Below are 72,089 nucleotides of genomic sequence, written 5' to 3'. Positions count from 1 at the left end.
CTAAATATGTGAACAGTTGAAATCGTGTGCTTTATTTTGATACTAAAAATAACTGCTTTTGACAAATATAAAGTGTTGTTACAGCCTGTCAAACAAAATCATATTTTTTATCAACAAATGCGAGGGCCGATAGTTTTTAGGTGTACATTCGATTCTTATAAAAAGGCCGAAAGACACGGCAAGATTCATTAGATAGAGGAAAGTATACCCTTCATTTTCATGTGAAATACGTGCAGGAGACTTCTAATGTTTGGTCCAACTCGCCAGTTGAAAAATGAAGACTTTTTGCGAGATTTCAAGATTTGCAATCACATGCACGCGTGTAAACGAACGTACTTTACGCCGACGTACGTTGGACTGAAAACTATGGTGTTCCATATGTGCCAACGGCGTCGCATTTGTTTGGTTTTTTTGGCGTCACCTTTTTTTTTGCGTCGCATTTTTGTTTTTTGGCGTCGCATTTTGTTTTTTGGCGTCGCATTTTTTTTTTTTTTGCGTCGCATTTTTTTTGTTTTTGGCGTCGCATTTTTTTTGGGGGGGGGGTCGCATTTTTTTTTTTTTGGCGTCGCATTTTTTTTTTGGCGTCGCAATTTTTTTTTTGGCGGCGCATTTTTTTTTTTGGTGGCGCATTTCTTTTTGGGCGGCGCATTTTTTTCGGGGGGGGGGCGTCTATGAGGCGCCCTTTATGACTTTATTACGAAACAAATATACATAGAACGAAACCAATATATATAGAACGAAACCAATATATGGAACGAAACAAATATATATAGAACGAGAAACAAATATATATGGAACGAAACCAATATATATAGAACGAAAAACAAATATATATAGAACGAAAATCAAATATATATAGAACGTAAATCCAATATATATAGAACGTAACTCCAATATATATAGAACGAAACTCAAATATGTATATTTGACGTTTCAATAGGGTGACCGGTTTTAGCCGAATTTCGGCTAAATTTGACAGATTTTTTTGGGGGAAAAAGTTTGACAAAAAATCTAGCTGATTGAATTGATTCTAGCAGAATTTTGCAAAATTGTTGATTTTGACGGGAAAACAGCAGTTTTTGAAGAAAAACAGTTTCATAGAAAATCTAGCAAATGAATTTTTTTTAAAGCAGATATCTAGCAGAATTCTGCAAAATTGGTGATTTGGACGAAAAAATATAGCAGAGCTGATTTGCTTGCAAAAAAAAACTTTATTTTTTTGGCCAGTCTAAGCGTTGAGGTACGAGAACACAGTAAAGTACTGTAGACATTGGAAACCAGGCTAGACACGAGCCATTTAAAAAAGAATAATAACTTTTTTTATAAAGGAAATTTTATGATTATTTTTTTGGGGGGGGGGGGGTTAAGGACATTTTATAACATCTGCATATGAGTATAAGTGTTTATAATGTATTTCGTGTAAATCATAGGTGATTTGGCAGATTTTTGTTTAATCAATCAGATTTTGGAAGTACATCTAGCAGAATTTGGCATTGACCTTACAGTCACCCTGAATTGAGTCCATTTGCAACTTGCTTCGTTTTATATTCTCGTTCGATATATTTTTCTTGTTCTATATATATTGGAGTTTCGTTCTATATATGTTGGAGTTACGTTCTATATATATTGGAGTTACGTTCTATAAATTTTGTTTCTCGTTTTATTTATATATTGGTTTCGTTCCATATATATTTGTTTCGTTCAATATAATGGTTTCGTTCTATATATATTGGTTTCGTTCTATTTATATTTGTTTCGTAACAAAGTCATAAAGGGCGCCTCATAGACGCCCCCCCCCCCAAAAAAAAATGCACCGCCCCAAAAGAAATGCGCCGCCAAAAAAAAAAATCGACGCAAAAAAAAAAATGCGACGCCAAAAAAAAATGCGACGCCAAAACAAAAAAAAATGCGACGCCGTTGGCATATATGGAACACCATAGAAAACATTCTGAATAGCACGTGCGAACGTGCAGTGAATGACTTATGACATTAAGCAGGCCATACTCGAGCTCGACCAATCAGTTGGCGTATGGGGTCACAAGGTCACACCGTGTTTGGGTTCCTCGCTCTATGCTTTACAATGGCTACGATCTTTTCGCGTTGTAAAAAACTAGGGTAGAGTTGACTGTTTCGTAATAATTACTGTATACAATGAAATCTCGATAATTTAAACTCTAATAACTCCAAACAACTGTTAAGTCAAATAAAGAATCATACCCTCTGCTGCACGCGAGGCGCGAGCCTATTTGGACTCGCCATCAGTCTCGCCTAATTTGTATTTGCGTTCAACGTGCGCGTACATAACGTTTCCTGCGGAGATTGTGCGAGGGTCCAAGGACATATTGTCAATATAGGGGAAGGGGCTAGCTAGGGTGAAGGGTGCTAGTTGGAACGTCGTTAAAACCCGTCGACCATGTCACCAATATTTCCGGGGATGGGGAGAAACATTTCCAGGGATGGGGAGAAATGGTTTTTGTTATAGAGGGGAGATGGTGATATTGAAATCGCTGATATTGTGGAGGTTTATGTCTGTGCTGGGATTCATACCGTTTAAATGTTTTAAATTGCGCGCCGATTAGGAAGGTCTTGCTGTCAACAGTTGAATGAAATTAAGTATTCATTGCCGACCGATTGTCTCATGCGGTGTCTCGTTATATAAAGCTCATAAATAATGTTGTGCAGGAATATTGTCCAGTCAATTTGAACATTGAATTTTCAAGGTGCCAAACCATTAAGGACGTATACACCAACTGTACCAATTAGGTAATTTAGATGAAACGCGGTTTGATCTTGGCCTATACAACGTCGTATCCATCGTTCTCACTACAGAGGAGAGGAGGGGGCAGCCAGTGGGGGTGGGGGTTGGGTATTGTGTGGGCGTCGCCAGAATTTTTTCTAGAGGGGGGCAAAACATATTTTTGCCCACAAAATGCCTGTTTTTCTCAACACATTCTCGATTTATCAGTTTTAGAGGGGGGCAGAGACATTTTGCTCCCCCCCAACCCATTAAATTTACACCACTATGACTTTTTTTTGGCTTTTCCGGGGGGGGAGTGCCTCCCCCCCCCCCGCGACGCCCATGCCTATTTATGTTACACCTGTGAATGGTCACTTATATTTCCGGGGAAGTGGGCAACAATTTATATTTGTTATGGTGAAGGGGGTGTTTCTTATGTATTAAGTAGAAGTTAATGTCATTATAGCAGTTGGTGTTTTTATTATGGTGATGGGGTTGTACAGCAAAGTATCGTAACACGTTTATTTGCAGAAGAGAGTAAAACTAAAAGAAAGGACATATTGGAGCACTTCATAATTATGTCAAGCACCACATGTAAAATGTATTTATTACAAAACTGTGAAAATTAAATCAGGTATACACACATTTTTTTTTGTAATAATGTATTTGCATTCATTACTGTACAGGGTAGTACTTCGACAAAACTCAGGGGATATAATTGTAGTCAGTTTTAGGAGCAATTTTCGCAAGGGACGTTGGTCCACGCTTGTTTACCATAGGCACAAACATTCCATGAAAGACTTTCAAGCAAGACGGTCAAAGGTTATTGTGCAATTGCAGTTTTTTGTGTTAAAAGCTGTAATCATAAATAATGACAGTGGCATTGTAAGTTACAGGACAACATTTTTTTAATGAGTGTTGGTGAAAACTCATGAGAAACGGAGGGGTATGCGATCATGAATATTTTGTTGTGAAATTTTAAGAGTGATTATGTAATTTGGTAATCAAAGACATTGTTTTGTTATCAAATAAGTTTGCCAGGATCGACACAGTCTGCTTGGCCAGTAATTATCGGGTAATCATTCCATCATTATTCTTGGGTACAACTAAGCCAAGGATATAATTTAAAAAAAGGATGGACATCAAACAGCAGAAAAGAGTGATTTTTTTTGCACTATTTCATGACTTCTAAAAATAAAATTATGGCTAGAAGGAAAATGTGTTTTGAATGGGTAAAGAGAAAAGGCAGGAATCTTGCAGTTGAACTTGATAGAATAGGTGTCTTCGTCTTGAGTTGAGATTATTGCTTTAGGAACTGGTTGAAGCATGCACTGGAGCATGCTTGGAGCATGGTTGGAGCTGGTCATGTGATGTGGGTGTCATCGGGAGTCCTGTGTAAAGGAGTTAGAAAGAAAAGAATAACGACTAAGGTGAAGAAAACTTGCAATACCCCATTTATGCGGAATGCACTACTGAAGTACTAACCAAACATGCCAAACAACGAAACATGTCTTATATGTTGTATTTTTGTGAACCCCCCCCCCCCCCCCCCCCCCCGCATATGATTTTATCTCAGCAGAACAGCAGAGACACTGAACAGTCATCAATGTATTAGTTTCCTCTTTATCCTGCTTGGGTTCATGTCTGTTGTCGAGTCATGTGATTTTCTGCCAGAGTGTATTCTCTTAGATCCACTATTCTAACTGTGTTGGTTTCAGGTTTTAGTCTCTGCCTGTATTTTTTTGGGTTTCTTTATTAAGTTGGTTATTGGTCTTTGATTTGCAGTAAATTAATTTTGTTTTGCCTATGAGTATGAAAGCCATTTCTTTAAAGGAAGTTTTTAGTATGATTTGCCGTGTTCTAAGATTACCACAAAGATTTAGTTTGCATCATTTGTATGGAATGAATGTACATTTCATGGCCTATATACAAATGCAGCAGTTTTGTTGTAGCTAGTACTGAGTAGTAGTAGTAGGCCTAGGCTTAGGACTAAAACAAACTAAAGCAAAATCCAAAAATAAACTACCAACAAAGCCCAATTGTGAAATCAAAAGTTGACAAAGTTCTACAAACATGTTCGGGTACATGTTCCAAGTGAGGCCTGTAGTTGCGGAGGTCATGTAGCATGCAGTAAATTGGCCACATTAAGCCTAGCTATAAGTAAACACACGGCCAAACTCGGGCCGAGTCCTCCCCCCGTACAACCCTCCCCGTACTACCACCAGACTACGCCATCATTGGACACTCACAGACTCACACTTTTCACAAACAACAATGCTTCTCAATGCCAGTGGCGTTCGAAAGAATACCACTTTTCACAAACAAAAATACATATCATAAATGAGACTTACCGTTCAAAGAGAAAACTGGAGCAAGGAGGAACAGATACATCAACCATGTCAACAACGCTGTGCTGTTGCATGCGCTGCATGCTCATAACGAACGTATACGTGGCACGTCAATTATCCGGCCCGTACGCTGCATGCTCATAAACGAACGTATACGACGTGGCACGTCAATTATCCGGCCCGTACGCAAGATGGCCGGCGCGGCCCAATGGGGAAGGGAATTATGGGAAATAGGGTGGGAAATAGCCGGGCCCCGCTCCCCATCCCCCGCAGCCAACGGGCGCGATGGGGACGGGAGACCGGTCGGGAAAATGGCAGCGCCCCCGAATCATTTTCGTGATTGTAGTATAGATGGAAGTTGTGTTGAAAACATTGGTACGGAAGCTTAAAGTGACCATCCATCCAACTTTCCGTAGTACGGAAGCTTAAAAGTGACCATCCGACTTTCCGCGTTAGACATCGAATTCTTAAAATATTAACAACAAGCTGATTTACCCGATCATAGATCGGGTAGGGCGTAGTGTTGGGGATGAAAATGTGGGGAATTAAATGTAAATGGGGGATATAGTTGGGGAGACATGCAGTTATAGAAAAGCTAGAAAAGCAATTTCTGTGGTGTGATCTGAGGCAATTTCTGACCACTAAACCAAAGATCATCTTTTAAAGTTTTGAGTTTGGAGTAATTGAATCAGCTACATGTATTCTGAGCAATAGAATCATTATTGTAGGCTACAACATTTTTATTCGGGGAAGAAAAAGTGGGGGGGGGGGGACACCAAAAAATGCCCCCGCCTCAAAATGTGTGTGTGTGTGGGGGGGGGGGGGGGGGGGGTGGGGGGGGGTTCCCCCTGTTCCCCGTCGATTTACGCACATGATAATTATGTACCGTGGCAACTGTCTGTAAATGTTGCCGTTGGTCTGTTAAATTGGCTTTTTGTGAGGCAGTCGAATTTGGAAAACGTAGTGAAAAGGTTATTGTAGTACACAGGCGAAGGCTGGTTTAAATCATAATGCAATAAAACGTGAAGGTGTCATTTGAAATGAAAATGTTGAGTGTTACCATAAAATTACAAACGGTCTGAATCATGGAGGAAGGTCATAATTAAGTTTCAGTATTGGACTCTTCAACAAACGTAAACTTGAACTTCTAACAATTTGCGAGACCGTCTGCGAGGAAAAAGTCGGTAACTTTTATTGAAGTTGGTACAACCATCTATATAAGAGCAAGTTTTACTCGGCCTCGGAGAAATGTTTGCTCCTGAAAGGATCCGAGACCGCGGCTTCACGTCCGTGGAAAAATGTGGGTGTCTTCCGCCGGGTCGGACACTTTTTCGTCGATTTTTTTGTGACTGCGTTTAAGATCGCGAGTTTGAAGCAATGCATCAATCCTTCGTTGACCCAAAACAGGCCCCCGAAATTATAACACGACACTGAATTATACGTGGCGGGCAGCGAACTCACAACGCTCAGCCTTGGTGGTGGAAGCATGGAGCTGTAAACACATTTATGGAAGCAACAGCACTCTATCACGCGACGTCACATGCTAGCGCTTCAAATAGCGAGCACCGTATACCCAACCTCGTTTGCAGGGTGTGGAGCAGGCTGCAGTACGCGTTGCCATCGACAGTTTTGCATAGCCCGGAAATACTACGCAGTGTAGACTTTCGATTGGTCAGACCGCGCAAGGCATACTTAATGTGTAGTACTTCTGAGTATTCGTTGCACTCGGCACAGGGGCGGCAAGCGAAGCATATGAAAGAATAGGGGCACTTGGTGGCCACGCACCATGGAGAAAAAATATTTTACCAAGGTCACCCCATACCACAATTTGGTGAACGCTTTTGCAGAACGGCCGAGTAGAACACGTAAATGGAACCCCTACGTCGAAGCCGCTGACCTCGCACAGTCTAGACACGCAGAAAAGCCAGGACAGGGGGCGGCCAGGCAGTCAACGTGAAAGCACACACGACGGCATATTCCTGCGCAAAATGCAGTCACGAAAAATAGACGAAAAGGATCGCCGGTCCGTACGGGAAAATCAGGACGACCCGAAGTGTCCGACCCGCCGGAAGACACCCTCCGCATTTTTCCACGGACGTGGAGCGATTTTGGCGCCGCGGGAGCCCGCGGTCTACAATGTCACGTTACGGAAGCTTGAATTGCCTTCCGCGATACCGCGTTACCGTGATATTTTATCACAGAAATCCAGGGCGGTTGTAAATTCCTCTTTCCTCGAAATTGTACGAAAGCTTAAAGTGACCATCCGCGTTTCCAAGTTTCGGAGATAATTTATCTCGGAAGACGGAATACTGAGATAAAAACATGTCTTTTCGTGATATATCGCATCTCGGAAAAACGTCTTTCCCAGATATCGTTTCTCGGAAAGACATCTTTTCCAGATATTGTTTCTCAGAAAGACGTCTTTCCTTTATATCTTATCTCAGAAAGACGTCTTTCCCTGATATCATATCTCGGAAAGACACCTTTTCTTGATATCGCATCTCGGAAAAATATCTTTCCCTCATATCGCATCTCGGAAAGACGTCTTTCCCTCCACCGACATGTCGCAACTTAGACCCCTCCCGTGCAATTTTGCGATGCTATCTTTTTAACGTGCATGCACTGTGCGCAGGCTACTGGGATGAGGCTACATTTTGGGGCTTTTTACACGCTTTTTGAAGGAAGGAAAATGAAACAGACCAAACAGCCCCCTTGTCGAGCACTTGGCCCATCAACGGCAAAAGCCATACAATGTATTTTGTATTTTTTTTTTATGGTAGTGGGCCCCATTAGTTGATACTATGCCCCCCCCCGATGCTCAGGGCTGGCGACAGGCCTGCATGGCCCCCTTTGCCCCCCTCAATCCGCCCTTGGAAACAAACGACCTCACCAGCCCTATAGGAGCAATCGGTTTAACTAACATCAAGTGACACTGAAACAAGCATTATTTAAGAGTAGGCCTATAAGCACGAACTACAATACTACATATTTAATTCCAAAATCCTTATTCAATTCAATTGTTCAATTCAATAAACATTTCCACTCTGTGGAGGCATCATCCCCAAAAGCCGAAGCATGTGGTGGATGTGCCCGACAATACAAGACAAAACAAGACAAACAACACTAATTATAGAATTTACAAGTAATAACAATAGTATCAACTAACTTTTTTTTTTTTTTGGTATAGTTAAAACTTCTTTTCATATTTATTGCTTGTTGTTTTCACGTATATACCAGTCAGTTTGGAGAACCCCTACAGAAACAATGTTTCTTTGGGCAATCCTTCGGGAGCTGAATGGTATTTTATGTGTTTGTTTATGTATCTAAAGCTTTTGTTTTTTTTGTGTTGTAACTTTAGTCATTTGTTTACATGTATTTGTTGATTTATTCCCGAGAAATAAAATAGTAAAGTATAGTATAGTATAGTATAGTAAGGGGGCCCACTACCATAATAAAAAAAATACAAAAAAAATAGCCGGCCTTTTGCCGTTGGGGGGCCAAGTGCTCGCCAAGGGGAGGGGGGCGGCACCAGCCCCCTCCCCTTGGCGACGGCCAAGAAGGAGCCCCTCCCTAACCTTGGTGTAAAAGAGTAACAGAAAGGCGCTGTTTGGTCTGTTTCATTTCCCTTCCTTCAAAAAGCGTGAAGAGAGCCCCAAAATGTAGCCTTATCCTATAGCCTGCGCATACAATGCATGCCCCTTAAAATACATCATCGCAAAATTGTCCGGGGAGGGGTAAAGTTGCAACATGTCCGTGGAGGGAAAATACTCTTTCCGAGATACGTTATCAGGGAAAGACGTCTAAAACATCTCAGTATTCCATCTTTCCAAGATAAGTTATCCCGGAAACGAGTAAACTTGGATGGTCACTTTAAGCTTCCGTAAAAATGAGATCGAGCACTGGCACAATGATTCCAAAGTATATGAATACTCGATCCTATTATAAAGTTCATCACATCAAATTTAGGCTGTTTCATATTTTGAGTTTCAAATGGTGCATTTTACTTTAAGTCTTCAATATTATCCAAAATTGACTAGAATTTGAGCTTAACTACTTATCGAAAAATGTGACCTTGGACAACAAAATCTGCGAATTCCAGATTTCTAAATTTTCACGGTAACGCGGTATCGAGAAAGGGATTATCTTTGAATTCCGGATTTCTGTGATAAATTATCACGGTAACGCGGTACCGAGGAAGGCAATTCAAGTTTCCGCATCACGTTCACAAGATTTTTTTTGTAGACGAAGGTTCATTCTTTCCTTTGATTACCTCAACATTTGGGAGACTTTCGTCGTTGTCGAAAAAAACACGAAAATTTCATGACCTATTTTTAGTCGATTTGTCCATGAAATAATATGGTGAAAATGCATCGAAATCTTTTTTTTTTTTTTGAGAAAAAAAAATACCTTAATGGATGTATGAAGTAGGTCTTTAACTACCTAAAACTACTTTTTTGGATCGGTTGTGGTTTGCCATGAAAATTGCGAATTGCCCTTTTTACGGCCATCTTTCGCTGGCCTCGCGTTGCTGTCAGTTGTGAGGACGAGAAAATAGAGCAGCTACGCGTGACACGGCAACTGGGTAGACCCGTGACCGGCCATGGAAGACGCCGGAGTGATGGGACGACACTCCCGGTACAAACCGTTATTTCGTCTTACCGTTTTGAATTTCCTCAAAACAAAAACAGTAAACAAACCATTGACCGTTTTGTCGTTTTACAGTTTTGTCAAACGGTCAAACGGTATTAAGATAAATACGAATCCCGATACATACCGTTATTTCGTTTTACCGTTTTGATTTCCTCAAAAACAACAACAGTAAACAAACCATTTACCGTTTTGTCGTTTTACAGTTTGAAAACGGTCAAACGGTATTAAGATAAATACGGCTATTCCGTTTTAGCAGTTTAATAAAATGCATTACAGCACAACGAGCAATGATTTTTGTTTTACAGTTGTACACAAATAACTTTGAAAAACAGCAAAACGGTCAGTATTGAATACAGACTGTTTTTTTTATATATATATATTTCAGTGCAGTCGTAGTTAAAACTAGTCCGTGGTGCATTTTGTGGCGGTGGGCAAGGGAATCCCGGGACATACCGTTATTTCGTTTTACCGTTTTGGATTTCCTCAAAAACAAAAACAGTAAACGCACCGTTGACCGTTTTTTCGTTTTACAGTTTTGTCAAACGGTCAAACGGTATTAGGTCACAAAAAACAATGACCTTTTTGTTGTTTTTCTTAACCGTATTTATCTTAATACCGTTTGACCGTTTTACAAAACTGTAAAACGACAAAACGGTCAATGGTTTGTTTACTGTTTTTGTTTTGAGGAAATGCAAAACGCTAAAACGAAATAACGGTATGTCCCGGGATTCAAGGGGCCGGGGGTGGAGGGGGACCATGCCGTGCACGAAGAAGCGTTACCGTGGTTGCGTGGTGTGATTGTTGGAGTGACCCTGACCCCCATCTACTGAGATTAATTGGTGGGGCTTAAAGAGTTGCAAGCAAAAATGGCACTGGAAAATTTCAAGGAGGAAATTTCAGAATGGATACAGGGTGGTAAGACAATCCCGGGACATACCGTTATTTCGTTTTACCGTTTTGCATTTCCTCGAAACAAAAACAGTAAACAAACAATTGACCGTTTTGTCGTTTTACAGTTTTGTAAAACGGTCAAACGGTATTAGGATAAATACGGTTTCTCTGTTTTATAAGTTTAATAAAATTCATTACAGCATAACGATCAATGATTTTTGTTTTCAAATTTTACACAAATAACTTTGAAAAACAGCAAAACGGTCAGTATTGAATACAGACTGTTTTTTTTATTATTATTATTTCAGTGTCATAGTGAGCAGTCCGTGGTGCATTTTGTGGTGCTGGGCAAGGGGGGTGGAGGGTGACCATGCTTTACATGAAAAAGTGTTACCTCGGCATAATGCGTGGTGTGATTCCTGGCGTGACCCTGACCGGGTCACGTTTGAAGAAGTTGCAGATATTTGAAGGAAATTGGAGTTCGGCGCGGTTCTTCAATAGCCAGTTCGAAAACTATGTCGTGAGAACGAAATGTGAGGAGGGCAATTTGGGTCCCAGGCAATGACTCGATCCCATGAGGACGCATTAACATTCCTAGGTGCATTGCTTAATTGCCGAACCTAAATCAAAAAATGGTCGTCAGGACTATTGACCGTTTTTTCATTGTCATGTTCTTGTAAAACAACACTCTGAAAATGAAGCAACTAACCGTTTATCGCTTTCAACAATTAAGAAAAACAACAAAAAGGTCATTGTTTTTTGTGACCTAAAACCGTTTGACCGTTTTACAAAACTGTAAAACGACAAAACGGTCAATGGTTTGTTTACTGTTTTTGTTTTGAGGAAATGCAAAACGGTAAAACGAAATAACGGTATGTCCCGGGATTTAAGACGTATGAAGAAGTTGCAAGAAGAATAATTGTAAGAAGAGCAACTTCCCAGGCAGTGAATCGATCACAAGATCGACACATTAACATTCCAAGGTGCATTGCTTAATTGCCAAACCTCACTGAATCCAAAAATGGTCGACAAGACTATTGACCATTTTGTCATTGTCATGTTTTTGTAAAACAACACTCTAAAAATAAAGCAACTAACCGTTTATCGCTTTTTACAATTTAAAAAATAACAAAAAGGTCATCTTTTTTTGACTTAATACCGTTTGACCGTTTAACAAAACTGTAAAACGACAAAACAGTCAATGGTTCGTTGACTGTGTTTGTTTTTGAGAAAATCTAAAACGGTAAAACGGAATAACGGTATGTGCCGGGATTGATTAATACGGTTGTTCCGTTTTATCAGTTTAGTAAAATGCATTACAGCATAAACGATCAATGATTTTTGTTTTACAGTTTTACACAAACAACTTTAAAAACAGCAAAACACACCACGCATTAATTATGCCGAGGTAACACTTCTTCGTGCACGGCATGGCCCCTCCACCCTCCTCCCCCTTGCCCACTGCCACAAAATGCGCCACGGACTGTTAACTATGACACTGAAATAAAAAAAAAAACCAGTCTGTATTCAATACTGACCGTTTTGCTGTTTATCAAACTTATTTGTGTAAAACTGTAAAACAAAAATCATTGATCGTTATGCTGTAATGAAATTTACTAAACTGATGATAAAACGGAATAATCGTATTTATCTTAATACCGGTTGCCGTTTTACAAAACTGTAAAACGACAAAACGGTCATCGGTTCGTTTACTGTTTTTGTTTTTGAGGAAATCCAAAACGGTAAAACGAAATAACGGTATGTCCCGGGATTGGAGGGGACCATGCCGTGCACGAAGAAGTGTTACCGTGGTTTAAAGGGAATATACATCATTTGCTTTTGCTGTAATTTTCAGAAATGGATGGAATTGGGGGTTGGAAATATAAAGCAAATATAGTTACACTGACTTTTTTGAGGTTTTGGGTTCGAAAATGCTATAAAAACCAAGAAAAACGATCATTTTCCTGTAGTCTGGTTCCCTGACTCCATATAAGAAGAAACAGAGCAGTTTACATACATTGGGGAATTGTAAGGTTAGGGAACCAGTCTAGCTGGCTCGTACCCGTTCATAGGTTTGTAATCGATTGTAAACAAGTGCGATGGTCAATTGGGGCCAGTATTTGAAAAAAAAGCCAGTTGTTTCCAACGCTGATCGGCCGATTAGCGTTGGAAATTGATACAAAAATAACACTTTTCTTGAAAATGACAGTATACCAGGTGCCATAATTTTACAGGATGCTTTAGACTGTCATTTACCAACATCCTATTAAGGTATTTCGCAAAAACTTGGTAGTTTTATTTTTCGATGTTTGCAAATGTTGTATATTCCCTTTAAGCCTTAATGCGTGGTGTGATTCTTGGCGTGACCCTGACCCCCATCTGCTACGATTCAGTTAAGTTGGCGGGGCTTAAAGAGTTGCAAGCAAAAATGGCGCTGGGAAATTTCAAGGAGGAAATTTTACAATGGATACAGGATGGTAAGACGTAAGAAGAAGTTGCAGATATGTTGAAGGAAATTGGAATTCGGCACGGCTCTTCAATTCGCTCTTTTCACACTCCGCCATTGGGCATGCAGAGCCTCGATCTCAACTTTACATAATAAAAATACATGTAGCTGGTTCAGTGATCTGAACCCCGACACGGGAATCACTGAACTTATGGAACGCCAAACGTACCAATTTATTACCGGGTAAACGTAATTTGATGATGTTGTCAATCTATTATGTGATGTAGTCAATCCATTATGTGATGTCGTCAATCTATTATGCGGTGTAGTCAGTCGGTCCATGACCAACTCGGTCCATGACCAACTCGGTCCGTACTAACTCGGTCCGTGACCAACTCGGTCCGTAACCAGCTCGGTTAATGCGTGGTGTGATTCTTGGCGTGACCCTGACCCCCATCTGCTACGATTCAGTTAAGTTGGCGGGCTTAAAGAGTTGCAAGCAAAAATGGCGCTGGGAAATTTCAAGGAGGAAATTTTACAATGGATACAGGATGGTAAGACGTAAGAAGAAGTTGCAGATATGTTGAAGGAAATTGGAATTCGGCACGGCTCTTCAATTCGCTCTTTTCACACTCCGCCATTGGGCATGCAGAGCCTCGATCTCAACTTTACATAATAAAAATACATGTAGCTGGTTCAGTGATCTGAACCCCGACACGGGAATCACTGAACTTATGGAACGCCAAACGTACCAATTTATTACCGGGTAAACGTAATTTGATGATGTTGTCAATCTATTATGTGATGTAGTCAATCCATTATGTGATGTCGTCAATCTATTATGCGGTGTAGTCAGTCGGTCCATGACCAACTCGGTCCATGACCAACTCGGTCCGTACTAACTCGGTCCGTGACCAACTCGGTCCGTAACCAGCTCGGTCCCGATGGGAAAATGTGCGAAAAACGACTGCATTTTCTTGAAACAAAGCAAGGCAGTCTCGAGCGCGTTTTTTTTTCAGATCTCCGTACGTACTTTATAGTTTCTGTTGCCTCCATCTCTAGGTTGCATGTGGACGGCTCGGGCCTGGGATTGCTTGTGGAGCTTAAATAAAAATAAGAGCTTTGAAATAAAAGTTTCACGCACGACACACGTGTACGTGCGCCGAAGCTAAGTACATGTAGGCTGCGCTGACGCGGCATGCCGGTGTCGCGGTCTCGCTTCTCCGGCGTGCTGGATTCTCCGGGTGAATGCGGCGGATAATTGAGCACGTTACAGTGCACGTTACATGAGCACGATACATGCTCATGTGTCCGCTGTGCTTACTTTTCCTCGGGCGGTGCTATGGAGTCTACCAAGTCCACCCAAGAATGTGTTATGTAACACTTCCTGTGGGTCAAGCTAGAGGACTGGAGTATTTTGCCTGGGTCATTCCATTCCATGCGTGTTTAGGCGAAATTTCCCTCTGCGGAGAAGCTAGCACGCCGGAGAACTGAGACCGTGACACGGCCGTGCACCGTTTTCTTCACAAAGTCCGAATAATAATGGTCCGCCGCGCGCCGGTCGTACGGGTGACCGAAGGGCCGGCAACCCGGTGTCACGGTCTCACTTCTCCGGCGTGCTAGCTTCTCCGCAGAGGGAAATTTCGCCTAAACACGCATGCGCAAGTTGCGCAGTAGTGTACATTTCGCCAACGTTATTGTGTGCTGAGTCCTTTGGGGTTGTACGGTTGCACGTGAGATCTTTGGATATTTGTATGTACAAATGTATACGTTACAAGGTACCAGTCGAATCCAGAATTTTCGTGGCGCGCGGAACTCCCAATACACTGTACAATGTAAAGATGTGAAGGATGTCATGGTTGCAAAAATAAAGACAACCACGAACGAGCAAGGAACACAGACCTTTCACAGACCAAGGAGCCATGAACAGACTAAGGAGTTCGTTCTTAATTATTCTTCCATACACACATGTACACACCCACGCTGTTGCAAGACCATGGAATGACCCAGGCAAAATACTCCAGTCCTCTTTAAGCTTGACCCACAGGAAGTGTTACATAACACATTCTTGGGTGGACTTGGTAGACTCCATAGCACCGCCCGAGGAAAAGTAAGCACAGCGGACACATGGGCACATGGGCGTCCCCAGGATTTTTTCTAGAGGGGGGCAAAAAAAATGTTTGCCAAAAAATGCTTGTATTTCTCAACACATTCTCGATTTATCAGTTTTAGAGGGGGGCAGGGACATTTTGCCCCCCCCCCAACTCATTAAATTTACACCACTTTGTCTTCGCGCCTCTTTTTTTTTTTTTTTTTTTCTTTTTTTTCTTCCTTTTTTTTTTTTTTTTGCTGTTCCAGGGGGGGGGGGGGGGGGGGCAAGTGCCCCCCCCTTGCCCCCCCCTTGCGACGCCCATGCATGAGCATGTATCGTGCTCATGTAACGTGCACTGTAACGTGCTCAATTATCCGCCGCATTCACCCGGAGAATCCAGCACGCCGGAGAAGCGAGACCGCGACACCGGTGACGCGCCTAGCTGCACAGCCCCCATCGGCACGATGCACGGCCGGTGGCAGTGCCACGCCTGGCCGCCGCATCCCGGCACCGGCCATCGGCACGGTGCACGGCCGGTGTCCAGGCAGTGCCGCGCCTGGCATCCCCACCGGCCATCGCCACGGTGCACGGTACGGCCGGCCATCGGCACTGCCTTTGCCGGGCTGGCCGCACAGCCCCACCGGTCGTCGCCTTGATGCACGGCCGGTGCAGGCCGGTGACAGTGCCGCACCCGGCCGCAATAAATAAGTATGTAATCGTAAGGTCTAGGATGTCACTGACAGTGGGGTGTGGGTAGTGAATAACGGCAAAGCAGCATTCAAATATTTTACATGTTGGGCCCTCTGTGGATTTCTTCCTCCATGGTCCACGCAACCTCAGCTCAGCGGGCGAGGGGTGGGCCGCCTAAAATATTATCGGGATGGGATCGCCTTGTCACAAAAAAATGCAATCTTTTCGCGTACATTTTCCTATAGGGACCGAGCTGATTACGGACCGAGTTGGTCACGGACCGAGTCAGTCTCGGACCGAGTTGGTTACGGACCGAGTTGGTCACAGACCGAGTTGGTTACGGACCGAGTTGGTCACGGACTGAGTTGACCTGAAAGCACGTAACCTGACCTCTAGCTGTTTGCATCATAGAGCAAGGACAGACAGCTTGGACCTTACTATCGCCAGACCATGTCCAAATGATAAAAAAGGCGATAAGTTGGGTCCAAGTTACTCGGACTACTAAAAATTGTTATTAAAATTGTCTTAACTCCTCACCATAAGAAGCTACGAAGTTAATTTTAGCACCGTTGTAATCCTCAGGTTATAAGCTTATCAATGATGCCAAATTTGTCTGTGAAATCTTTTAAAATGCAAAAAGTGCCGTCCTCCCTACTACTAGATGACAACCCAATGATAAAATTTAGGGCTGGGTAACTCCAGCTAGTAACAAGGGCGGATCCAGGGGGGGAGGGCCAAAGGGGGCCATGCCCCCCCCCCCCCCAAAACGAAACCAATTTTTTTTGTTTTAATGTGACATCGCAATAAAGGCAGGCAATGAGTACTCCACCATCTTTTCCTCAAAATAAATTGGTTAAAGTGGTCAGAAATTGCCTCAGATCGCACCACAGAGCATCTAGAATCCAAACAATTTTCGGGGCCCTTAAGCGGGCCCCGAACCCCACGCCGTAATTTTTTAGACCAACTTTTTGGGGGGACGAAATTTTTTTTGGCCCCCCAAAAAATTGTGTTCTGGATCCGCCCTTGGCTAGTAATCAGGTAATATAATAAAATCCCCATCACATCTTTGTAATTCTTCTTTTAATAAAACTATAACTGAAAGTTGTAAAATTTGGGGGTTCATAATATAAGTATTTTTGCCGTGATTTATCGAGGAAAATCCATACGTGAACTTACCATTTTGACGTGCGATGCAGAAACGCCGTGCGAGTGCGTTGAAATCATTGATCTCCATATACACATATGGAGATCAATGGTTGAAATCAAAGATCCTAGAGCGCGCGTATAGCGCCGCTACGGGGCGCTATGGGCGCTATACCATCTATATCTTTGGTTGAAATTTACCGCACAAACTGATGACGTCATCCACAGTCTTTCCGAGCTGTGAGCATCTGCATCGTTTTCTAATGGTCCCTACTACTATGGGCGGCAATTAGGGCAAAAAAGACAATCACAAAATAAACATTAAGCAAAAATAAAATAAATAAAATGCAAAAAAAAATTAACAATAACGTACAATTAACAATGAAAATGTAGGACAACAAAACAAAATTGAAACGTAAAAAATTAAAAAAATTAACATAAAAAATAAAACATTCGTGTTAAACGTACAATAAAACACAAATTAAACTAAACCCAACATTACTGTAAGCCCCGCGAAGAATGTAAACCCCAAAATTACTGTAAGTATCGCCACGAATGTAAACCCCCAAATTACTGTAAGCCCCGCGACGAATGTATACCCTAAAATTACTTTAAGTCCCGCGTCGAATGTATGCCCCAAAATTACAGTAAGGCCTAAAAAAAAAAAAGTTATGTTGGCGTAACGGGCCAGAAAAAATAGGGTAGGTCGGTCGGGTTTTTTTTTTTTTTTTTTTTTTTTTTTTTTAAATCCCAGCAACGAAAATGACATTAAGCCGGTAGTAATACATGATAACAAAACAAGGCTACTAATTGTATACTTTTAAACTCTGAGTGACATTTATTTCACTTTTTATGTCTTTCTTTTATAGTTTCTTGTTTTTGTGCAAATAAAACAAAACTGTCAGATCGAGGAAAATTTAAGGAAGGCATGGTAGGCCTACATATCAAAGATACATATCAAAAAGCGGAATCCAAAATCAGACAAAATGTTAGCCGTTTCATCTGCATCGACATCTTTATATGGACCCGATTCTTCCTTGAAAGTTTGTATTTTTAGCACGGTGTAACCCACTTGTACACCATCGGCACAGCTCTGGGCGATTACCCCCAGCTCTAGACTCAAATTATCCGCATTAAACGGTCGAAAATGACCGAAGATCCCCATATGCCCTTGATGGAAACACTGTACGCTTCGGTCGCGGTACCGGGCGCCATGATGCGACGGCGTACGCGCGTAATCACGGGCCGGCCGGGGGCCGGCGCGGCCGGGTCGCGTCGGCCGCCGGGTTACAGAATAGTTTACCATTTTTAGAATAATATATATCAATTGTTATCGTGTAAAATAGTGGAAAATTAATTAAAATAATTTATATTATAATGAACTATTTTTTTTAACATGGAATAAATAGCGAAGTATTTTCAATAGTGTATGTAGCAGTTCGAGCCGTGCAACAGTCTAGGACGAGGCTATACATGTACTGTACATGTACATGTGCATCTATCATGCAATAGTGTATGTAGCAGTTCGAGCCGTGCAACAGTCTAGGACGAGGCTATACATGTACTGTACATGTACATGTGCATCTATCTTGCATGCATGGTGCATCGATCTCCGCACGCGCACTGCCTGTAGGCTAGGCCTGCGCAACCTCGTGCCCCGTGGATACGATCTTGCAGCGCCATGTTGTTTCCCATCATGCCTAGTGTAAGGAACGAAGGAACGCGCACGCGCCCCTGGAGTCGAGGCTGAGGCCTGCGCGATCTTCTGCATGTTCGTTGTGTCATGGAGAGGAAGGTGCAAAACATTGTGCACTCCAAAGTTCCACGCGCGCTATCGGCATACAATTGAGGAGAAACGGTCAGAAATGGTTTCAAAACGTATTTTAAATTCATTTCTATAGATTTTAATTATATTTCTTCCCTTCAAAAAAAAAAAATATCCAGGGTCGGCCGCATTTTTAGGGTCGGTCGGGTTACGCCAACATAACACTTTTTTTTTTTAAGTCCCGGCCGCAACGAATGTATACCCCAAAATTACTGTAAGCCCCGCGACGAATGTATATATCCCAAAATTACTGTAAGTCCCGCGTCGAATGTATACCCCAATATTACTGTAAGTCCGGCCGCGACGAATGTATACCCCAAAATTACTGTATTAGTCCCGCGACGAATGTAAACCCCCAAATTACTGTAAGTCCCGCGATAAAATTGTAAACCCCAAAATTACTTAAAGCGGGGTACCAGTCTACATGGACTGGTATACAACAACCCATCACTGCTGCGTGGCCGCGCTACATAGACTGTACACGTGCAACTTTTGCGTTTATTATTGTACAACATTTGCAAACATCGAAAAATAAAACTACCAAGTTTTTGCGAAATACCTTAATAGGATGTTGGTAAATGACCGTCTAAAGCATCCTGTAAAATTATGGCACCTGGTATACTGTCATTTTCAAGAAAAGTGGTATTTTTGTATCAATTTCCAACGCTGATCGGCCAATTTATGTAAACTGATCTGTTTCTTCTTATATGGAGTCAGGGAACCAGACTACAGGAAAATGATCGTTTTTCTTGGTTTTTATAGCATTTTCGAACCCAAAACCTCCAAAAAGAAGTGTAACTATATTTGCTTTATATTTTCAACCCCCCAATTCCATCCATTTCTGAAAATTACAGCAAAAGCAAATGATGTATATTCCCTTTAACACGAATGTTTATTTGTTATGTTTAATTTGTGTTTTTATTTTTTTTACAATTCAGTTTTGTTTTGGGTTTCTTTATTTTGTTGTCCTACATTTTCAGTGTTAATTGTACGTTATTGTTTATTTTGTACATTTGATTTTATTGTATTTCTGTTTAACTTTAATTTTGTGATTGTCTTTTTTGCCCTAATGGCCGCCCATATTCTACGGAGTCAACTGCTGTACCTCCCTCCGTACGCGTACCACTGATCTCTATATAAAGACTGGATAGCTAATAAAGAGCCACACAATGTACGAATTTGACGCCATATTGGTGAGACCGGCTGGTGATCTACAAAGGACAAGTTGCCGTCTTTATAGACAGCATGATTTCTTTTGTAACGTCGCGGTTCACCTGACTTATATTTAGACCACCACCACTGACCAACTGACCAAGGTTTACTACGTTGTGGTTACTTTATAATGCCGCAAATCACTTTTTCGGCGTTTTTGAAATAACAATCACTACGGAAATGTGTCCCTTTTAGAACATCATAATATGTGTACGTGACCAAAATGCGCGTCAACTGTTGTTACAACGCGCGCGTATTTACGTGTAGAACGTTCGTATTATGCGCGGCCATCTTCGTGAGACCGGGGGCGAATTGGTCAATATGCAAAGTCTACTGTGTGAATGTTGTATGCATATCCGCTATCCAGTCTTTTTATAGAGATCAGTGCTCCGTACCCGTTCGAGCGATTGCGTACGGTACAGATAAACCACACCGTAAGCTCATGGCCAAATTCTGCTAAATGGACTTCAAAAATCTGTCAGATTGATAAAAAAAAAATCTGCCAAATTCCCGGCCAGAATTACTCAAAATACACTGTAAACACTTAAAATCAAACGCAGATGTTGTATGATTGCCTTAATTAAGGTTCAAATTACATTATAAACAATCTTAGTCAAAGAACGATGTTATGAAATTGCTAAAATTTCAGACAAAATGCAGTTGCATCAGTAGTAGCGTATGTCGGGGAGGGGGGGGGGCAACCGCACATCCGCGCCGAAATGTTACACTAGTAGACATGTTTTTTTTCTCCGGGCACTGGATCAAAAAGTTTCCAAATGGGGCCGCCCTTCAAAACTGATCATTATTATACATACTGCAGCGAGATACCCATTTTCACGGCGCATTGTAATGTTTTTTGAGCGGGTTTTCTTTTGGGGATTGATGCACTCTTTAACCATTTATTGCAATAATTGCTGAACAAAAACTGTTGTCAAAATAATCCGCCGGGGGGGGGGGGTAACAGAGTGCCCCCTCTGCCCCCCCCCCCCCCCCCCCCCCCCCCCCCCCCCCCCCCCCCCCCCCCCCCCCCCCCCCCCCCCCCCCCTCTGGATACGCCACTGCCTGGGTAACTTGCGTCACCATGAAGTCCGGTCCTGAGTTGAACCGCAGCACCTATATACCATCCAACCTGTTCCATTATAAGCCCAGCTTAATTGTTTGAAAAGATTGAAGCTTTTTTAAACAAATGTACCATTTCTTTCACATTTGCTATGTTTTTCTGTCAAATAACAATTTTTGCACAATAATTCTGCCGGAAATCTGCCCCAAAAATCCATTTTTTTTTTTTTTTTAAGAAAAAAATCTGTCAAAGTTAGCCGAAAATCGGCTAAAACGGTCACCATGCACACCACCGCACCGTCGGATTTGTTTATGCCAATTTGAAAAGGAAGAGTAAATACAACACAAAAGACAGGACAATTCGGGAAGGTTAGTGGGAAATTTCTATTTCCGAACAAGAAACGTGATATTAGTACCACGATTATACGGATTCCCATCCTACCCGAAAATGTAGAGCTTTCGCAAATTTTGATTTTACATTTAGCCTAGACTTTGTTTGTAAATTGTAGCTTGAGTAACTCTAGCCCCATAAATGTGGCCTATTTACTGGACTGCCTCCGTAAACATAGGCCACACATCCACATGTACAAAAATCGTGTCGACGGAGCCAAATTTTGATTTTCACATTTAGGCTTAGTTTGTAGGTTTTTTTTGCTTTAGAAGCATACTCACCCTCTTTATAGGCTAATCAGAAAGTGCTGCCTTTTTCAGATGTATATTTTTCGTGAAATTTCCAGATTCATTTTTACACGTTTGCGTATCAAAATTTCAACATGAAATTTCACAAAAATTAGACATCTGAAAAAGGCAGCACTTTCTGATTAGCCTGTAAAGAGGGTGAGTATGCTTCTAAAAAGTTCTAAAGCAAAAAAAACCTACAAACTAAGCCTAAATGTGAAAATCAAAATTTGGCTCCGTCGACACGATTTTTGTACATGTGGATGTGTGGCCTATGTTTACGGAGGCAGTCCAGTAAATAGGCCACATTTATGGGGCTAGAGTAACTCCAGCCATGCTCCAGCTGACATGTTCCATATTCATTCACATGTAACGCTGTAGGAAAAACCTGTTCGTTTCCTACTCCTAGAACTATGAGGCTCCACTACGTGGAGCCTCATAGTTCTATGAGTATTCGTTTCCATGTGGTAGCAAGAGACCCAAAAAAAACGGCCTCTCCAAAATTGTCCAAATTTCACCTCTTTTATCCCACCATGCCCACCCCAGATTCCTACTAATACTATAACAACTTATTTGTTATTAATTGATGTCCAGATAATTGATTGACAGGATTTCCAGGATTTGAGCAATGAACTATGATTGGTTTATTGACACTTAAATTAAAGATGATTGAACATGATTAGCGGCCATCTTGATTCTATCCCATAATCATAAACGATCCCACAATGCAACATACATGTCAGCTCTACGGAGGCTTTGGATGGACAGGACATGAACACAATAAAAGGATGAACAACGAATGAATGTACATGTATACAGGTTTACCGTTACACTACTACCTACCTCATACCTTTCGGCAGTCATTCACGAAGCTATTACTAGTACTAATCGACTTGACACCGACCCAAAAACTAAAAATATGAACATTATTGATGATTTCGTTGACTTGTCCGTTAAATTCGTGCAGTACCAATGCTGTCGTCCATGATGATAGGTTAATTTTGCGCACGGCACACTCACAGTCACACGTGACCTAAACAATCGAAAAAATCTGCTAAATCGGCTAGATCATCCTGATCGCCCTGCGCTCCACTCATGGGCACATGCAGTGTGCGCAATACATGTGGCTACCATACCGCTTTCAAGCGCCGCTAGTGGGTTCCATTTTCGTCTGGTGCCATGTCGTGGAAAACACAACGACTGTTTCATGCTTTACGCATTTCATGCAAAAAGAAGCCACACAGTGTCACCTTAGTGGGGATTTCAATAGCCTGAAACAGTCGTTGTGTTTTCCACGACATGGCACCAGACGAAAATGGAACCCACTAGCGGCGCTTGAAAGCGGTATGGTACCCACATGCATCGCGCACACTGCATGTGCCCACGAGTGGAGCGCAGGGCGATCAGGATGATCTAGCCGATTTAGCAGATTTTTTTCGATTGTTTAGGTCACGTGTGAGTGTGCCGTGCGCAAAATTTAACCGATCATCATGGATGTTACGCCCCAACTATCGCATCGGTCCCAACTATAGTTGGGCCTGTCCCAACTATTGTTGGGCCTGTCCCAACTGTAGTTCCACAGTTGGGCTGGCCCTAGCCCCATAAATGTGGCCTATTTACTGGACTGCCTCCGTAAACATAGGCCACACATCCACATGTACAAAAACGTGTCGACTTTGCCAAATTTACTGCACGAATTTAACGGACAAGTCAACGAAATCATCAATAATGTTCATATTTTAGTTTTTTGGTCGGTGTCAAGTCGATTAGTAGCTTCGTGAATGACTGCCGAATGGTATGAGGTAGGTAGTAGGAATCTGGGGTGGGATAAAAGAGGTGAAATTTGGACAATTTTGGACAGGCTGTTTTTTTTGGGTCTCTTGCTACCACATGGAAACGAACAGGTTTTTCCTCCAGCGTTACATGTGAATGAATATGGAACATGTCAGCTGGAGTTACTCAAGCTAGCTAAAGCAGTCTTTTTTCTTCATATAAACTCATGTTAGTTGTAGTTTTGAAAGCACTTTCGAACAAAATGTGACTTTCCTACCTTTTTTCGCAGTCAGACGTGCATGTTGTAGTTCTCACACGCGTGAAAGCCCTACATAATGAAAGCCCGATGCTGATTGGCTGCTAAAAAAATAATTTAGTCTGGTTCCCAGACCAAAAGATTCTGACTACTCCTGAATCTTTTGGTCTGGGAACCAGACTAAAAATAAATAAGAATGTTTATTTTTCATCAGCCAATCAGCATCGAGCTTTCATCGCATCGAGCTTTCACGTTTGCCATCTTGGTTTTTGAGACTGTTTTCTGGTTGTCATCGTCGTCTTTTACCCCTGAATTTCCCTCATAAATCAAAGCCCTGCCCTCTTTCCACAAAATTAAACCTGCTGATATTCAAGAAGGTGTCATTGCCAATTGTTCAGATGTGCCAAGAAATATCAGAATGTCAATTTTGAGTGTCATTTAGTCAACTGTTTTGGTGAGTCTTTCCCTTCCTATATAGGAACGGGGTCCTAAAAGTAAGGATTACCGAGAATACAAATGAGAGAGACAGTTACCCTGGATTGATCTACACAATCATGACATTCCATCAGACCCCTTACATTGTTCCCAAACAGCAAAAACTTTGAAGAAAAACAGCAAAATAGTCTGAAAACTTACAGCTCAATGTCTTCGCCGTGAGGCTCAATCCTTACACCGGTTTGCCGAATGAGGGCATCTGACGTGGTGACGTCACCGTCATTGCTCGATTGAAGAAAAACAAGTCGCGCTTTATCAATGACTGTTTCGTGTAATAATACGTGCTCCGATCCGCGCCGTACGACAGTATGGGCTTTGAACACACGCAAGGTGGAGACGGCTGAAACGTATTTTAATAACAATGGGATTTTCATTTGTCAGTATTAGTAGTTCTTTGATACAAGTTTCATGTGGGTATCTGTCGTCATTAATTTGTTTTTAATTTAGAACGTGTACGTTTCAGCCGTCTCCACCTTGCGTGTGTTCAAAGCCCATACTGTCGTTAGGCGCGGATCGGAGCACGTATTATTACACGAAACAGTCGTTGATAAAGCGCGACTTGTTTTTCTTCGATCGAGCAACGACGGTGACGTCACGTCAGACGCCCTCATTCGGCAAACCGGTGCAAGGATTGAGCCTCGCGGCAAACACATTGAGCTGTAAGTTTTCAGACTATTTTGCTGTTTTTCTTCAAAATTTTCGCTGTTTGGGAACAATGTAAGGGGTCTGATGGAATGTCATGAATGTGTAGATCAATCCAGGGTAACTGTCTCTCTCATTTGTATTCTCTTTACCGGTTTTTTGGGGGGTCTTTCTGTCCTCGCGTTGGTATGTGACCATGTCATGTATGTAGCTCTACTGAGTGGAGCGTTGAATTACGGGTACCCCTCCATACAAACGCTCCACCGATTTGCCATACTTTGGTGACGGCGTCACGGTAGCATAGTCACATACCCACGCGAGGACAAAAAGACCCCAAAAACCGATAAAGAGAATACAAATGAGAGAGACAGTTATCCTGGATTGATCTATACATTCTTGACATTCCATGAGACCCCTTATATTGTTCCCAAACAGCGAAAATTTTGAAAAAAAACCAGCAAAATAGTCTGAAAACTTACAGCTCAATGTGTTTGCAGGGAGGCTCAGTTCTTGAATCGACTTGTTGAATGAGGGCGTCTGACGTGACGTCACCGTCGTTGCTTGATCGCGAAGAAAAACAAGCCGCGCTTTATCAACGACTGTTTCGTGTAATGATACATGCTCCTTGGGTGTATTCAAAGCCCATACTGTCATACGGCGCGGATCGGAGCACATATCATTGAATGACGAAAAAACAGTCGTTGATAAAGTGCGACTTGTTTTTCTTTGATTGAGCAACGACGGTGACGTCACGTCAGACGCCCTCATTCGACAAGTCGATTCAAGAACTGAGCCTCCCTACAAACACATTGAGCTGTAAGTTTTCAGACTATTTTGCTGTTTTTTTTTTCAAAATTTTCGCTGTTTGGGAACAATATAAGGGGTCTCATGGAATGTCAAGAATGTATAGATCAATCCAGGATAACTGTCTCTCTCATTTGTATTCTCTTTACCGGTTTTTTGGGGTCTTTTTGTCCTCGCGTGGGTATGTGACTATGCTACCGTGACGCCGTCACCAAAGTATGGCAAATCGGTGGAGCTTTTGTATGGAGGGGTACCCGTAATTCAACGCTCCACTCAGTAGAGCTAGTCATGTATGTAGCCCAGGTTGGACGAAGTCTTCATTGCATTACGAGTAACGTCCAGGATGAGAATTCTCTACATAAGACCACCCAAAATTTGGACCAGATTTTTGTTACGTTTTACCTCGTTACAGAAGCTTATTTCACGCCTACATTTTCTATGTGTCCTTCTCTATAGATCCAGGGGTTCAAGAATTCCATATGTGATGCTGACCGACATTAATCGGGAAAATAAACTCTAAAGCAACGTTAAACTTGTACGTGTTTGTAGTCTCTTTTCATCAGTTTTATTCCCAAGTCGTACGTCATGTACGTGCGCACGAAAGCGCGCACGCACGCTAGCGCCCTCATTTGTTTAGTTTTGGTTGGAACAGTGACGTCACTCCAGCCAACCGACGTCACGAAAACGCTCAACCAATGACCAAAGCCGAAACATGTTTCTGGTAACTGGCGCGAAAACACGCTTGGTCATTGGATTAGCGACCGCGCCTTCAAGTAAGTGCGCATGCGTATGAGGATGGTTACTAAGCAAATCGCGCGTGCGCACTGCATATTCACGCTGCATAGTCTGGCTCCCAGACCAGACGTGATATGAGCGCCGAGAATAATTGTCAGGTCTAGGGCACCAGACTACACGCTGCACGGACGTACGTCTCAGCCTCGACTCCAGGGGCGCATGCTCGTTCCTTACACTAACCCCTGGCTGTGATGATGACGTAAATGACGCTGAATGGCTATTCACAGCGTACTGCGCGGGCATTTCGAAGATTGCACGCCGGGCGCGCCCATAATGCGCTCGCGTGCTTAGCTTTGCACGTAACCTCACGTACGAAAAAAAAAATTATGATTCAAAAGTCGCGAAGCCTGTACGATATGGATTATGTCAGCCGCGTTTTTCGCTAAAAAAAACCCCTGTATCTGTGGTTGTAAAGGCACGAAAGGGGTACGTACATTTAATACAAATCTTTGCTAATTAACACAACGTCCGAACGTTGTGTTTGAAAGGATTGATTCTTCAAAATCACAACTTTTAACATTTTGAAGATGGCATCGGCACGTAAAACGGATAAACAACAGCCCTAATTATAATGTACCGTATTTTGGTATATTTAAATTACACAATTCCAGGGGTTACAATCGCGCAAGGCATGATGGGAAACAACATGGCGCTGCAAGATCGTACCCATGGGGCACGAGGTTGGTACGTCATGTACGACTAGAATAGACTCGGCGGTGAGAAACTGATGAAAAGAGTCTACAAACACGTACAAGTTTAACGTTGCTTTAGAGTTTATTTTCCTGATTAAGGTCGGTCAGCATCGCATATGGAATTCCTGAACCCAGCGGCCCAATAGATAAGGACACATAGAATACTACGACGTAAAAATTGGCTTCTCCAACAAGGTAAAAATATTGGAAATATTGGTCATATCGCCAGACCACGTCCAAATGTTAAAAAAGGCGATAAGTTGGGTCCAAGTTACTCGGACTAGGCCTAAACATGTTAGCAGGTTAGCCCCATAAATGTGGCCAATTTACTGGACTACCTCCGTAAAGCTATAGTACATCATTTGCAGCCATCCGAAAAGTAACTGGCGTAATTATTGTTGAAAAACAAACTTCGTTGAAAGATACTCGATAGTAAGGGAACTAAACTCCCTGTGAAATTATTCTTTCTGGGAAGCTGTCATTGTGTAATCAACGAAAGAAGGCCTTTCCAACGGTGCGTCTTAAGAGGCACCGTAGGAAAATTTAAATTAGTAGTTCGTTTTGTTATTCGGTGAAGTGCGCGCAAGCATTGGCACGACGCACACGCGCGTGGTTGCTATAATTCGTCGGATCCGTGCGCGACGTCGCGTACGTATAGCTGGAATTCGGGCGATTCACAATGCAGTGCGCCACCAAGAGTTTGCCATGGAGAGTTAATTTTTCCCAGTGCATTATGGGAGATGATCAACAAATTCGCAGCGCGGTACATTTGAAATTGTTAGTTTTTCCAGTCAGTGGTTTCGTAAGTGTATGATTCGAGGATTTGTTTGCCATTGTTTTCTTTTCTTGTTATCAATATGGTGTTTTTTTGTAAGGCGGCAGAACGCTATGCCCCAATCTATGACATATTAGCTCAAGATGTCTACCGACACTCATTCAAATGGGCCATGTTTTGTCGACTGTAAACTTGAAAATGGACTCTCCGTTGCAAACTCTTGGTGGCGCACTGCATTGTGAATCACCCGAATTCAAAACAATTCAAAACATGATTCAGTAACTTTTGATTTGAAATTGAGATCCTAGAATGCTGTTTTTCTCAGAATATACAGCTGAAGCTTAGCTGAAACTTCATCAGGTTAGTTGTTCAGTATCCTGCTTTAGAAGCATACTCACCCCCTTTGTAGGCTAATCAGAAAGTGTGCCTTTTTCAGATGTCTATTTTTTGTGAAATTTCCAGATTCGTTTGCACCCGTTTGCGTATCAAAATTTCAACATGAATTTTCACGAAAATTAGACATCTGAAAAAGGCAGCACTTTGTGATTAGCCTATAAAGAGGGTGAGTAGGCCTATGCTTCTAAAGCAAAAAACCCTACAAACTTAGCCTAGGCCCTAAATGTGAAAATCACAATTTGACAAAGTTTGACATGTTTTTGTACAGGGTGGAAGTGTGGCCTTTATTTACAGAGGTAGTCCAGTAAATTGGCCACATTTATGGGGCTATAAACATGTTAAATAGCTCTACTGAGTGGAGCGTTAAACTACGGTCGATCCTCCTATTTATGCGCAGATAAGGCTTTGCAACCCAGTAGCTTAAAAATAGCAAAGCAACCACTCTTTTCCTCAACAATACTTATATTATTGGCTTACGATCATCCACCGTACCAATTATCAAAGCAAAATCTCTTTATTTGTGGCAGCAAGCCGGGAATTCCAAAGCGTGCAGTTTTGGCGTTGTAGAAAAGAATCCTGCCTAATTCTGCGCAGGGGACGCCTCATGAAAAATATGTGCTGTCCGGGCCATGTAACTCAATATAAACATTTTTTTTTTAATAACTTAGACTTGTTGGCTTCAGGAAAATATACTTTCTGAGCCTTTTAAACAAATTTTCTTTCTTTTTCCTTTCTTTTTTTCAATGCCATTACACTTTTCGTAATTTCACGATTATTTTCAATATCCCATTTTGGAAATTTATACAGAGGCCTTTATTTACGTATGCATATTTACCTATTACATGTAAATGTAGATCCCAATGATATTGTTATTCTGATCATCCCAATCAAGAGACAGTTTTTAAGATGTCGGATTTTAAAACTTATGACCAAAAAATTTGATAATAATACTAGATGTTCGGGTTTGTTGTTACAAATGCAGAGTGGTTGGGTAGACAACTATTTCATTAGACATTGTCCAGTTAAGTTATCAATATGTTTATGTAAGAAAAAAAGGTGAAGAGCTTCAACATTTCCAGTACCATTTATTTTGTACAAAACGAATGCGTCTTTTAGGGTATGATAAATTTCAGTAAAAATTTAGGTACTCGTACAAGTTATTTCCGGTTTGATGACGTCATAAGTCAAAAAAGGGAAGGGAGAACACTTGTTTATCTTGAAGTTAAAATAACGCATGAAAATATGGAATTTAAGTGTATGTAATAATAACACCCAACTTCCGGTTAAATGACGTCACAGTATTTGGAAGCAAAGGGTCAATATTAAGTGTAACGGTTTTCATTTTTTTGGCAAAAAACAAAGTCATGAGACAGGGATCATAATGATGGATTTAAATTAAAAATAAAATGATAATTGTTAAATTCTCCCTACAGTAACTTCCAGTTTGATGCGTCATGATTATGAAACCTTGCAAATTCATTTGTGGTTGCTCAGGGGATATAAAGGGGCATTTCATAAAAATTTGATTGACGGTTTTAATATTTCAAAAGATTAAACTGTTTTTGATATGCTGATAGAGGGCGCCCTTTTATGGCATGACGTCAAATTTAAGTTTTTGTGTGTAGCATTCCTCACTAAACACTTCCATAATGTATTTGTCTGTAGTAAAATGCTTCCGTTTTCGAATTAAATTAAGTTTCTATTGCACTTCCGGTAACACCGGAAGTGAAGGTCAAGCAGTTTGTGTGCCCGGGAATAAGAAATGTTGCTCAAGGCACCGTCTACAACCGCATGAAAAAATGAACACGATTCTCTATTTAGTTCAAGAGATATTAGGTCAAACTCTTTTGTCAAATCGTGCCATCAAATCACTTGTAATTTGATACCTGATTATGTCATGATGACGTTGCAAAATTTATAACATCTTCGTAACATGGTACAAGTTCATACTAGGTTTAATGATAATCAGGTAAACCATTCGGAAGAAATTCTGCTTTGTTTTAATTTCAGGCTAATTACTTCATTTTGATTTTACCTAACTTTGACCTTCTGGTAGACCCGGAAGTAAAGGTCAAGCAACATCACGTACACAACAAAAACTGTTTATCAATTAATGGTCTATCTGATTACAGAATACGAACATCATTGATTACTTTATTCAAGAGTTACAGGTGAAAGTATTTGGTCACTTTTTCAGATAAAATTGCTTGTAATTTGACACCCGATGACGTCATAATAACGTCAGAGTAATATGCACCACTTAGGATGAGGGTTGATATATAGTGAAAGGTACAAGTTCCTATCATTAAACGTTTAGGAGAAAACCCGCGGAAACGTGCTGTACGGGAAAAAAAGAAAGAAAGAAAGATTAATCATAACAACTCCAAAGACAAATGTGTGTTTTTACTTGCACCGTAAGTTTTACACCCTTGTAGAAACTACAAATTCTTAACTATGACATCTTAACTATCATACTGACGATATTGGGAGACCAAGAAAGGTCACCTTTCGGTCATATTCTCGACTTCTGCAGGCCCGGCAGCATCTGCCTGCATTTGTACTTAGTAATTAGCTGTAAAATGCCGATATTTTTCATTTTCATATTCCAGGTAAAGCCTTCAATTTCAACATTTTTTTTTGGCTGCTGGTTAAACGTCGTGCATCAAAGGATACGATCCCAGTGAAAGTTTGTCATTTTTTAGGATACACGCCTTGCAAAATATAACTTAAAGGCCAGTGCGCAGAAATAGGAGCGCGTAGCTTTAGGAGATCTGACGATACCCTCCGTATTAACAGAGGGTACCGTAGTTCAACGCTCCACTCAGTAGAGCTAGCTTTAAAAGTACAGTCACCCTCTTCATAGCGATCCAGCCTTTCTATTCTAGGACGCCTACTTTTTATGTAATTTCCAGGTTCATTTGCACATGTTTGCGTATCTAAATTCCAAAATCGAAAAGATCACACTCGTATATTTGCTGTCAGTACTTGTAAAGTTGTTGTTATTTTCCAACGCGAAAACTACGACTAATTTGTCAATTTAGTATTGGCCGCCATCTTGTTTTGATCTCAGCTTCACGTGAACAAGATATGGTGGCCAACACTAAACTGACAAACTTGAATTTTTTGCGTTAAAAAAAACCTCTTGAACTGATTTTAACTTTAATTTGTACATGTATGCTGAAGATGTTCCTTTTCGCTATTTCTACCATATAGGCCTAAATCTACTTCCGATGTTCAAAAACCTATAATTTGTTGATGCTGGTTTGACGAACGCTACCGCTGTTGATGCCATTTGACACTTGTTGACGCACTTTAGGCCAGTGGATATGTGAGAAAATTGGGCATTTTTCATAAAAGCGTGAAACTTGGATGGCACAGATGTTTATATTCATGTTTTAGATATGGAGCCGTCGCAAATTAATTCTTTTTGGGACGTGTCAGCCTTTATAAAGGGGGGGGGGGGGAGGGCTCATCATGCCCGCAGTGAAAAGGGTTGTTCCCACTAACATCAAAGAAGGAAACTTCACAAAGATATAGGGCTAATTATTGATTGTAAGTGTTTTCCAGATTGAGCCACCACAAAAGCCCCTTTTTTGGGGGGTGTGACGGCCATTTAAAAAAAAGGGGGTATTGTTGATGTTCCCTAATAGTATAGGCTGTTATGTACTTTTGCATTTTTTTTTGCTAAAGAAGGAATTTTTGTCATATTTGGATAGAGTTTACCTTCCTAAGCCAGAAATCCATTGGTAACATTTTTTTCCATCTACCATGTGGGGCCATCTTGGATTTCAAAATGGCCGCCATTACGAACCTAATGTGTATCATAACTTCGGACCTGATTGTCATATGAAGTCCATTTTTATGGCACACCCTATGTTTTTAATACCAAGGAACCTGCATAAATCATTGTTGATGGGATAATCCAAATGGATGGCAGCCATCTTGGATATTTCAAAATGGCCACCATTTAGTACCTACATGTAATTTGTATCATAACTTCGGACCTGATTGTCATATGAAGTCCATTTTGGTGGCAAACCCCATGTTTTTGATGCAAAGGAACCCAAGTAAATCATTGTTGATGAGGTACTCCCAATGGATGGCAGCCATCTTGGATATTTCAAAATGGCCGCCATTTAGTACCTAATTTGTATCATAACTTCGGACCTGATTGTCATATGAAGTCCATTTTGGTGGCAAACCCCATGTTTTTGATACCAAGGAATCCAAGTAAATCATTGTTGATGGGGTACTCCCAATGGATGGCAGCCATCTTGGATATTCCAAAATGGCCGCCATTTAGTACCTAATTTGTATCATAATGAAGTTACTAGCGGGATGCCGCGCTTCGCGCGGCACCCGCTAGATGGGTGGAGTTGACTGTTTCGTAATAATGACTGTATACAATGAAATCTCGATAATTTAAACTCCAATAACTCCAAACAACTGTTAAGTCAAATAAAGAATCTGACCCTCTGCTGCACGCGAGCCTATTTGGACTCGCCATTAGTCTCGCCTAAGTTGTATTTGCGTTTAGCAACGTGCGCGCACATAACATTTCCTGCGGAGATTGTGCGAGGGTCCAGGACATATTGTCAATATAGGGGAAGGGGCTAGCTAGGGTGAAGGGTGCTAGTTGGAACGCCCAATTTCCGTAAAACCCGTCAACCGTGTCACCAATATTTCCGGGGATGGGGAGAAATATTTCCAGGGATGGGGAGAAATGGTTTTTGTTATAGAGGGGAGATGGTGACATTGAAATTGTTGATATTGTGGGGTTTATGTTTGTGCTGGGATTCATACCGTTTAAATGTTGTTTTAAATTGCGCGCCAATTAGGAAGGTCTTGCTGTCAACAGTTGAATGAAATTAAGTATTTATTGCCGACCGATTGTCTCATGCGATGTCTCATTATATAAAGCTCATAAATAATGTTGTGCAGGAATATTGTCCAGTCAATTTGAACATTGAATTTTCAAGGTGCCAAACCATTAAGGACGTATACACCAACTGTACAAATAGGTAATTTAGATGAAACGCGGTTTGATCTTGGCCTATACAACGTCGTATCCATCGTTCTCACTACAGAGGAGAGGAGGGGGCAGCCAGTGGGGGTGGGGGTTGAATATTGTGTGGGCGTCGCCAGGATTTTTTCTAGAGGGGGCAAAACATATTTTTGCCCAAAAAATGCCTGTTTTTCTCAACACATTCTCGATTTATCAGTTTCAGAGGGGGGCAGGGACATTTTGCGCCCCCCCCCCAACCCATTAAATTCACACCACTATGACTTCACGCCCCCCCTTTTTTTTTTTGCTTTTATGGAGTGCCCCCCCCCCCCCTTCGCGACGCCCATGCCTATTTATGTTACACCTGTGAATGGTCACTTATATTTCCGGGGAAGTGGGCAACAATTTATATTTGTTATGGTGAAGGGGGTGTTTCTTATTAAAGTAGAAGTTAATGTCATTATAGCAGTTGGTGTTTTTATTATGGTGATGGGGTTGTACAGCAAAGTATTGTAACACGTTTATTTGCAGAAGAGAGTAAAACTAAAAGAAAGGACATATTGGAGCACTTCATAATTATGTCAAGCACCACATGTTAAATGTATTTATTATAAAACTGTGAAAATGAAATCAGGTATACACGAATTTTTTTTAGTAATAATGTATTTGCATTCATTACTGTACAGGGTAGTACTTCGACAAAACTCCGGGGATATAATTGTAGTCAGTTTTCGGAGCAATTTTCGCAAGGGACGTCGGTCCAGGCTTGTTAACCATAGGCACAAACATTCTATGAAAGACTTTCAAGCAAGACGGCCAAAGGTTATTATGCAATTGCAGTTTTTTGTGTTAAAAGCTGTAATCATAAATAATGACAGTGGCATTGTAAGTTACAGGACAACATTTTTTTAATGAGTGTTGGTGAAAACTCATGAGAAATGGAGGGGTATGCGATCATGAATATTTTGTTGTGAAATCTTAAGAGTGATTATGTAATTTGGTAATCAAAGACATTGTTTTGTTATCAAATAAGTTTGCCAGGATCGACACAGTCTGCTTGGCCAGTAATTATCGGGTAAGCATTCCATCATTACTCCTGGGTACAACTAAGCCAAGAATATAATTTTTAAAAAAGGATGGACATAAAACAGCAGAAAAGAGTGATTTTTTTCATGACTTCTAAAAATAAAATATGATTTTATCTCAGCAGAACAGCAGAGACACTGAACAGTCATCAATGTATTACTTTCCTCTTTATCCTGCTTGGGTTCATGTCTGTTGTCGAGTCATTTGATTTTCTGCCAGAGTGTATTCTCTAAGATCCACTATTCTAACTGTGTTGGTTTCAGGTTTTAGTCTTCGCCTGTATTTTTTGGTTTTTGGCCTGAGGTTTGAACTTGATCACGTCTTTAATTTTGATTTGAGGGTTTCTTTATTAAGTTGGTTATTGGTCTTTGATTTGCAGTAAATTAATTTTGTTTTGCCTATGAGTATGAAAGTCATTTCTTTAAAGGAAGTTTTGAGTATGATTTGCCGTGTTCTAAGATTACCACAAAGATTTAATTTGCATCATTTGTATGGAATGAATGTACATTTCATGGCCTATTTACAAATGCAGCCTTTTTTTTCTAGCTAGTAGGCCTATAGGCCTAGGCCTAAAACAAACTAAGCAAAATCCAAAAACAAACTACAAACAAAGCCCAATTGTAAAATCAAAAGTTGGCAAAGTTCTACAAACATGTTCGGGTACATGTTCCAAGTGAGGCCTGTATTTACGGAGGTCATGCAGTAAATTGGCCACATTAAGCCTAGCTAAGTAAACCCACGGCCAAACTCTCGATGTCCGAGGCCTCCCCCCGTACGTACATTCGTACAACCCTCCCCGTACTACCACCAGACTACGCCATCATTGGACACTCACAAACTCACACTTTTCACAAACAACAATGCTTCTCATTGCCAGTGGCGTTCGAAAGAATACCACTTTTCACAAACAACAATATATATCATAAATGAGACTTACCGTTCAAAGAGAAAACTGGAGCAAGGAACAGATACATCAACCATGTCAACAACGCTGTGCTGAAGAAATGTGTGGCAAGTTGCATGCGCTGCATGCTCATAACGAACGTATACGTGGCACGTCAATTATCCGGCCCATACGCTGCATGCTCTCATAACGAACGTACTTGGCCATACGCAAGATGGCCGGCGCGGCCGGCTCAATGGGGAAGGGAATTATGGGAAATAGGGTGGGAAATAGCCGGGCCCCGCTCCCCATCCCCCGCAGCCAACGGGCGCGATGGGGACGGGAGACCGGTCGGGAAAATGGCAGCGCCCCCGAATCATTTTCGTGATTGTAGTATAGATGATACAAATTAGGTACAAAATGGTCGCCATTTCGAACCTAATGTGTATCATAACTTCGGACCTGATTGTCATATGAAGTCCATTTTGGTGGCAAACCCTATGTTTTTAATACCAAGGAACCCACATAAATCATTGTTGATGGGATACTCATAATGGATGGCAGCCATCTTGGATATTTCAAAATGGCCGCCATCTAGGGTTTCATTCAAATAATAACGTTGCACCTGAATGTGGTATGAAGTCCATTTTGGTGGCAAACGTCATATTTTTGATACCTAGGAACCCAAGTAAATCATTGTTGACGGAGTACTCCCAATGGATGGCAGCCATCTTGGATATTGTGGTGGCACACCCCATAAATTTGATACCAAGGAATCTACACATTGTTACCCTGATGGAAGGCAGGTTTCTCTGGGAAGAATGTTTCAAACCACTTGGAACAATACTTGGAGTGTTATTACCTCATTATGATCAACAGCACGATAATAATGACTGCTGGATATGATTGGACTGACTGTTACCTGACTGTACAGATCAGAAGCAACCCATGCAGACTTGGTCTAAACCACTGTGTTCAACCGTTTTTCCCAGGCACCTGATAGCACTGAAATTGAGTCAAATACTTACCTCGAGTCAATTCGAGTTATGAATATTTGAAAACCACATAACAGAGACAAGAGGGAAAGTCATTAGTATCACTAACAGTTAACAAGAAGTGAAACTTCGATCTTATCAAGGCTATCTGGTTTGGCTTCGGGTCTTGATTTTATTTCGCTGATACGCTGACATCAAAACCAAATTGCAATATACAAAACTATTTCTGATTATTTAAAAAGTCGGTATGTTTCTGTTTATTTTTTAAAAGGAGGGCATCAATTTAGCCGGCGTTTGAATCCAAGAACTTCATAAGAAACCGCCCAAAGCCAATGATGAAACAACAAATTGGAAAAAAATCCATTGATAGTATTTTGTGCGTTCCATAATGATGATATGATGTGGTATGGGAGTCTGTGACACGTGGACATTACAAGCGGCCGCTGTAACTGTATTCGCAAAGCGGCATGAACATAAATGTTGCACTGTACGTCATTGCAATTATTTTTCGCAAACTTTTGCTTTTATTTTTGAGACTCGAGCCTAATTATCCTTCGCTTGAGTCGATTCGAGTCTTCTGATGAGGACTCGAGTCGAGTCGATTCATTTGCTCGCCGTGACTTGAGTCCAGTCATTTACCCTTGAGTCGAGTAGAGTCACCAAAAGTTGTGACTCTGCTTTCATATCTAGCCTAGCCACGACAGGACCAGGGTTGTCTGGGCATGTGATGCAGTTGATGCAGAGAGCCACTTACGAACAAAAAGAAACCCAGGCATACAAACAACCTGAAGTGGACTTACTAATTACTAACTATAGACAGCATTCACACATACTTGTAGTGGAGCGGCATAGCCCCAATAATACCAAGAATTGTGCAATCTGTGATACAATTATGAATTAAACTACGCATGTTGGTTTTTCATGCCTTGAATAACATTTTTATGCCCCGCGGCGAAGCCGAAGGGGCATACTGTTTCCGCCTTGTCCTTCCGTGGGTGGGTGGGTGGGTGGGTGGGTGGGTGGGTGGGTGTGTGTGTCCGGACAAATCTTGTCAGCACGATAACTTGAGAAATACTTAACATATGAACTTCAAATTTGGTCTGTGTATTGTTCTTGGTAATCCTAAGAGGCCTATTGCATTTGGGGCCGAAAGGTCAAGGGTCAAGGTCACAGTGGCTGAAACAATAGAAATTTTGTCAGCGCGATAACTTGAGAAATACTTTACATATGAACTTCAAATTTGGTTTGTGGATTGTCCTTGGCAATCCTGAGAAGCCTTTTGCATTTGGGGCCGAAAGGTCAAGGGTCAAGGTCACAGTGGCTAAAACAAAAGAAATTTTGTCAGCGTGATAACTTGAGATATACTTTACATATGAACTTCAAATTTGGTTTGTGGATTGTCCTTGGCAATCCTAAGAAGCCTATTGCATTTGGGGCCGAAAGGTCAAGGGTCAAGGTCACAGTGGCTAAAACAAAAGAAATTTTGTCAGCGCGATAACTTGAGAAATACTTTACATATGAATTTCAAATTTGGTTTGTGTATTGTTCTTGGTAATCCTAAGAAGCCTATTGCATTTGGGGCCGAAAGGTCAAGGGTCAAGGTCACAGTGGCTGAAACAATAGAAATTTTGTCAGCGCGATAACTTGAGAAATACTTTACATATGAACTTCAAATTTGGTTTGTGGATTGTCCTTGGTAATCCTAAGAAGCCTTTTGCATTTGGGGCCAAAAGGTCAAGGGTCAAGGTAACAGTGGCTAAAACAATCGAAATCTTGTATTTATTCTGAGATCATAGGGATTAGGGATTAATTCATATAAAACCTACAGAAGACACTAATGCTGTCAATGAACATTCCATGTGGCCAAGGTACATGTAAGTTGATGTTAAAAGAGTGGTGTTATGTCATGGGAACAGTCACGGTTGCGGGGCATTTGTGTTTGTAAACACACCTGACTTGTTTAAATATAAGAGGCATTTCATATTTGACTTCTGGTGACCTTTGAGAGTCAATAACCTTTAACAATTATTCTTCAAAGCTTCACTTTACTATGTCCCAAGTCTACGTCATAGGTCTTCATGCAATGCAATTAATGATCAGATTTGGGAACAACTCATGTCTGACCTTCAGTGACCTTTGAAAGTCCAATAACCTTCGTAAACCTTATTTATAGCCATTTGTAAGGTTTACTATTTAAACCCCAACTTTTTCACGATCTAAGTCTAAATTTTATGCTATTTAAAGAAAATATTCATATATACATGTAAGACAATTCATATTTAACCTCTGGTTACCTTTCGAGAGGTCATGACCTATCTTTAGATATTTATGAAATTATCTCGGGTACATGCCACTTTTTTCATGATGTGAGGGCATCATATCTGACGTCTGATACCTTGGAGAGGTCAACGAACTTTGTATACCTTTTTTGTCGATATCTATCATATTTATTCCATAGTCATGTATTGAATTCAGACCCCATGCACAAACAATTTTGAGGTGACCGCTGAACTCAATTTTCTTTTCTTTTTTAATTAATGGCAGACTCAACATGCCCCAATTGGAATGCAATGGAATATATATATATACAAATGTCAAGCAGTATTCATTATTGTGTTCTTATTACACTCTGTTAAATCCAGATGGACCTAAGTAACCACATTTTTAACCTTTTTACAGAGTGTGATGCTTTTCCAATGTACCTCTTATATTCTTAAAGCAGGAAAATGGAGATCAGAAGTCATGACAAAATTGTCTTTGGGTCTGAATCATTACACACTATAGAAGTAATGAAAAGTGGCATTTGGAAGATTATATAAATAGCGGCAATTAGGGTATACAAAGTTCATTAGGAAAAGATGTTGCATCTTGACATCAATTTTTTTCATAATATATCATTTCCAATTTTGTTAAGAAAATACTTTAAAAACTTTCTTGACTCTCCATAGACTATGTACACAACCGCTGAAGTGGCATGTCGATTCTACATTCTTCCCCTTCATTGACCCTTCACAAAGGTCACCAGGGGTCAGATATGAAATGCCTCCATTTCTCAAAAATTATCGTCAAGGCATGAAAACGTGACATGCCAAGTAATTAACCACAAAGTGCACAATTCTGTCACTATGCCTCTCTACTATTGCCAATAATTAACAATCCAGTCCAGGAATGGTCAACACTTGTCACCGTGCTATAGAGACCCTTTAAAAACTGAACTACAAAATGGCGCTCGTTCTGAAATATCCAAGATGGCTGCCATCCATCGGGGATACCTCATCAATAATGTATTCTTTAGATTCCTTGGTATCAAATTAATGGGGTTTGCCACCAAAATGGACTTCATACGAACGTTCAGGTGCAACGTAAGTTATTATTAAAATGAAATCCAAGATGGCGGTTATTTTTAAGTGTCCAAGATGGCTGCCATCCATTGGGACTACCCCGTCAAATTTGATTTACTTGGGTTCCTTGCTATCGAAAACATAGGGTTTGCCGCGAATGGACTTCATATGACAATCAGGTCCGAAGTTATGATACAAATTATGTCCGAAATGGCGGCCATTTTGAAATATCCAAGATGGCTGCCATCCATTGGGAGTACCCCATCAACAATGATTTACTTGGATTCCTTGGTATCAAAAACATGGGGTTTGCCACCAAAATGGACTTCATGTGACAGTCAGGTCCGAAGTTATGATACAAATTAGGTACTAAATGGCGGCCATTTTGAAATATCCAAGATGGCTGCCATCCATTGGGAGTACCCCATCAACAATGATTTACATGGGTTCCTTGGTATCAAAAACATGGGGTTTGCCACCAAAATGGACTTCATGTGACAGTCAGGTCCGAAGTTATGATACAAATTAGGTCAGAAATGGACGCCATTTTGAAATCCAAGATGGCCGCCACATGGTAGATGGAAAAATATGTTACCAATGGATTTCTGGCTGAGGAAGGTAAACTCTATCCAAAAATGACAAAAATTCCTTCTTTAGCAAAAAAAAATGCAAAGGTCAGAAATACGACATAATATACTATACTATAACGTGTCGCGACCATTGAAGCCCCTGTCACACTTGTCCGAATCGTCACTCCGTTCATGTTCCGAGTAAAACATTGTGGATTCGGGTGTTTAATCGGTTTGAACTGAACTCAAACGGATTTCCCTTGGTTTTCCTAGGTTTTCCAACGCTATATACTCGTGTACGTTCGGTGATGCACTGAGGAACTCGGAGAAATTATTGAACCTGTTTAATAATTTCTCCGAATTGTCGCGGCAACCTCAATACGGACAGTATCCGGTTTACACACGGAATATGCACGGAATGCACGGAATACACACTGTACTCATTAGTTGCCATTCGTTGCAATGCGGAATAGGTATGGAAGAGTACGGAACAGGCCTCCGATTCCGATCGATAACCGTATGTATTCAGAGTTCATTCCGAACCCACACCATTGTAATGCCGATCAAAAAACGGACGCACCGACTTTGATGTCACTTTATCCGATGATATACCGCATTACCACGATGTAATACCGCATATTAAACGAACATATACATTGTACCATATACTTGTATATAACGATCATATAACGAAAAAATTCTGGTTCAGAGGGAGATCCAGGGACGACAAAATTGCTATAAAAGCGGGCGGCTTTGGAGCACCTCGTCAGTCCAGATCCAGGAACCTTCGTGGTCACATCTCTGCCCATCATCAACCTCAACTCCTGCACAGAGATGAATCTGGACCCAGCCGTGCAAGACCAAGCACTGGCTGTCATCAGGCATCAATATCAACTGATGAATTTGTACCTGGATGCTCAGAGATGAATGGAAAATGAGAGAAGAAGGAGAAGAGGGAGAAGATACTGGGTCCGTGACTGGATCTCCCGAAGACCTCAACTTGGGGTGTATGACAGGCTTATGGTTGAGCTGCGAGCGGAGGACCCGTGTTCATTCAACAATTTTCTCCGTCTGTCTCCCTCCCCCTCTTTGATGAGCTCCTAGATAGACTTTCACCAAGGTTGGAGAAAGAACAGACCTTCCTGAGGACACCACTGACACCAGGCTTGAAGCTGGCCCTATCCCTTCGTCACTTCGCCTCAGGTCACACGTACTCCTCCATGAAGTTTTCATGGAGGGTACCCCACAACACCATCTCAGTTGTAGTGCTTGAGGTCTGCCAAGCCATCATTGATGAATTCCTGGATGAGCTCATGACCTGCCCTACTACCCCCCAGGGCTGGCAGGAGGTCGCTGACCGCTTCCTGCAGAGATGGAACTTCCCCCACACGTGTGGAGCTGTGGATGGCAAGCATCTGGCGTGTCGCTGCCCCCCTTATTCAGGCTCTACGTACTTTAACTACAAGGGGTTCTACTCCATCCTGCTGTTTGCCCTGGTTGATGCTGACTATAAGTTTTTGTGGGCAGATCTCAGTGGCAAGGGAGTAGCCTCCGATGCGCAAGTGTACAATGACAGTGAGCTGAAGCAATGCATCGATGATGGCACCATCGGCTTCCCTGATCCTGAGCCACTCCCCAATGACACTGAGGATGTGCCATACTTCCTGGTAGGGGATGATGCCTTTGCTCTCCGAGCCAGTCTGATGAAGCCATTCAGCGGAAGGGGACTTGCTCGTGACGAGCGTCTGTTCAACTACCAGCTGCTGTAGGACCTGGTTGGACTGCTGGAGGCTGGCATGGAGGTCCTCCATGCTCAAGGCAGCATCCGTCTTTCTCTTCTTCTGGGGAGCTGAGGAGACAGACGTGGGGGTCTCGTGGGGGGTGCCTGCTTCCTTAGCCTCGGCTGCGCCATGGTCCTCCAGCTGCTGCTCCACCTCCTCCAGTGTCTCACCGGCAAGGGTCAAATTGGCAATGATCTGCAAATACATAAAATTGAAGAAACCATAAGTATAACATGTCAAGATGTGATGTGATGTTATGTATAGGTCTTGATCTGCAAAATTTTGGCACTGATCTGCAAAGATAAAACATTAACACGTCCAGATGTGATTTGAAGTGGAATTTACAACAATTTAGTCAGTGATAAAATTTACTCATTGACTAATTTACTCATTTACTCATTGAAAAATTTCATTGATTATAATTCCATAATTTTGACTCATGGGTCTGACAGAGGCGCCCTTGTGTCGCACGATCCTCTCGAGGAACTTGCAGCGGCTCTCAATCCACTGCTGTCGCTCGGTCAGCACAGGGGCAGCCTGTCCACTCTTCTTCCGGTGCATCTTCGTGAACTGATCCTTGATTCCTTGCCACCAGCCCTGCAGCACTTGGGTCGTCTTCCCCATCTCCCTGGCTATCTCATCCCACCGCGCCGCCTTCTTGTCTGTCCTCCAGAAGTCCGTCAGCTTGGAGTTCCAGAGGATCTCTGTCTCTTCTATCCACTCCACCAGCCTCTTTTCCTCTTCCTCCGTCATCACGTAGGATTTCTTCTTCCTGACAGCAGGCTGAACCACTGCCTCCTCGTCGGCCTCTTCAGGATCTTTGGGCTGAGGGGTAGGGGACCTGGGGGAGCCTTCTTGGCTGGAGGCACTGGCGGGGCTGCCGGACCTGGAGGTGTCGGGTGCTCTGGCATGTCCACGTCCACGTCCACGACCACGGCCTCGACGGCTGCCTGGAACATCAGCGGGGACCACCATGGACTCCTCGGGGGCTTCAGTGTGCTTGGGGCGTCCACGAGTGCTGGCCTGGCCCTTGCTCTTGCTCTCCACCATCTTGGAAAATCGAGAAAAAGAGTGTCACAGTTTGTAGTGCACGTTGAAAAGTCTTGAAGCGTTGTGAGAGAAGGTGCCGGGTGCGCACCTTTTTATAGCCGTCCCACCCTCGGTTGCCGTTTGGTGCGCTGCCGGTACATGTTCGGAATACAAAAGGAATGGCCGGAATACGCTCAGAATGCGATCGGAATAGTTCGGAGTGCATGCGGAATAGTCCGATATTGCGTCACTTTTGACCGGTAGACGTTCGGTGAACAATTCGGTGCATATTCTTCGCAACCGGAGACGAACGGAATATAAACGGAATGTTCGGAAAGCGGTCGGTCTTGAGATCAATGAATTTTTCAAAGTTTGGCATGTCCGGTGATGATCGGAGAGGTTCTGAATATAGACGGATTGCAATCGGAATAGCAGCTTATTAGATCTAGAATAAGACCGGACTATGATCGGTGTATTTTCATTTCTGGCTGGTTTTTTTACATTTTTCTCCGAACGTGTCCGAATTAATAATATTTCAGATCGGTTTATGAACAGAATTATAGATTCGGACAAGTGTGACAGGGGCTTAACGTGGCGCATTTTGCTTTTTCGCCTGTAGTGCCTAGAGCAAAAATTTTAATTGAAATTGCATAGAAAATGAAATTTCATCAAGTTCTAAGCACTCCCGTTCATAAATCGCAAGTTTTTCTACCTGTTACAAAATTAGAAGAAAAATGTATTTAGGCATGATTTTCTGATTTTATTTCGGAGTGCACATTGAACCCTTTAAAAATTCCCCTCAAAAATAAGAAAATAATTTTCTGACAATCTCTTTAATGTTAATTTGGAATTTTCCAAAATTTATTCAAGTGCACCACGCTTAGGGAACACTCAGTCAATTTTGTGCCCAATTTCTGGATGCCACCCTTTTTAAATTTCGGATTAAATTTCATGACAACGAGATTGTTCACAGATGTTAAATAGCAAGCATTATTAAGGTAAAAGTATCAGTGTTTCACTGAATGAATTTGAAGTTTGTCAACAAAGAAGTTTGGCAAGTCGGGGTAAATGTCGAAGTGCGCCACGTTAGGAAGTACCACTATAATTAATATGCCCATCTTTGGTGTTTTCAAAAATGGAAAACTAGAGATCTATGTCTGTTTGGAACAGAACATAGGGCTTTTCCGCATTATGTTGTTTTTTTTTTATCAATAACAGGTCCCAGACTATGCATGTACAATGTTTTCAAGAATAATTTAGCATAAAGCATCTGTGAAATATATATTCTTCCAAAAGAAATAAATCCATATAAAATCAGACGTGTCGGACTACCTTCGTAAGCAATTTTGACTCATTCGGACTGATAGTTTTCTCAATATGAGACTTTTAAAAAAATGCGTCTTTATGATAGCACCACATGCCCTACGATGACATCATCTTGATTACACTTGTCAATGCTAATTTTTGCATTGCGGTCTTGGTTTGTACTAAGGTTGAAGTCAATCCAATGAAAGGAAGTGTTAAATTTTGGAAGCAGAATGAAATTGTAAATATGAAAAAAATCATTAAAAAATCAACCAATGACGTCATGGTGACCTTTTTTTTCAGAATTTGCATACTAGTAGCATTATCTAGCTATCCACCAAGGTTTATGGCAATCGGACATTCCCTTATATGTGTTTTTAAAAATTGCATTTTTGATGACGTCATGATGACGTCACACATTTTTCAAAATTTTGTACATATACCTATTACCTAGCAAACATTATACAAAAAGAATTTTGCTTGTTGCGTTCCTGAGACATGGCTCAAAGGTCCAAAAATTCAAAAAATCATATTAAATCACACGATAACGTCATGACGTCGTCTCAGTTTTTCCTATAACACATCCCGGCCTATCTACATACCAAGTTTCAGCCCAATCGGTCTCACAGTTCTGTAGATATAGCACTTCAAAATATGCACGTTTTTGATGACGTCATGTGACCCATCATGACGTAATCATGACATCACTCTTCGGGACACAAGTTTGCTATAAGGACTATGATTATGCTTAATTTGAATGATGTAGACAAAGAGTAATGCCAAAAGTGGCACTGAGAAAAAAACGTGTACAAAGTCTATGGGATTTAGGCGACAAAAAGAAATTAAAAAAAACTAGAGATCTATGTCTGTTTGCAACAGACCATAGGGCTTTTCCGCATTATGCATTTTGTTTTTATCAATAACACGTCCCAGACTATGCATGTACAACGTTTCAAATTATACGGTACAAGAATTTTTTAATTGAGCATGTAGCGTCTGTGAGATATATTATCATCAAAAAGAAATAAATCCATATTAAATCGGACGTATCGGCCTACCTTCATACGCAATTTTTAATTATTCGGACTGATAGTTTTCTCAATATGAAAAATGCACCTTTATGATGACGTCACATGCCTTATGATGACGTCATCTTGATAACACTTTTCAATGCACATTTTCAATGCCCCTGTAGCACCCCCCTGGATCCGCCAATGGACTATGCTTACTTTGAATGATGTATGACAAAGATTAATGCCAAAAGTGGCACTGAGAAAAAAACGTCTGCAAAGTCTATGGGATTTAGGCAAGAAGAAGAAGAAGAAGACTTTGACTTTTCAAATTAAAACTTTATTTCAATTGAAAACATATCCAAAAAAAAATATATACAAAGTAACAAATACAATTACAAAGAAAAGGGTAGTAAACTACATTGATAAAAAAATTACAATGTTCCCAACAACACAATAATCTTCGTAAAGCAAAAGTAGCTCTTAGTGAAAAAAAAACCAAAGGTAATGGAAAAGTAAGAAACTTTAAGAAAGTATCATTGTTATTGAAGAAAAACCAAGTAATCGGCAGACAGAACAACAACAGGGCAAGACACAAAATCCAAGCGACAAAAATGTCGGCAACACGCCACGCCGACGCGGCTCACCTATTGTCTGTATACTACTGCCAAACCAGCAAACCACGGCGACGAAACCGCGCACCAACACCCCACCCGAACTCGCACCCCAACCCCCCCCCCCCACCCCGCCCGCCAGCCACTCAACCCCCTCCGCCCCCCTGCAAACAAAAATCATTTTAGACGGAAAAAACACATAATGTGAACATACTGACAGAAAAGAAATCCGTAGAAAGGAATTATGAGGGAGGGTTAAGAAGGGGAAGGAAAAGAATGGATGGGAAGGAGAGCCACCGGCGTCTCAGGAGTAGGGGGAGGGGGTAGGAATAGGGGAATAGGAGGATACTGGTAGGTTCACATCAACCATGTCAATTTGCCATATTTATCAATGATGAAGAGAACTGCATGAAGGGGCCATTTTGTGTGAAAGCCGTTGATGTCGTAACATAATTGAAAATAGGTATATTCAAGGAGGATTTTATGTTTGAGACGGTGTTGCCAAATGGCGAGGAGATCAGAAGAACGGCAGGTGCGATATAGCCAATAGATGACATTTTTTAGGCTGATGATGAAAAAATCGGTGAGACGTACGACCTCACCGCTTTGGCTCCTAGTACGCGGAATCAGGGCCCAGTAGATGTCAAAGTTCAAGTCCAGATCGGGAAGAAGGGATAGGATGGTGTGAAGGAAGCAGGGTGGCCATTTTAGCCGATTTTTGGCTAACTTTGACAGAATTTTTGTTAAAAAACGAGTTTGACCGAAAATTTGACAGAATGGATTTTTTTGGCAGATTTCTGGCAGAATTCTGCAAAAATGGTTATTTGACAGAAAAACAGCAAATTTGAACAAAAAAGAGTACATTTTGTATAAAAAGCTTCAATCCTTTCAAACAAACCCTTGCATAATGGGACAGGTTAGCTGGTCTAGGTGCTGAGGTTCACTGGGAAATGAACTTCGTCCTGGCCGGATCTGCGTTTTGCCCAAAATTTACCAATAATTTCGCAACATCTTTATGTGACTAGATTGTTTATTATGTAATTTGAATCTTAATTAAGGCAATACTACCAATCTGCATGTGATTTTAAGTGTTTATAGTGTATTTCGAGTAATTCTGGGGATTTGGCAGATTTTTGATAAATCTGACAGATTTTTGATGTGCATTTAGCAGAATTTGGCTCTGACCTTACGATCACCCTGGAAGGAAGTTGAGTGCTGGTTGAACAGAAGGACAGATGACGAAAAGGTGTTGTATTGTGCCTCTCTCTCTGCACCAAATGCAGGAAGATGGAATGTCCGGATTCAGGTGATGAAGTACGGGCAGAGAAGGAAGGACATTGTGTAGAAGCTTGAACTGAACATCTCCTTCCTTTTTTGATGACGGTAGTTTGTAAATGGAATTCCACTGGATTTTGGACGAGGCTTCTAGAAATCCGAGGTTTACCATGGAGATAGAACTGCAGAGGGTGCGTGAAGATGAGCATTGAAGATAGCATACATTGTGCTTGATGGTGCGGAGAGTCCGTTTGCAGAGGGGGGCAGTGTGAACTCGATGGGTGAGTCCAGGCGGGGAGGGACGTCGTGAACTTTGCCGATGTTTGGTTGAAGGCCGTCCTCTCTGAAGATCTCCGGGAAAGAGGATACGAGGGCGTAATGAACCTGGATGAGATGAAGGTGCAAAATTCGTTCAGAAGGCGGACGTAGGGCTAGCGGGAATGGTAGATCTCCTGGGTTGAGCCAGTGTCTGGTGTTCGCGTTGAGAAGATGGCTCACCAGCCTGATTCCGGGCACCGAAAGCCGGTCGGCGAGGTTGGTGTCACTTTCGAAGGTGTTGCCTAAAATAGGACTTACATGTATGAGGGGTAAGTTGAGGACATGGTTGACGGAATTGGTGGGTGTTTCGATACGATATGGGGGGGGGGTTGCTTTTCCGTAACCTCTTTGCAGGAAAGACTTTGATTTTCTTCACATTTTTCTCCAGATTTTCCTTCTTGTTCAATCCCAAATCCCATTTACTTTGTACATCATGTTTTTTGGGTGGCACATTAGACATTTAGCAAGTTCAGATCTTGATCAAACTTAACACAGGTAAAGACCATAAAGTAAAGATGGTCCCAAAAATGGACGTCATGATGACATCATCACGTGTCATGTGATGTCATCTTAAAGGTGTCATTTTCAAAGTCCTACCGGTATATCTTCAGAACACCAATTCCCATCATATGGAAACTTTGTAATGTAGTCAGCGATGTGTTATAGATGAAACTTGAGATGACGTCACAATGACATCATCATGTGATTTTATATAGATTTAGAAGTTGTGAAGTTTATTGCTGAATCTGACATGTAAATGGCTAAATTTAAAAAAAAAATTGTTAGTAGGTGATATTTGTGTGCTAAAATTTCAAATGATGTGTGATGACTTTGTTATGTGATCAAAAATGATATTTCTAAAACATATTAGGGAATACCTGATCACCTTGAAAACTGTTGGTTAGTTTTATGCACTTTTTAAAATGACGTTGGGATGATGTCACATTTAATTGTTGTCAAAGTTTTAAAGTTTTAATTGTGAAATTTGTAAAGTAAGTCTTATCTATGGAACTACATGTACATACATGTACAAGACTTTAAAAACCACAACTATGGTCATTAAACTTTGTTCATCCACAAAATTGAACGGTCATAGGACTGCAGTGGACAAATAGCTTAACATTTTGAGAAAAAAAACTCTCTATCAAAGGATCTGAAATACAGACAAAGAAATAACGTTTTAGATTAAAGTACATTATTAAGTTAAGTAATTTATAATTATTAAAGTAATTTGGGAATTATTAACACTGTTTTCCTAATTTATAAATCCAAGAATATTTTCTGTAAACACATTAGTTATTGAAAGAGTTTTTACCATGTTGCCCAATAAGAAGAATTTTTCGAAATGGCAACTATGCAAGAAAAAGAATATTTATAACAGTGCAATTTAATTCCGAGAATAAATATGAATTATTCACCAAATAGTGTTACAAAATAATGAAGTTAGCCACGTATGCATGCTCGAAAAACAATTTTCTGAGTGATAGCACTTTAAACAAAACCGATATTATAGGGAAAATGGGAAAGTCTATTTCAAATAATAAATGTGAACATGAATTATAGCAACACTAAGATTAAGTTAAAGTTTGCGTGTTCTTGTGTTGCAAAAATGTACAAATAGCTTTGTTTCAAAGGGAAAATGCAGATTCGGGAAAATACAATAAATGTTAACACTGTTTTCCAAAAGTTATTGATTTCTTAAATACAAATGTTGTGATCGCAAATAAAAATTTCCGGCAGTGTCTGCTTTTACGGCCTTAAATCTGGCAGTATACAGAGACATAGAAAAGTCCAGATTGTGGCATAAAAAGATTGTGGCATAAAAAGACTGCGGCATAAAAGTTAAAAAACACACTGCCCATGTATTTTATATTCAAGGGTCTTTACTCACCACCTGGGCTGATCTATGTTGATGCCTTCCTCTTTCTGTGATTGATGTTGAAATCAATGAAGCAGCAGCAAAATTGTAGAAAAACTGCAATGCCGGGTATAAAATTGTTACGCTGGTGTTGATGCAACGAAATGTTGGATTGAAATCAATGATATTATTGCAGCTTGCCCTACAGGAAAACTATGGAAATGCCTGGAATGCCAGCTATCCAACATAAAACAGCGCTGTGGAATACAAAGCTCGCTACGCCCTTTGCATAGTTTAAATGCAGTGCGCTATTCTTGGTGGCAGGCGCTGTGCTAAAAAAGTTTAGTTGGCCGCCAGAGGGCACTAGGGCTAGGCAAATTAATCTGCATGATCGCAACACTCATGGCTGACATGATGATGACATGACATGCACGAAGTTCACAAAAGTTATGACATGTATGATGGAGTATAGTAGGGAACCTGTTCGGTAAAAGTAAGTTTGAAAATTCAACCTGGTTACAATTATGGAGGACACAAATGAAAATAAAGGTGGAATCATGATATGCAACAACAAGATATGCAGCAACATTGTGCATCAGCCAGTGCCTTTGGTGCCCATTCCATAAGCATCCTAAAATGGCTCCCATCATCCTCATGAGTTGGTGACACTGATAAGCTAATAAGTCAAGAGCTGAAACAGTCTGCAGCAGATAACAACTCAAAAGCTTTTAGTTATTATTTAAGTTTCTGTTCAGAATGCTTACAATTTACTTTCTGAGCGTAGCACAGGCTGGTTGAAATAAATGAGATGTACTTTGTAAGTTTGTATAAACTTCTAAAACTGTGCCCCATTATTGGCTTTGAATTAAAATTGTACAAGCACCAGATTTTGTGATGCTCCTTTTTATTTTTAATTTGATTATTTTTGGCTTTTTTATAGGAGTAAGTGGAACATGGATAGATATGAAGAGTCTCAAGATGTCGATATAACCATTCTTCCAGAGAATGAGCAGCCAAGACATACTTCGGATTGTAGTGACATTTTACCTAACTTCCAGTTGTTGGATGGACGTGGAGCTGTACAGAACAGCACCGACAGCACTGACAGAACCATTGAAGGGTTTGTGGCTCTCAAAATAACTTACGACCATGTCTTCAGAAAACAGCGAGAAAAGACTAGGCTGTTGCAACAAAAGAACCAACAACTTGCTACTGAGATTCAGCTGCTAAAGAAAGAGAGGAAAGATTCAAGGTACCATTCAGCGGTGAGACATTTTACCTAGTATATTTGATATTATACGTACATATACTGACCGTTTATGAGTGCTTTGGAAGAACAATTTCATGAGATGGCGGATGGAATGGTCCATTCCACAAGGGATATAATATGTAAGAGACAAGTGTCTGAATTGCACAAATATGAAACATTCATTATTGTTTATAAATACAACACCGTGTTGGCAACGCAACTGAACAGTTGCTTCATTCCCAACATCACTGTCATGGACACCACGTAGCCGTCCATCTTGGCTATGGTGACAGCACATGTGCACAAACGGCACAACGTGCCCTCGAGCTTAGTGTACAAAGTGAATACCGGTTACCAACGCACTGTATTTATAAAAAGTGATTTCTTAGAAGATAGATATTCGTCATTGATTTAGTCATGATTTTTCTTTTTAAATTTAATTCTTGAAATTTTCATTCAAGGTCTCCTATTTAATTGAAGCTCACGTGATAATTTTGACTAATATTTTGTAAAGGATTCCATTCGTACACGAAACGTTTTAGGCTTAGGTTAAAATACGTGTACTGCATGCACGCACCAACTCGGTATTCTAAGATGCAATACATTGTACATACATGTGCAGTGCATACATGTGCACATTTATTCAGTGTAGGATGCCCCATGTCTTGACAACCATGTGCCATCCGTTACACGTACACGGTAAAATTAACATGTTTGTAACGAATGCAAATTATACTCAGACTCACTAATTAATGAAACCAAGGACATTATTATTTGTGTGTCTTACCACAGCTTCAAGATATTTATTGAAACTTTTGTTGCCAGGTACCAAATTTGGTTAGGCAAGCTGGCATCACGAATATGGGCTACCAGACCCAAGCATATCAACCACACAATCAATGGACACCCAGGTACAATGGGCCACCCGGCCCAAACGTATCAACCATGGACACCCAGGTCCAATGGGCTACCAGGCCCAAGCATATCAACCACACAATCAATGGACACCCAGGTCCAATGGGCTACCAGGCCCAAGCATATCAGGCGCGGATCCAGGGGGGGGCCGCGGGGGCACGTGCCCCCCGTCAAATTTGAGTCAAAAAAAGAAAAAGGAATAGAAGGGGGGAAAAGAGGGGAGGTGAGGGAAGGAGGAGGTAACCTCCTTACAAAAATACCGGCGCCGATATTAAACATGAGCCTGCAAACATTGCGTACTCGACTCGAGAAGCTTCAAAATAAACCGCGATCCCATAGTACGTACCCCGTGCGTACGTACGTACGTACGTATTACCTGCATATACCGTTATTAAATGCGATTCATACGAACGTACACGATTTATTCTCAACGAACATGCAGCTTTATGTGCGCGACAAACACACGTTGCGCAGTGCTCTTTGGACCACACCATTGGTCAAGGGTGTGTTTTAGTAAGAACAATTTGCCAGCAGTTCCACGCGCTTTTGAATTACAAATTATACTTTTTTTAAGGAGTCCAAACATGCCCTTGTTTTAAATTGACTTCTTCAACGTCACGTCATCATATTAGTTTCGTAAAGACTTTATTCGAGAAACGATGTAAAACCCTGAAAAAAATTGAAACACCCCTGAAGGTCATGGATCCATCCATAAAACGTTTTTTTAACGAAGAAAGTTGAGATCCAAAAGTTGGGTTTTGACGTTACTACGCGTTGCAGAAAATACAAATCTGAAAAGTTTGGTACATAAAAGAGATCTGTTTGTCTGTCTGGAGGACAAAAACAATCAGCAGTTTTGGCCCAAAGGCAAGTTTTAGCACTCGAGACATGCTCTTGCAAGCTAGACAGAAAGCAAGTGTGTTGCTTTTTGAATTGCAAGCGGGATATTAAATTTGATCGTAGTTCGCCGGTGGCGACGTGGGCCGGCATCCGTGCCGGACCGGGAGGTATACACCTATTCCCGATGTCTATTTCTCAACGTTATCATCAACAATTATTTACTGTAATTGTTTTTACATAACTAAATGACGAATCCACCTTCAAAATTGTAAAATGCGGAAATTGCAATCATGGCGCCGAAAGACCCGATGTCTATTATAATTGTAAAGACCAGACGCAGTGTCTCACACAATTTGTCTTGCTGCGCCGCCGATCTGCCGATGGTTTATTTACAAATACATGCACGTGCAATAGGCCCTATTCTTGAAATTGAAACTTGACTGAATTAAAAGAACATTTCTTTAAAATGTTTGGGCATTTTACATTATGCAAAAAAAAAGAGGTAGAAACTTGGATGACCGTATGATTAATTTCTGTAGTCATGAGATAAAACTGAGCTGTGAAGTTACAATGCAGGCTAATTGCTCCTCTGTTTTAGTTTGATTAAATTACACTAATTTTAAACTTGAATTCAATTAACATGTTCAGGTGGTTTCTACTTGTTGATAAACTGAAAATTTCAACTTGAAACAAAACATTAGAAAGCATCCTTACACCAGTTTACAAACTAAGTTTTTACAATTCCTTTTTCAAAAATATAATGCACGAAGACACATGCAGACGAAAATACATGGTATCAAGTGAAGAACAGAAGAAACTGAGAAGGCTTGCAAAAGCAAGATTATATTTTAATCAATGAAAAAATCTTATAATCTTAAAACAATTTACTCAAATAACTCCGGATAAGAGGGGCCAGGAATTGCCTCAGATTGCACCACAGAGCATCTAGAATCCAAAATTTCCCGGGGCCCTTAAGCGGGCCCCGGACCCCACGCCGAAAGATGATCGCGCTCCGCATTGGTCTTCGGAAAGATGCCCTATACTCATCCTTGCAAGATACAATTCCTTTTCAAAAATAAGCACGGAAGTTACTATGAAGACGAAAATGTTTGGTTATACAAGTGAAGAACAGAAGAAACTGAAAAGGCTTGTAAACGCAAGAGTATATTATAAACCAATGAAAAACATCCTTATAATCTTAAAATGTTTTGCTCAAATAACTCAGGGGGAAAGGGGCCAGGAATCCCCTCAGAATACACCACAGAGTATCTAGAATTCTAGAAAGGCGTAAGAAAGGCGTGATCCGCCCTCGCATTAGTCCTCCGAGCAAATGCCACAACGCACCGTTGCAACAGTTTACAAAACTAAGTCAATACAATTCCTTTTCCAAAATAAAAAGCAAGAAAATATAAATACGTAAAATGGTTTTCGACTTCAAGCACACAGTAACTTAAAAATTGTAAAAGTAAGAGTATGTTTTGAAAAAATCCTTAAAATCTTTAACACTTTTGCTCAACTAATTCAGGGGAAAGGAGCCAGGAATCGCCTCAGATTGCACCACAGAGCATCTATAATCCAAAATTTCCCGGGGCCCTTAAGCGGGCCCCGGACCCCACGCCGTAAGGGCTTCGCGCTTCGCGCTCGCATTAGTTCTCGGAGCAAATAATTTCGCTCCAACAGTGTGCCCCCCGTCTAAAATAATCCTGGATCCGCGCCTGCATATCAACCACACAATCAATGGACACCCAGGTCCAATGGGCTACCAGGCCCAAGCATATCAACCACACAATCAATGGACACCCAGGTCCAATGGGCTACCAGGCCCAAGCATATCAACCACACAATCAATGGACACCCAGGTCCAATGGGCTACCAGGCCCAAGCATATCAACCACACAATCAATGGACACCCAGGTCCAATGGGCTACCAGGCCCAAACATATCAACCACACAATCAATGGACACCCAGGTCCAATGGGCTACCAGACCCAAGCATATCAACCACACAATCAATGGACACCCAGGTCCAATGGGCCACCCGGCCCAAACATATCAACCATGGACACCCAGGTCCAATGGGCTACCAGGCCCAAGCATATCAACCACACAATCAATGGACACCCAGGTCCAATGGGCTACCAGGCCCAAGCATATCAACCACACAATCAATGGACACCCAGGTCCAATGGGCCACCCGGCCCAAACATATCAACCATGGACACCCAGGTCCAATGGGCTACCAGGCCCAAGCATATCAACCACACAATCAATGGACACCCAGGTCCAATGGGCTACCAGGCCTAAACATATCAACCACACAATCAATGGACACCCAGGTCCAATGGGCTACCAGGCCCAAGCATATCAACCACACAATCAATGGACACCCAGGTCCAATGGGCTACCTGGCCTAAACATATCAACCACACAATCAATGGACACCCAGGTCCAATGGGCTACCAGGCCCAAACATATCAACCACACAATCAATGGACACCCAGGTCCAATGGGCTACCTGGCCCAAGCATATCAACCACACAATCAATGGACACCCAGGTCCAATGGGCCACCCGGCCCAAGCATATCAACCACACAATCAATGGACACCCAGGTCCAATGGGCTACCAGGCCCAAGCATATCAACCACACAATCAATGGACACCCAGGTCCAATGGAGGCCGCCCGACAGTCCAAAGGTCCGATAGTCCGAAGGTTCTTTAGTCCGTAGGTTCTTTAGTCCGAAGGTTCGATAGTCCAAATGCACAAAATTTCCATAAGAGGGGGTTCGTTAGTCCGAAAATGAAATAAGGTTTGTTAATCCAAATATTTGATGCAATAGTCCGAAGGTTCATTAATCCGAAGGTTCATTTGTCTGAAGGTTCATTTATCAGAAGGTTCGATAGTCCGAATTTAGAATAATGTTAATCAGTCCGAAGGTTCAATAGTCCGAAACGAAAATAAGGTTCAATAGTCCGAAGGTTCATTATTCCGAATTGACAATAAGGTTCGATAGTCCGAAAAGACTATAGGGTCCGATAGTCCGAATCGACAAAAAGGTCCGATAGTCCGAATCGACAATAAGGTCCGATAGTCTGAATCAACTGTAAGGTCCGATAGTCCGAAGTGTCATACTGACGAACCGTGTTGCCCATTCGGACTATCGAACCTCATTCTCAATTCGGACTATCTAACCTTATTGTCAATTCGGACTATCGAACCCTACCATATATTCGGACTATCGAACCTTATCATCTATTCGGACTATTCGAACCTTCGGATTTTAACCTTATTCTATTTTCGGACTAATGGGCCCTTCGGACTATCGAACCTTCGGATTATCGAACCTTCGGACTATTGAGCCTTCGGACCAACGAACCTTCGGACTAATGACCCTTCGGACTAAAGAACCTTCGGACTATCGAACCTTCGGACTATCGGGCTTTATCCGGTCCAATGGGCTACCTGGCCCAAACATATCAACCACACAGTCAATGGACACCCAGGTCCAATGGGCTACCAGGCCCAAACATATCAACCACACAATCAATGGACACCCAGGTCCAATGGGCTACCAGGCTCAAACATATCAACCACACAATCAATGGACACCCAGGTCCAATGGGCTACCAGGCTCAAACATATCAACCACACAATCAATGAACACGCAGGTCCAATGTACATGTACCGGTACATCAATTACCATTTGGCACCCAGGCCAATCATTAATGAACGGGCACCCAGGCCCAGGAGTACATTGTAATCACGCCAGAACCAAATTATCTGGATAACATTTTGGGGACAGCTATGGTTGTGCTATGGAAGATTCAGCACAGCACAACCAACCCCCATGGGTACATAAGAAGGAGTGGCTGACCCCTTACAAAGTTCATATCCGACTGTATTATAACACACATCAATATCAGTAACAATATCAAATGTTGACAATAACCTTAACAATAATGATACATGTCCAATCATGTATACATTAGGAGATGCTTGTCTCCGAATCCTGTTAAAACGCCACACGTATAAAGCACACCCCAACAGGAAGAAGAAAAGCCACCACAAAACAGCAATCTATTTCAACTATTCAACAAAGTTGATTTTTCAATTAAAATCACTCGTTAATGAAACGCTTCCTGCCCATGGAAGCCTGAGCTATTGTCCCCGAAGCAAAAAGCATGGGTAAACTGACCAACCAAACAATTTGGGGTAATAATAATAATAATAGTGGGTATTTATAAAACACACATATCTGAGCACTGCATCATTATTTCCCCTGCTCATTGGGCCCATGAAAAATTCCAAATATCTCAGCTCCCTGGGGAATATACAGCTCCATGCTGCCATACAGCAACTTGGTGTCCTCCATCAGGACAAGAATATGGCTGGCATTTTTGGGGGGGTTAATTTTAATAGTCAATATTACCTAATTGACATAAATCTCTCAAGAGTAACAACCGGCACTGAAGGATGAGGAGAAGTGTTCCAAATATTGTCAACAATATTGCACCTGTTACCTTGATCCCACTTTGACATGAGAGGAAACATAGATCTAAGTGTCATTCTATTCTCTTCTAATTGGCATGCGTAGGTGTGTAACAAAAGCATGCAGACCACCAATGGCATTAGGACCCGCCTATTGTACTTCTGTCACACCCAATGGGAAAGAATGTCCCCAAACATACAGGTCTGCAGCACTGCAAGTCAATTGCCTTCCTCAACACTGCCAGAAATTGATCAAAATTTAAGTCAGTAGCCGATCATCACAATGATCCACGGGAGCAAATGCTGGTGATTAACCATATGCGCAGGCCCTTATGCCAATGTGCAAGTACAAGTTTTATACAGCAAGAAATTAAAGGTGTGAGTCACTGACAAGTTGAAATGAAAACATCTTTAATTATCATTTCAACACCATTCTACACAATAAACAATCAAATCATCCTGATTTTGGTATTTGTGCTTGCAGCAGCAACCGGGTACGACGACCCAATGTTTTAATTACATCTTTCAATAATTCGAACCTTTAAAGACTTGATAGTATTTACAGAACTATCATCTATTATCTAGGCGTAAGAGCCTTTCATTATAGACACATTTAAGTAATCAATTAATTATACAGAATTATACCTGAGACAACACTCGTTTTTGCAATTGTTATGATTATTTCTAAATATTCGTACCCCATTTGATATTAAGTTTAGTCTGATCGCTGTGATGACTACCAGGTACAACAGTGTTTTAATTACGGTCATTTAATAATTTGAACCTTAAAGACGTCTTGATGGAGACAAAATTTACAGAACTAGGGTCTATTATTTAGGCGTACTTAGAGCCTTTCATTTAGCATATTTGCGTAATCAATAATAGAATTACCCTTGAGACTTCTCTCCTCTTTACAATTGTTATGGTTATTTCTGAATATTCGTACCACATTTGATATTATATTAAGGCAAGCTGTTTTGGTTTTGTACAATACCAAATACCTTCCGCTGAGGATAAATCACGCATACTATGGTGCAAGTCTCTATTCAGACTTGTTCACATTCTCATCTAGTAGATCTGATCTTTATGAATCTTACTGCCAACCTGCAAATCTCGTTTTATACCTCCGTCAGAATCTACTCCGCCCATACCTTGATTGCCACTTGTGGATTTCATTTGAACCTTTAAGCTTTACAGAACTTTCCTTTAGGCTTCAGAGCCTTTAGCCTTTAACTATACTTAATTGAATAATCGCAAGATACCACTCGTCCATTACATTATGGCTGTTTCTGGATTTGTACCCCATTTAACATTGATGTGTTGACTGCCAGATACAAAAAACCAAAACCATATTTGGAAAAATGGAAACGTACACCTGAACTATGCAAGACAACTCTTTCAGGCAAGGGTAGCAATGTTCGTCTCTTATAAATACTGTTTGAGACATTGAACAAGTATGAAATTACAACCAGACTTGACAACTGTGTTAAAAATTGTGTGTTGTCGTTGCTGCTCGCAAGCGTGAAGTGATCTACCTTCAATCCAACCACGCACACATTCCTGTGCCACTCCCTATTCAAATTACCTGCTCTTAACCACTCTACCGTGTCTCATTTACATATCAATGATAAAGCAGATTTATTCTAATTCTTCCCGGTACTCAACCGAATAAATCAATATGTTGTTATTGCTTCAAAGAAAGGTGAAAAACTCATTCTGGGAAAAAAGAACATTTGGGAAAAACAAAGTTATTGCCGGACTCTAGAAGCAATCAAATGGCATCATGAAAAGCGTGAAATATATGGGCCATATCACCTTGCGCTTGCTCCCGTGGCCTTTCAGTGGAAAATATGCCGCTCAAATGTTCTGTTATAATAACAAGCACACTAGAAAGCCATAAAAAGTGCAGCGAGTGCAATTTGAAAATATGCCATGTTTATAGGTGCCTTGCGATCATTACAATAGTTTTATTGCCGTCTTTGATTTCGTCCTTTCAATAGTCACATACCCAACCAAGGACGCATACTGAGGTATACATACATGTACATGTATTTAACATGACCACGGTTGTGGAGAAAGCATACTGTAACAGTGCCCCATTTGGACAACCAAAGAAATAGAAACTAGAGAGCAAAATATGACTTATATCAATTTATTAAAGACAAAATGAATAATAAAGTACAGTAGTTGGAGGGGAGCCAAATGAGCAAAGACAAAAAACTTACGTGATAGATTCAGTCACAGTGTAGTGCAGGCCTATTGGTACCATACTGTATATGACTACATCAACTTACAGAACATACATTGCCAACACCCAGTCTCTAAATCCACACAAGTCAAAGGCACCCAGGGTTTTTTTTATAGAGAAGGAGCCAACAATTAAAGGAGTTTCCTACTAACAAAAAGTAACCCACTTGAGAAAGAAATTGGATGAAAATAGAGATCTCCCAACCCAAAGCTTTTAATCCCTGTAGAAGGGAGCAAGGGCTCTATTCATAATCCAGTGTAGTGTATAATTATATGCAATAAGGTTAATCCATTGTATGGTCACAACCAGGGGACCCTACTGGATGAGGCAATACAAAGGAATTGAGATAAAGTAATGCCAGACACTGCTGTTGTACACCTTGTACGGATACAGATGGTATATTTGTTACAATTATATAATATTGGATGGCTTTGAGGTGGATACAAGAATATATTGCACGGGCTACCGGTATGACAATATTGCACGAGTCGAAGACGAGTGCAATATATTCTTGAATCTACCGAAACCAAGCCATCCAATATTATTATTATTATTTTTATCAGGCTGACTTTATCTGCAAGAAGCACAACTCAAGACACTGTCCTCATTACATCTTTTTTACATCAAACGTTTTGAATCTGCCACTGTAATCGTTAACACCAGTGTGTGTATACCTGGCCTTCTGCGCGTTGCATGCGCGCGGCATGTTCCGTGTTCGACGGTACGCGCGCGCTACGCTCTGTTGAGTGGTTTACAACTGTAACTTTCTATGCTCTTGATCAAGCGGGAACCAGCGAAAATGCCCGGATGATTGCAATAATAATGTTATTGCAGGCCTATAGCCAAATCATAGGGACAGGGTCCAAACTACACTCTTACGGAAAGTAAATAACAGTAATTCTATATTTCGTATTCCAGTGGCACTAAACAGATTTTCCTCAAACACTGGCTAGGCCTATTATTTGAATTATTTTTTATTATTATTGAGTAGTCGGGCACAACTCGACCACTCTTTGGATTTGTTGCGATTAATTGGCTTTTTCGTAATTCTTGCGAAAAAGCCTTTCTTTTTGTTCTGATTTTTTTTCTTTCTTCCTCTTCCTCTTCTTCTTCCACTTCTTTTTTGCACAAAATCCCATAGACTTTGTACACGTTTTTTCTACACGCCACTTTTGGCCTTAAAACAATTCCAATTTCCTTTAAACCTGGCACATACCCTTAGAACATCACCTGCAGATGTGTGCCGAATCATAACGTCATGCTGACGTCATCACGCGATTTATTATAGAATTTTTAATATTTAATTTTTCCCATAGACTTTGTACACAGAAATTTTAAAAAAATTGCGACAGGTTGAAAATGTTCAAAAATGTATTTTGAATAGATGTCTGTGGCGAAGTTTGTCGGAATTGCCTAAGTATTAGTGTGTATGATGACCTTGACCCACTTAAGACGTGTGCGAAGTTTTAGGCGTATGACGTCATCATACCGGAAGTTACGTTAAAAAGACCTTTCCTTTTTCAAAAATTGCTAACAAATCAATCCGTACAGATATAATCTTGAATTACCCATTAAATGATTTGCCTCAACAGTGCCAAGTTCCCAGCTTGTCAAATTGTTCACACAGTTGACGCGGCGTCGGCAAAAATTACCCTTGTGCAAGTTGCGGCAGAGAGAGTAAAAAATGCCGAGTCGACTCATCCAAGCATAAACCGCAATGTGTGCGTGTATGCATGTACATTGACCAGATTCAGCATCGCCTGCTTCCCATACACCACACACGCACGTGGTCGTGAGGGCGCGGACCGTCCAAGCGCCACATTGTCATACTGTTGATGTCTCTAGCGAAGTTTACGGCAATCACTTCAAAATTGTGCGGCGAAGAAATTCTCCTGCATAAAAGAAAGCGAAAAAGCCCTGTATTCTGTTTCGACAGACTTATAGTTCTAGTCTTTCTTTCTTTGACTGTTATTGTTACGATTAATCTTTATATTTTTTTCCGGACAATCATTCTGTGCGGGTTTTCTCCTAAACGGTACATGGTATGAACTTGAAACTTTCAACCAATATCGACCCTCATCCCTAGTGGTGCATATTACTCTGACGTCATTATGACGTCATCGGGTGTCCAATTACAAGCGATTTTGTTCAAAAAATGACGATATTCTTTCACCTATAACTCTTGAATAAAATGATCAATTATGTTCCAACCGTAATCAGATAGACAATGAATTGGGAAACATTTCTTGTCGTGTACGTGAACTCACTTGACCTTTACTTCCGGGTCTAACAGAAGGTCAAAGTTAGGTGATTTAAAAATGAAGACATCAGCCGGAAATCAAAACAAAGCACAATTTCTCCCTAACAGTTTACGGAATGATCATAATACCTAGCATGAACTTGTACCATGTTACGAAGATGTTACACTTTGTTACGTCACCATGACGTCATCAGGTATCAAATTACAAGCGATTTAAGTGCACAATTTGACAAACTAGTTTGAGCTATATCTCTTGAACTAAATAGAGTATCGGGTTCGTTTTTTCGTGAGGTTGTAGACTATGCCATGAGAAACATTTATTGTTTCAGGACACAAAACCGCTTGACCTTTATTTCCGGTGTTACCGGAAGTGCAATAAAAACTTGATACAACTCAAAAGCGGAAGCATTTTACAACATACATATATTATTTAAGTGTTTAGTGAGGAATTCCAGACACATAAAACAGTGTGACGACGTCATCATCCTGAAGGGCGTCCCCTAGCAGCACATAAAAAAGAGTTTGCTTTCGTTAATTTTGAAACCATCCATTCAAAAAAACCATCACGCCATCACTCAAAAGGGCGCCATCTAGCAGCACATCAAAGACAACTGACATTCTGTAATTTACAAATCATTGTTCAAAATTTAACGAGATTGACCCTGGATATTCTTATCACAACCGCAAATGACTTTGCAAGATTTCAGAACCGTATCGTTGTAGGTCTGGAAGTCATTTTGTAGGGAGAATCTTAAAATGATGTTAACTTCCTCTTTTTTTTATTCAAATACCTGCACTACATTTGTTGTGTGTCAAATGACTTGTATGTTCCTTCCTCCACGATCACTAGGTGCCATCATTAAACAGGAAGTGAAGTCTTATCAATACCTACACGTAATTATGTTAGCTGCATTCTTTGTTGAGGTTAGAAAATTGTGCTTTTCACTTTATGTAACCCCGTTTTGAACTATGGATGGCATCGGTAACCGAAAAATAACGTACTGGGGGAAAAATGAAATCTTGCGAATCTAAAGGGATTTTTTTGTTATACCCTAAAGTGGACTGCAACATACGTAATACTGGAAATACATGTTTCATTCCCTTTCGCCCCTGCATTCATTCAGGTGCATCTTATGAACGCAGTGGTTGATTAATCCACTATTACAACATTACTGGTCCTCGGGTAATCAAAGTATCCAAGGCGCCCATCAAATATATCAAGATCTCAATCATTTGGCATGCAATCTTCATTTAGCTGGTTGATAGGAAATGTCAATTACTGACTTGGTCATTACTGATCAGGCGGTCTCACCATAGTCCAAACAATGATTTGCTTATCCTTATAAATAAAGCGTGTCATTTACACCTGATTGACCCATAATGAAATTATTAGGCGCCCAGTGTAAATGCATGTACACACTCCTATTCCCAAAATATTTGAGGACAGAGACACAGATAGGAGAAACAGAGGCAAAAGACCAAAGCAAGAAACATAATCGGATACAAAGGATCGTATTTATTGATTTTTCAAACATCAATATAAATCATTAATTCAAAAATCACTGTTTTTACCAGAAATATATTGTTTTTTCAATTTCGTTTTTTGAACTGAATTCCCCATTTAATTTAGGTCTGGAAAAAGTGCAAAAAAGGTTTAATAAGTAAATATTTATTTTTGACATTTTTTGCTCTCCCATGGAGAATTGCCCATGTACATGTTTGGTGAACTCTCAGGAACTACTCTTCGTAGCCCAAATAATGATATCCATGATAATGTTCACTTTTTGCTTCCAAATACTTTGACGTCATAAAACCGGAAGTTAAGTGTTATGAATGCAAGCACTTATGTTTTCCATATTTTCATACGTTATTTAACTTCACAATGAACATCTATCCATTCCGAACTAAATCAGTATTCACTTCCCGTTTTGAATAATGTCGTCATCCAGCAAGAAATAACTTGTTTGTGTACATAATTATTATGTTTACTGAATTTTATTACAATATTATTGATTGTACTGGAAAGGATTTAATTTCGTTATCCTTTGTTCTTACATAAAAATATTTATAACTGAACTCGGCAGTGTTTAATGAAAAAAATGTTTACTGAATTTTATCACAATATTATTGATTGTACTGGAAAGGATTTAATTTCGTTATCCTTTGTTCTTACATAAAATTATTTATAACTGAACTCGGCAGTGTTTAATGAAAAAAATGCCTGCCCGACCACTCTGCGTTTGTAACAACAAACGTGAACCTCTAGTTCTTTCTTTTTGGCTTTTTCGCACAATTTGCGAAAAAGCCTTTCTTTTTGTTCTGATTTTTTTTTTTTGGCTTTTTCGCAAAATTTGCGAAAAAGCCTTTCTTTTTGTTCTGATTTTTTGGCTTTTCCGCAAAGTTGCGGAAAAGCCTTTGTTTTTGTTCTCATTTTTTTTTTTTTTTTTTTTTTTTTGGCTTCTTCTTTTTGTCGCCTAAATCCCATAGACTTTGTGCACGTTTTTTCTCAACGCCACTTTTGGCATTAATCTTTGTCATACATCATTCAGAGTTAGCATAAGCATAGTCCCTATAGCAAAGATGTGTCCCGAAGATTGACGTCATGGTGACGTCATCGACTAATTTATTATAGGTTTTTGAATATTTAATTTTTCCCATAGACTTGTACACAGAAATTTAAAAAAAATTGTCGATTTGCAAACGGCATTTTTGACTCTTTGCCAGTAATTCATTTACACCAATCTTTGTCTAAGCAAAGACCCTAATTTAAACAACATTGTGTAATGATGACGTCATGATGACGTCATCAGGTGTGTATTTATAGGCAATTAAATTGTGACACTTTTAATATTCAAAAATGCATAAGAAATCAACCGTACGCGTCTGCAGCATTTTGTTGCCGGCAAGTGGTAGAATAGGTTGAGGTCTTTATTTCATTCAGTGTGCGTGAAATCACGTGACCCTTGCTTCCGGTCGAAAAAGGCCCAAACCGGAAGTGGCTTTTCATTTGAAAGTGGTAATAGAAATGAACTTGCTTTCAACGGTGTTAGTCTCTTGGCTGATAGTATTCTTCAAATCATCTACCGATGACGTCATGCAATCTTCGAGCGCCCTCTAGCGACAGGTTGAAAATTGGCAAAAATGTATTTTGAATAGATGTCTGTGGCGAAGTTTGTCGTAATCGCCTAAATATTGGTGTATATGTTGACCTTGACCCACTTAAGACGTGTGCGAAGTTTTAGGCAAATGACGTCATCAGACCGGAAGTTACAATAAAAAGACCCTTTTTCATTTGAAAATTCCTGAAAAATCAACCATGGCAGTTTTTATATTTGTTTTTACTTTAGTTGTCGATTGAAGGGTAGGTCTAAAACATTTCAAAGTTTCGAGGCGATAAGCAAACTCGAACATACCCTGCGCACGCTTAAAACTTCACGTTGACAATACCTTTGCTTCAAAACATGCACAGGACAGGACGTCCACAATGTACATGTACATGTACATGCACGTACGTTGTACATAGGCACGTACATCGTATGTCAGTCAGCCTGCAGCGCACGTGTTGCTGAGGTCAAATCCTGTCCACAGTGACCGTTTTAGCCGATTTTCGGCTAACTTTGACAGATTTTATGTTCATGCATGCGCATAGACAGGGACGTATTATAGCACTCTTGGCATTAATCTTTTTCAGATATCATTGAAAGTTGCCATAAGCATAGTCCCTATAGCCAAGACGTGTCCCGAAGAGTGACGTCATGGTGACGTCATCAAGTGATTTATTATGGATTTATGAATATTTAATTTTTCCCATAGACTTTGTACACAGAAATTTAAAAAATTGTCGCTTTTCAAAGGGCATTTTCGACTCTTTGCCAGTTATTCATTTACACCACTCTTTGTCCAAGCAAAGACCCTAATTCAAACAACATTGTGGAATGATGACGTCATGATGACGTCATCCTGTGTTTATTTATAGGCAATTAAATTGTGACACTTTTAATATTCAAAAATGCATAAGAAATCAACCGTACGCGTCCGCAGCATTCTGTTGCCGGCAAGTGGTAGAGTAGGTTGAGGTCTTCATTTCATTCAGTGTGTGTGCAATCACGTGACCCTGGCTTCCGGTCGAAAAAGGCCCAAACCGGAAGTGGCTTATTATTTGAAAGTGGTAATAGAAATGAACTTGCTTTCAACGGTGTTAGTCTCTTGGCTGATAGTATTCTTCAAATCATCTACCGATGACGTCATGCAATCTTCGAGAGCCCTCTAGCGACAGGTTGAAAATTAGCAAAAATGTATTTTGAATAGATGTCTGTGGCGAAGTTTGTCGGAATCGCCTAAATATTGGTGTATATGATGACCTTGACCCACTTAAGACGTGTGCGAAGTTTTAGGCAAATGACGTCATCAGACCGGAAGTTATAAAAATACCCTTTTTCATTTGAAAATTCCTGAAAAATCAACCACTTGTGGCAGTTTTTATATTTGTTTTTACTTTAGTTGTCGATTGAAGGGTAGGTCTAAAACATTTCAAAGTTTCGAGGCGATAAGCGAACTCGAACATACCCTGCGCACGCTTAAAACTTCACGTTGACAATACCTCTGCTTCAAAACATGCACAGGACAGGACGTCCACAATGTACATGTACATGCACGTACGTTGAACATAGGCACATACATCGTATGTCAGTCAGCCTGCAGCGCACGTGTTGCTGAGGTCAAATCCTGTCCACAGTGACCGTTTTAGCCGATTTTCGGCTAAGTTTGACAGATTTTATGTTCTTGCATGCGCATAGACAGGGACGTATTATAGCACTTTTGGCATTAATCTTTGTCAGATATCATTGAAAGTTGGCATAAGCATAGTCCCTATAGCCAAGATGTGTCCCGAAGAGTGACGTCATGGTGACGTCATCAAGTGATTTATTATGGATTTACGAATAATTAATTTTTCTCATAGACTTTGTACACAGCTTTCTCCACAAGTCTTTCTGATATATCTTACTGAGTAGTTCTGAACTTCGGCTGAGAATTACTATGAGAAGGAAAAAGAAATCGTATTTTTTTACGCCTTTCATTTGATTGAAAATATTCCCAAGAGTTAGAATAGCAAGTAATATTTTATAAAAATGTTTCAGTTTAAAGAAAAATCACGCATTTAAAGGTGCAGTTTTTCTGCTCTGGGATTTTTAACCTATTGACTTTGTACACGTTTGCAAGCCACCATTTTCGTATTTTGGCGATCTGGAATCGTCATCAAAGTAACAGCCAAGAAAGACCCTCATACAAAAATTATGCCAAGACTATGACGTCACGATGACGTCATCACCTAATTATTTATTGATTTTTGAAAATTTACCTACATATTGTGAAGTCTTATATCTACAGAAATGTAAGTCCGATTGGGTTGAAACTTGGTATGTGGCTATACCAGGGTGTATTATAGATTAAAAATGAGGTGACGTCATGATGACGTCATCCTGAGATTTTATATAATATTTATTTGTTTGGACCTTTTAGCCATATCTCCCGAACGCAACATGCAAAATGCAAAATTCTTGTTTGCATTTGGTCTGTTATGTAATAGCTATTTGCACAAAACTTGAAAAAAATGTGTGACGTCATCATGACGTCATCAAAATGCGATTTTGCAAAACTCATATAAGGAAAGGTCCAATTGTCATGAAACTTGGTGGGTAGGTAGTTAATCATACTAGTATGCAAAGTTCGAAGTGACGTCACGATGACGTCATCAACAAATTTAAAAAATTTTGTCGATTTTCAAAGTGCGTTTTCGACTCTTTGCCAGTAATTTATTTAGATCACTCTTTGTCCAAGCAAAGACCTTGTGCACACGCACAAACATCGTATTGCCGAGGTCAAATCCTGTCCCCAGTGACCGTTTTAGCCGATTTTCGGCTAACTTTGACAGATTTTATGTTCATGCATATTCAGGGAATATTATTGATTAAAAAAAATCATAATGCGGAAAAGCCCTATGTTCTGTTGCAAACAGACATAGACCTCTAGTTAGGTGTTGGGCCTGAGCCCAACACCTATTGTTTTTGTTAGAATTTACTATTATTTTTTTTTTTTTTTTTTTTTTTTTATTATTATTCTTCAAGACACATTTCTTCTCCGGAACTGTTTGTCAACATGAAAAGTAATATGAACTTTAATTGTCAATACATGAATGCACAACCCACTGAAGATGTGCTTTTTTGCAATTACGTCATTATGACGTCATCATGGGTCACGTGACGTCACTTCCAAAAATAATAAATTTAATCTTTGAAATTCAATAAAAAATCAACCGTGAGAGACCGAAACTTGAATTTTGCGGGAATCGACATGATAATACATGCTCTTCAATTAATCTTGTGTGCGTAAAATCACATGACCCTTCCTTCCGGTCGAAACCGGAAGTGCCTAATAATTCAAAAGTGGAAAAAGATATGAACTTGCTTTCAACGATGTTAGCCTGTGGATGGGTTGATCTTTCCAAAAAAATGATCGGTGACGCCATCAAGTGTTCGAGCGCCCTCTAGCGGCAGGTTAAAACATTTCCAAAACGCATTTTCAGTTGATGTCTGTGGCGAAATTTGCGGTAATTGCTTCTAAATTAATATACATAATGACCTTAATGCAGAAAAGACCTGTGCACGAAAAAAAAATGATTACGTCATCAGACGGGAAGTTACAATGAAAATACCTCTTTTCCTTTGAAAATTGTTAAAAAATCAACCGTCAGAGATATAATCCAGTTTTGTGCTTTAAATGGCACTTTAATAATAGGTCTAAAACTTCCCAAGGTTTCGTTACAATAAATTTACTAGAAGATGCCCTGCAGCCCCCTTGAAGTTTGAAGTTGAACACGCCTACGCATTGAAACACTCATTTAATGCCACGTACATTGTGTGTACAGCAAATGGGGATAATTGCGTACAAAGGGAAAATCCCGAAAAACAGTGTGCCGCGATTGCGTAAAAGGGAACTTCCCCCCATATGATACTCAAACATTGGTCTGGTAAAAGCGCCCAATTGGGCGCTTTTTCAAATTGGGCGCTTTTTCTAAAAATATGCGCATTGGGGTTAAGAGGGTATGGCGAGCAATATCTTGAATTGCGCCAATGGTGTGCGATTTTTACTTTTAGAGATATGAGCTATTTAATGGGTTTTTGTAACAGTTGTACTAGATAAGTTTACAGTACAGCAGCATACGCGCGTGCAGATCCTCACCTGACTCTTTTTAACTATCCTCTGTATAATTACTCCACGCGCTATTTTTCAAAACCCTCAATCCTCAACATCAACATCAACAATCAACAATCAACATTAACATTAACATAAACAATCAACATCAACAATCAACATCAACATCAACAATCAACAGCAACATCAACAATCAACATCAACAATCAACAATCAACATTAACATCAACAAACAACATCAACAAACAACATCAACAATCAACATCAACAATCAACATCAACAACCAACATCAACAATCAACATTAACAACAACATCAACAATCAACAGCCACAATCAACAATCATTATTAACATCAACAATCAACAATCAACATCAACATCAACATCAACAATCAACATCAACAAAAATCAAAATCAACATCGACAACCAACATCAACAATCATCAACAATCAACATCAATAATCGTTAATCAACAACACCAATCAATTATCAACAATCGACATGAACAACCACCGTCAAATTCAATCGACAATCAACATCAATATTATCAATCAACAATCAACATAAACATAACCAACAATCAACATCAACAATCTACATTAACAATCAACGACAACAATCAACAACAATCAACAATGTGAAAAAGGCAAACCTCTAGCCCAACACCGTGTGTTTGTCCTCAAACTCTAGTTTTTTGTGTTTTTTCTTTTTGGCACCAAAAATCCCATAGACTTTGTACACGATTTTTCTCTGCAGCACTTTGGGTATTAATCTTTGTCAGACATCATTCAAAGTTGGCATAAGCATAGTCCCTATAGCACAGATGTGTCCCGAAGATTGACGTCATGGTGACGTCATCGACTAATTTATTACAGAATTTTGAATATTTAATTTTGCCCATAGACTTTGTACACAGAAATTTTAAAAAAAATTGTTGATTTTCAAAGGGCATTTTCGACTCTTTGCCAGTAATTTATTTACACCACTCTTTGTCCAAGCAAAGACCCTAATTCAAACAACATTGTGTGATGATGACGTCATGATGACGTCATGATGACATCATCCGGTATTTATTTATAGGCAATTAAATTGTGACACTTTCAATATTTAAAAATGCATAAGAAATCAACCGTATGCGTCCGCAGCATTCTGTTGCCGGCAAGTGATAGAGTAGGTTGAAGTCTTTATTTCATTCAGTGTGCGTGCAATCACGTGACCCTTGCTTCCGGTCGAAAAAGGCCCAAACCGGAAGTGGCTTATTATTTAAAAGTGATAATAGATATGAACTTGCTTTTAACGTGTTAGTCTCTTGGCTGATAATATTCTTTAAATCATCTACCGATGACGTCATGCAATCTTCGAGCGCCCTCTAGCGACAGGTTGAACATTTTCAAAAATGTCTTTTGAATAGATGTCTGTGGCGAAGTTTGTCGGAATCGCCTAAATATTGGTGTTTATGAGGACCTTGACCCACTTAAGACGTGTGCGAAGTTTTAGGCAAATGACGTCATCTGACCGGAAGTTATAATAAAAATACCTTTTTTCATTTGAAAATTCCTGAAAAATCAACCATGGCAGTTTTTATGTTAGTTTTTACTTTAATTGTCGATTTAAGGGTAGGTCTAAAACATTTCAAAGCTTCGAGGCAATAGGGGAATTCGAACATGCCCTACGCACGCTTAAAACTTCAGGTTGACAATACCTCTGCTCTAAAACATGCACAGAACGTCTATATGTTACACGTACGTTACGCATATTTTTGTACATGTACATCGTATGTCAGTCAGCCTGCAGAGCACGTGTTGCCGAGGTCAAATCCTGTCCACATCACAGTGACCGTTTTAGCCGATTTTTGGCTAACTTTGACAGATTTTATGTTCATACATGCGCATAGTCAGGGACGTGTAATAAAAAATCATAATGCCGAAAAGCCCTATGTTACTTATTTCAAGGTGCAGTTTTTCTGCAGTGGGATTTTCCACAAGTCTTTTCCTATACAACACTGATATCTTTAATACTGAGTAGTTCTGAACTTCAGCCGAGAATTACTATGAGAAGGAAAGAGAAATCGTATTTTTTTTCGCGCTGTCATTCGATTGAACATATTCCTAAGGGTTAGAATATCAAGTAATATTTCATAAAAATGTTTCAGTTCAAAGGCAAATTACAAATTTAAAGGTGCAATTTTTCTGCAGTGGGATTTTTTTTAGCCCGTTAACTTTGTACACGTGTTAGCCCATTGACTTTGTACACCTTTTCAAGCCACCATTTCTATAACTTGGCGATCTGGAATCGCCATCAATGTTACAGCCAAGAAAGACCCTCATACAAAAATTATGCCAAGACTATGACGTCATGATGACGTCATCACCTAATTTTTTTATTGATTTTTGAAAATTTATGTGCATATTATGAAGTCCTATATCTACAGAACTGTGAGTCTAATTGGGTTGAAACTTGGTATGTGGCTAGACCGGGATGTGTTATAGGTAAAAAAAAATAGGTGACGCCATGATGACGTCATCCGGAGATTTTATATGAATATTTGAAGTTTTTGACCTTTTTGCCATATCTCAAGAATGTAACATGCAAAATTCAAAATTCTTTGTGTATTTGGTCAGTTAGGTAAAAGGTATTTGCACAAAATGTTGAAAAAAATATCTGACATCATTATGACGTCATAAAAATGCGATTTTTCAAAATACATATAAGGAAAGGTCTGACTGTCATGAAACTTAGTGGGTAGGTAAAAAATGGTACTAGTAAACAAAGTTTAAAGTGACGTCACGATGACGTCATCGTTTGGTTTTTATAATTTTTTGATATTTATAATTTTATTCTGCTTCCAAAAATTGCACAATTTCTTTCATCGGATTGACATTAAACTTGGTTCAAACCAAAATCACAATGACAAAATGTGCATTGAGAAGGGTCTTAAGGATGACGTCATTGCAGGGCAAGTGACATCATTTGATAAAATTATACTTAATGAATTATTCTAAGCGTTTTGAACAACCTTTAACTGTAAGAAGCACTCTGAAAAGTGACTGCAAAAGGACAAACGAAACAACTTTTTGTAAAATGCGAAAAAGCCCTGTGTTCTGTTTACAAACAGACATACAGCTCTAATTAGCTGTTCCCAATTTCAATTGGGAACAGCTAATTTTTTCCTTTTTTTTTTTTTTTTGGCTTTTCCGCATTGTTGCGGAGAAGTCTTTCTTTTTGTTCTGATTTTTTTCTTTCTTCTTCTTCTTCTTCTTCTTCTTCTTCTTCTTCTTCTTCCTCTTCTTCTTTTTTTCCCAAAACCCCATAGACTTTGTACACGTTTATTCTACACGCCACTTTTGGCATTAATGTTTGTCATACATCATTCAAAGTTAGCATAAGCATAGCCCCTATAGCAAAGA

At 40.5% G+C, this 72,089-nt stretch overlaps 1 long non-coding RNA gene across 1 annotated transcript; it reads left to right on the top strand.

The window, feature by feature from the left end:
* Positions 1-21,371: 21,371 nt before the first annotated feature.
* LOC119744845 lies at positions 21,372-50,624 on the top strand. The gene is made up of 2 exons (XR_005273595.1): positions 21,372-21,462; positions 50,409-50,624. It is a non-coding gene; the product is annotated as an uncharacterized LOC119744845 (long non-coding RNA).
* The last annotated feature ends 21,465 nt before the right edge of the window (positions 50,625-72,089 follow it).

Source organism: Patiria miniata, unplaced genomic scaffold, assembly GCF_015706575.1.
Source record: "Patiria miniata isolate m_02_andy unplaced genomic scaffold, ASM1570657v1 HiC_scaffold_7, whole genome shotgun sequence".
Classification (NCBI taxonomy): Eukaryota; Metazoa; Echinodermata; class Asteroidea; order Valvatida; family Asterinidae; genus Patiria; species Patiria miniata.
Note: the sequence above shows the minus strand (reverse complement) of the source record. Positions and strands in the feature narration are given on the sequence as shown.